A 72,089-nucleotide genomic window follows, 5' to 3' on the forward strand; every position below is an offset into this window, starting at 1 on the left:
AGACACTTGGGAAGTACTATACGACGTGGCTTGGTAGTTGGAGATTTTGTCCAAATACGTAAAAATGAGTGGTTCTAGTAATAGTTTCAATAAGATCCATGTGGTATACGTTATTTCTTTCATTGCGTGAAGTCAATAAATTCACTTAGGAGACTTTCTTTTTATTTTTCAAAGAAAAAAAAAAAACACTTGGGAAGTTGCAAATCTCTAAGAGCATCTACATCAGTTTCTTCATTTTACACATCTATTTTTATATTAAAAATTCACTTTTTCTATTTTACACATCCAATTTTACAAAACACTAACATCAGTTCATCTATATTACTATCATTTTTAAATAAATAATCAATTTTTTTTAATATTTTATTATTTTCTCAACTACCTCATATAATTACCGCGCTTTCTCTCTCCCAACTTATTTCTGATTTTTGCTCTCTCTATACCCATCTCTCAGACTCTCCCTCTCCCTCTCGATCAACTCCCTCTGCCTCTCGATCAACTCTCCCTCTCCCTCTCGATCAACTCCCTCTCCGATCACGAGCTCAGATCACGATCCGCGAGCTCCGATCGGCGATCCGCGAGCTCCGATTCAGCGTCTGCGAGCTCCGATCCATGGCAAGACCCACGAGCTCCGACCAGTCAAGCACCGATTTTTGTTTGTTTGTTTATGTCTGTGTTTTTTTTTTTTTTTTTTTTTAACAAAGTATATCTCTGTGTTTATTCTGTGTTGAGAAAAAGATGAGAGAATGGAATCTGTTGAGCACGGATCAGAGAAAGAAAAAAAGGAGCGAAAGAGAAAATGATCAAATATTGTATAAACAAGCTACAGTAGCCGTGTGTATTTACACGGTTACTGTAGCTCGTGGATGGTTTTGCACGATTTTACCCAGTTTTAGCTCCACTGATGTAGGAGATTTTTTGCTCAAAATGTGTAAAATTGAGGAATTTTTTGCATTATACATGACTATCCACCAACTGATGTGGATGCTCTAACTTGTTATCCAAATCCAATTAAGAAATAGAAGAAAGAAAGATGGGTTGATGATAGGGCTGTAAATGATCCAAACCGTTCATAAGTAGTTCGGGTTTGATTCGATTAAAAACTCGTTCATGTTTGTTTGTTTATAAACAAGCTAAGCTTAAGCTTTAATTTTAGGCTTGTTTAATAAACGAGCTGAGTTAGAGTAAAAAATATTGTTTATAAACAAGCCTGTGAACATCAAGACTCGATACAAAAGTAACAAAACAAGGTGAGCCCAAGCTTATTTATGAGTTTGGTAATAAAATTAATATGAATTTGACAAGTAAACTCATATCATTTTAAAACTTTAATTAATTAAAAATTGAGATCACTCATCCAAACTAAATAGGCTAGATAATAAACTTGATATAGGTTTGATAATATACTTATATTGGATCTCAAGCTCAAAAGCATGATATCGAGCTTGAGTTTCGGCTTGATATTGAGCTTGAGTTTGGCTTGACTAATGAATCAAGCTAAGTCAAGCCGAATTGAAGTTTTTATACTTTATAATGAGCTCAAGCTTGAATATTATTTGTAGACTCTTATCAAGCTCGAGCCAATCTTAAGCATTCTATTTTTGCTGTCGAGCCGAACTTGAACATTCACTACTTAACAAAGCTCAGCTCGTTTACAGTCTCAGTTGAGGATAATGTTGGGACCTTCACTTTACTCTCATTTCGTAAACTATTCAGCAATTAAAAACATATATCGTATGGTTCAGATCTTATCCATCTTTATTTGGATTATCATTAAATTTTAAAATTATCATTTAATTTATTGTCAAAACACAGTTTTCTTTTCTTTTAAAGTACCTTAATTATTTATTATTACTAACATTAATTGCTCATCTATTATTGTAAAAGCATATATTGAATAAAACAATATGCTGTGTTAATAGTTAAGTTCAGATTAACAAGTCTTCTTGAAAACAAAACAAAAAAAGTTTAAGATTAGCAAGCTACTTGAAGAAACAAGAAAGAATAATGCTACAGTTACAAACTATTTTACAATATTTTTACAAAAGGTTAATGTGGTCAACCTCTTATTGGTTTTCATCTAAACTCACCATTAATATCACTTTTTCATTAAACTTGTCAGACAATAAAATATATTATAAAATAAATCATAATTAATATTTAACCATAATTGAAACCAAATTTGACTTTAAAAGCATTAAAAGCACTTAAAAATAAGAAAATAATAACTCTAAACCTTAAATTTTGAAAATTACAAATTAAATACCAAAATTAATAAATAACAAAAGTCTAAATTCTGTCCGACATCATAAGGATTGTCTCATGGGTGCGGAATATAATAGTCAAGTAAATTAGAATACTACTTATTTGTATATAAAGTTATAAGCAACAATAAAAAAATTGCAAGTATATTTTACAAAAAAGATATTGTTGTGATTTTCTTTTCGCACTTGCTTGGAGGTGGTCAAAACAAGAATCGGAGGCAGTGTTTTGAGGTGCTTGAAGCTAGGCTGAGGGGAGAGCGAAGCAGCAATGCGGTGGCAATTATTGGTAATTGTGGAAGAGGGTGTGGGTGAGACTGTGAGAGACATACGAGTAATGGTAGGGCTTAATTGAGTTGTTGTTATACGGGTCCCTAGTCTAGCATTAAAATGATGCATGTTTTTTTGCCATATATTAGAAGAATTTCTTCTAAGACACTAATTTGCAAATTGCCTTTTTCTACGCATCACTCGAATAAAAACGACTTGAACTATGTTCAATTTCTTCCGCTTTTTTAGACTTCTTACACACTTTTATTTATGAAAACAAGTCTGAAAAAATTTCACATTTTTAGCCTTTAAGAAGCCTTAAATTGGATTCAGAATATACATGAAAAATTATGTGGGAAAGCAATAGTTTGAACTTTAAACAAAAGTGACATTAGAAAAAAGAAAAAGAAACATAAAATACTAATCGATCGATTTTTTCACTGTTGGTCAACAATCTCCCTTTAGAGTTGAGCGTAGTTGTAAATTGACCCCTAGAATTTCAATTTTTTCTTATAATTCTTTGAGTTTTTCATATCTGCAAAATTGATCTATGGGACTAATTTTTGTTTGCTGTCAGTCACAATAAGGAGAGTGACGAATAAATTGTATAAATTAAATGAAACCCCAATTTACTCAGCCAATTGTATAATACTATGTGTAAGGACACAAATTGATCTACAACCCCAAAAATTTTGGACAATGGCCTAATAAGCCCACAACAATAAATTTGTAAGAGAGTGAGTTTATCACTGAACATTCAACGAGTTACATATGAATCATAATGGGCTAGTTTAGTGTTGGAATGACTAAAATGAATAAGTTGAAAAGAAAAACACTCCTCAGTCAAGTCCGAGGATGATATTTTCTTATATTTAGCTCTCAGACTTATACAAATATTCAAGTTCTTAATTACAAAGTGGTCTCTCTCTCTCTCTCTCTCTCTCATTTTTCTCATCTTAGCCTTCCACTTGTTGATCAAATAACTAATCTTCTTGATACTTGTCTCATCAGAACCTTTTTGAAATCTTTGTAGGTAGCTGTAAAATTAGAAGTCACTGTTCAAGTATCACCTCCACATTAATGCGACCAGTTAGTTAGGTGCAAAGCATTTAATGTGGTGGTGACAGCTTTCTTCTCAAATATTTCTCAATTCTCTATTGACTCACTTCTCTCTGAAGCTTATCCTCCCAAGCACGGTTGCCTATTGCCCAGTACTTGATGGGTGGTCGGACTTTAGGCTTTTGGCCGAGGAAGGGTGGCTTCTCGGACAACATCACCTACTTGTTATGACCAGACCTCTTCCTCGACCCAATAATCTACTTACCTTTACTAATACTGATTTGTCCTTGGGCTTTTGGACGTTTTCGGGTGTGACCCTCGGCCCAATATCCTTATTCAAGCCTTTCATCCCTCTATCATATTTGGAAAGAAATTTTTTTGTTTAAAAAAAAAAAAAACTTGATTACAGTCAAATAATTACATTCTCAAAATAAGATGACCTTGAAAAAGCTTGCTTGGTTAGCAACAAAGATTAAATTAGATTAGTTATTTTCATATTAGTATGGAGCTAGTTTATGTCAATCTTGTTTGATAGGTCACTTTACTCCCTATAAATAGTTTATTTTTATAATTAAAAATTCTAAAAACAAGAGTTACCTATAACTATTGATTATGATGTGTACTCCACTGTTAACTCAATTTAGCAATATAGTATTAAGAGATTTGCAGTTGCAGATTTTATAAATTATAAGGAACAGTCATCCTAAGCCACTAAAAAAAACCTATTGAATTGAAACTGGAATAGGTGTAAATGCAATAAGCCGATAACGCTTGTCCTTCACAAAATAAAGCTAAAGGCAGATTAGAGGATTAGAGACCGTTAAATTTTAGTTGACCATTTTTTATAGCCGGTATATCCTGCACCCGGCATATATGCCGGGTGCAAGATATAATTTTCGTTTTTATAGTACACCTCTAGCTTTAGCTTTGCGTTTCATTTAAGTCCGCGTGTCGTTTTCATCGTCCTGTCTTCTTTTTTTTCCTCACTTTTTATGGCGACACGGGAATGTGTAATTGTGCGCGAGCTGTGACACTGTGGCGTCAACTTTGGTGTCGTGGAATTTTGGTGAAGCATGCGTGAGAGGTATGAATTTTTTTAAAATTATTTGTTTTTTTATAAAAAGAAAGAAAAAGAAAATTCTTTTTTTGACATTCAATTCAAATATCACGTGTTTTATAAAAGTAGTTTTCAAGGAATTCAGTCAAAAAGCGTGAGAGAACTCGAATCAAAGCAAATTGCTTTGGCGAAAGATTGCAAGTAGAACTTATGCTTTTGCTGCAGAAAACATGTTTGATTGTTGAGAGGGGATGAAGCTCCCCATGTTTTGACGGGGAAAAAGATTACACCTAATTAGTAAAGTCTAAAGATTTTTTTTTTTTTTTTGGAGAAGAAGTAAAGTCTAAAGATTTTGGATTTATTTTATCGGGAAAAAGAAAAATAGATGTTGGCTTTATAGGTTATATCAACTTTTGGCACGGTTGCAAATGAGTTAAATTGTTTACTAATTATTTATACTCAATTCAATAACGTTTCTCAACAACATATCATCTTTTCAGTAAAAGCAAATTTCTCTGTTGCTAAGAAAGTAAGTTTTCCCCTCTTCTCTTAGGCTGTAGAATTTTGTCCCTCTTAGGAGGTGCGAGTGTTCTCTCAAGTGCCAAGAGTGCTTGAAGAGCTAATGGGTTTATATTTTTGGGGTTTAAGGGAAACAATTTTGCAAACTGATCCTTCCACTTTCGTAACAATATGGAGGATTTATCTAGAAGGTGGGGAAACTCATCTCTAACTGGGAAAGAAAAGGCAGGCTATGTATTACCAAAGACACAAAGGAAGTATAAGTTTATGATTGTGGCAAAATTCCTAATTCCTAGGGTGTTGAATATGGATGTTGTGGGGAGAACTTTCAAGCAAGTCTGGCGGTGCAGTGATGGATTCAAGATTCGAAACATGAGTGACCATAAAGCCTTATTTGTGTTTGATGATGAACGCAATGTCACTCAAATTTTGGCAAACCAACCATGGAGTTTCGACAAGCATTTGGTTCAAGTAAAGAGGTATGATAAGGATATTCCATTAAGGTCTGTAACCTTTGAGATGGCAATGTTTTGGGTCTAGGTGCATGATATTTCTATCAGGTATATGACAACTGAAGTTGCGGAATATATTTGCGATATCATTAGTGAGGTGGTTCGATCCATTGGATCTGAAACTGAGGAAGGAAGTAGTTTATCCGGGTTAGAATTAAGCTCGATGTTTCTCTACCTTAATAAGAGGACGAGTCATAACTCTGGACAATGGAAAGAAAACTTAGGTGGCATTCAAATATTAGCGATTGCCAAATTTCTGTTTTTGGTGTGGCAGGTTGTCTCATGGTGATAAGGATTTTCCTTTGTGGATTCAAAGCAGAGGAACACTCAAGGATGAAGCTAGACAATTTGGTGCATCTTTACGAGCACCTCCCTATAGGCCATCAAACTCAAGGGTGATCTACGTTTCTAGGTCTTTTCGATAAATCGGGTCTGGAAGAGGAGATTAGGCCAAGTGCAAGGAGGCAATACGAGTTGGAAGCAGCGGGAAAAAGGTCAACGGTGGTCGGTGTGAAGGAGAATGTAAACATAGAAACAGCGGAGTTAGGGGGGGGAGTTAAATTCGGAATTAATTGCTAAAGGGATGACAGTTACGGATTCAAAAACGTGCTCCAGAAATAAAGGGAAAGCTATTATTGTGGAGGAAAATCGGGGGGACTTAATTTCAATTCAAAACTCTCCAAAATTGAAGCGTGATGCGGGGAAAGATGCTATTGACAATAGTTGGGATTCGATCTTAACATAACCACGTGAGCAAGAACGGACTCTCCAAGATGGATTACGAATGGATATAGTGCTTGGGCCAAACTCAAATACAGAACAACCAAGTGTATACCTAAATGTATCGGTCCTTAGGTGTATTGAAGAGGCTGACTGTGAAACAAAAAAACTTGATGATCACGTGATTAAGAGGCTGGGGGTAATGAAACAAGGAAACACGGGTACAGTTCAGAAACTCTCGAAACAAACAGAGGATGACTCACAAGGGCAAATGACTGAAAATGCCAAGACTTAAAGCTGTAACATGGTTGGAGTTGAATCCAAATTGGTTCAAAATTCTACAAAACCGGGTAAGTGGGCTAGGGTGCAATTTGTCAGGCCAGTTCATACCGATTTTTTGGAGATCAATTTGGGGCAGAAATGAGCTTTATTGGGTGAGGAGAGTGACTTAGAGTTACCAACAAAGAAGAGCAGGGTTTCAAATAGGGGTGGTGGTGAACTACTGGATATGGTGGAGGCTAGTTCCCAGCCCCACCAGCAACCATGAGTATCCTATGTTGGAACTGTCACGGGCTTAGGAATCGGCAGATAGTTCAAGAGCTCGGAGTTTTGATTCAGGCACAAGATCCCACAGTGGTGTTTTTAGCTGAAACATGGCTGATTGAAGCAAGGCTAGGTGAAATTAAAGACAGATTGTAGATGGGTAACTATTTTGGTTTGTCGAAGGTAAACTTGGGTGGTGGATTAGCCCTATTCTGGAAGAAAGGGGTTGATGTAGATGTGGAAATGTCATCTCTAAATCACATTGATGTTCTAATTAACAGAGGAAAGGAAGATGGGTGGAGGTTTACGGGGTTTTATGGTAATCCGGCGAGTCAACAGCAGATGGAGTTGTGGAATCTTTTGAGAACTTTACATGGCAGTTTCTCAGTACCATGGATATGTGCGGGAGACTTAATGAGATTACAAAGACTCATGAAAGAAAATGAGGAAGGTTACAACCTTACAATTAGATGAAAAATTTTAGAGATGTGTTAGATGAATGTGGTCTCATGGATTTGGGATTTGAGGGAAGTAAATTCGCTTGGTTCAAAAATTTTGGTAATGGAGTTGCAATTTGGGAACGTTTAGACAGGGCTTTGGGGACAACGGATTGCTTTGCTAAGTATCTAGCAACAAAGGTGATGGTTTTGGAAAGTGGTACGTCAGACCATAAACCAATAGTAATCCATCCTTGCAGGGTACCGATGAAACCAAACAAACTGTGGCGATTTGAGCAAATGTGGTTGGAGGAAGAGGGCTGCCATGAAACCGTGGCTGCTGCTTAGAGAGATGGGGAGGGAATTTCATCAATGGGTAGGGTGGTGGACAAAGTGAGGAAATGTCAAACAAAGTTAAAGTGGCGGAGTGAAAGATGCTTTGGAAATATTACATGGGAAACTGCGGAAAAAAAAAATGTAGGAAGCAAAGAGTTCGGCCTTGGAGGGGAAAAATGTTGAAAGCTTGGTGAAGCTAAAAAATGAATTGACAAGTTTGGTGATTAAGGAGGGAGCAGATGTGGTAGGAACGTTCTAAGGTTCATTGGCTGAAAAATGGAGATATAAACTCAAAGTTTTTCCATAATAGAGCCTTACAAAGGTTTAGGAGAAAAAGAATCTTGGGATTAGAAGGCTCAAGGGGGATTATGTGTATGGGTGATGATAAGGTGGCAGGTATATTAGAAGAGTACTATCAGCATTTGTTTACTTCATCCAATCTAATTCAATGGAAGAAGGAATGAATTAAGAATTGGAACAAGGACGATAAGAAGGAGAGGGAGAGAAAGAATAGAGTGGTAAAACAATGAGATTCCTCCCTTCCCATATATGCACTACACCCCTAACTAACTAACTAACTGCCTGACACCCTGGCCTAACTAACCCACAGCCCACAATTGCAATCCAACTCAACTGCACTAATTACTGCACACACCCACACACCCTCGTGCAGGCTCATATGCACCCACTTGTAGGCACACACACACAACATTGCACATACACACACACACCCCTTTGCACACATATACTTTTACACAATTACAATGTCACAATTATAAATGTCAACAATACAATACTAAGCCTATCAATACCCCCCCCCACCCCAAATTAAAACACCTTGCCCACAAGGTGAGGGAATTGATGCTGCAAGGCATAGAGAGACTCCTAGGTAGCGTGAACTTGATCCTGCCCTTGCCATTGGACTAAAACTTCAGTAATCAACCTAGTCCGAAGTTGTTTAGTTCTGGTCTACAAGATAGCAACAGGTTCAAGATGCACAAAACCATCAAAATTAACAGGAGGTAAAGAGGGAATGGGAATAACTTAAGCCCCTAAATGCTTCTTAAGGCAGGAAACATGGAAAAATGGGTGTAGAAGACAGTCTGAAGGCAAAGCCAGCTTGTAAGCAACTGACCCTAGCTTTTGCAAAACCTAAAATGGACCATAGTACCTCAGAGAAAACTTGTTGAAGCCTTTGGACCTCAAAGTCGGCTGTCTAAGGCTAAAACCTCAAATAAACCCAGTCCCCAACCTCAAATGACTTGTCAAGCCTATGCTGATCAACCTGGAGCTTCATTCTGGATTGAGCAGCAAAGAGATTTTGTTTAAGTAAGGGCAGAACTTCAAACCTAGTCCTAAGAAGGTTATCCACTATCTCAACCTTGGTGGTGCCAGGAATATAGTCCAACTGCTTGGGTGGAGGGCAGCCATACAAAGCTTCATAAGGAGTGAATTTGGTAGAGGTGTGGTAATTAGTGTTGAACCAGAACTCAGCCAAGTGTAACCAATCAACCCAATAATTTGGCCTGTCACTGACAAAGGCTCTAAGATACTATTCCAAACTCCTATTAACCACCTCAATTTGACCATCTATCTGAGGATGGTAGGCTGAAGACATGGTCAGGTTGCTGCCTTGAAGTCTGAAGAGCTCCTGCCAAAACTTGGATGTAAACACAGCATCTCTATCACTTACAATAGACTGAGGCATGCCATGAAGCCTAAAAATCTCCTTCATAAACACAGCAGCCACCTTAATAGGTGTGTATGGATGAGAAAGAGGCATGAAATGCACATATTTGGTCAACCTATCCACCACCAACATAATGACCTCAAAACCATGGGATTTAGGAAGACTTTCTACAAAATCCAAAATATTATCAGTCCAAGGCTTGGAATGAATTGGCAAAGGTTGTAATAAACCCCCTGGCTTAGTAGTCTCTACTTTAATTATTTGACATACCTCACAATGCTTCACATGCTTCTTGACATCAAATTTCATTCCCTTCCAAAAGAAGTCTTTTTTTACCCTATATAAAGTCTCCAAATAGCCAGAATGACCACCAACAGGACTGTCATGCATATGCTGAAGAACCAAGGACTTTAATGGAGAGGAAGAGCTCAAAAACACCTTATCCTTATAAAGAATAAGACCATTCTACAAAGAGAAATTAGAGGAGTTGGAAGGGTTGCCAAAAAAGGAAGTAAGAAGCTGTTGATACTCAACATCCTCATGGTAACTATCCTTTAAAATAGTCAACCAGGTAGGGTAGGGAAAGGAAATAAGGAATAATGAATCATTATACTCTAATGATTGAACCAAAGCATCTACTGGTTGCACCTCAAAACCCCCTTCCTTTCTAGATAAAGCATCAACTGCCTTATTCTCCTTGCCTTTCTTGTACTCAACAACGAGAATAACCAAGTAATTTGGTGAACCATTTTTGCTGAGCAGGTGTTCCAATCATTTGCTCCAAAAGGAATTTGAAAATTTGTTGGTCAGTCTTGATCACAAAGGGCCTTCCCACCAAGTATGGTCTCCAATTCTTCACAGCAGTGACCAATGCCAATAATTCCTTCTCATATGTTGACAAAAGTAAGCTTTTACCCTTAAGAGCTTGGCTATGGAAAGCCAAAGGCCTATGAATCTGCATAAGGACATCCCCCAAACTAGTACCTGAGGCATCACACTTAATAACAAAAGGCTTAGTGAAGTCAGGTAAGGCCAACACTGGTGGTTGTGACATAGCCTGCTTAAGAGTATTGAAAGCCAATTCAGCCTGAGCAGACCATTGAAAAGAGTCCTTCTTCAGTAGGGCAGTAAGTGGAGCTGCAATCAAGCCATAATCCTTTACAAATTTCCTATAATAACCTGTCAACCAAAAGAACCCTCTTAATGCCTTAACAAAAGTAGGAATAGGCCATTGCATTATAGCTTCAGTCTTCCTAGGATCTGTTCTACCCCCTAACTAGAAATTAAATGCCCAAGGTACTCCACTTCCACACAACCAAAAACACACTTACTTCTTTTTGCATACAATTTGTTGTCAAGCAACACAGTAAGCACCACTCTCAAATGAGACAAGTGAAATGACAAATCCTTACTAAACACCAAAATATCATCAAAGAAGACAAGAACAAATTTCCTTAAGTAAGGTTTAAAAATCTGATTCATGAGGGATTGAAAGGTTGAAGGGGCATTTGTCAAACCAAATGGCATAACCAAAAATTCATAATGCCCTTCATGGGTTCTAAAGGTAGTTTTTTCAATGTCCTCCTCCTTCATTCTAATTTGATGGTATCCTAATCTAAGGTCCAACTTAGAAAAGATGGAAGAACCATGGAGTTCATACAAAAATTCATCCACCACAAGAATAGGGTACCTATCCTTGATTGTAGCTTTGTTAAAGGACCTATAATCTATACGCATGTGCCAACTGCCATATGCTTTTCTCACCAACAACACTGGTGAAGAGAAATGACTTTGACTAGGCCTAAAAAACCCAACCTCTCGTAATTCATGCACAATTTTCTTAATTTCAAATTTTTGATAAAAATGGTACCTGTAGGGTCTTTCACTGATGGCTTGGGTCCCTTCCTTAAGCAAAATTTGATGCTCATGACCTCTCAAGAGTGGCAGACCAGATGGAATAGCAAGGACAACACTAAATTCAGTTAAAAGATCTTCAATCTCTGGCTGAATCTAATCTGAAACTGAAGAAGGAATTGGGGAGACAACTTGGAGACACAACCCCCTCTTGATTACAGGTTTGAAGAACTTCATAGAGTCTTGGAAGTCAAGACCAAAGGGCTGTAAGCCCTTGAGCAAAACTGGCCTTCCATCCAAGACAAACTCCATAGTGAGATGCTGAAAGTCCCACTGTATCAATCCCAAGGTGTACAACCATTGGGTGCCTAATACAACATCACACCCTCCTGAAGGCAAAACATTGAGGTCCATGAGAAATGTCTGCCCTTGAAGCTTAAGTTGGACTGCATGGCAAGCACCCTTGGTCTGCACCAATGCACCATTGGCAATCTTGACCTCAAAGCTATCTTCAACAGATATGGGTAGTTTCAACAACATCCAAATGTATGTGTCCAAGAAGTTATGAGTGCTACCCGTATCTATTAGGATCACCAATTCTTGATGATTTATCCTCCCAAGCACTCTCATGGTACCTGGAGATGGACTGCCTAATAAGGCATACAATGTAATTTCAGCAGTAGAATTAATCAAGTCAGAAGATACCTCAGAACCAATGCACTCCTCCATTTGAATCTCCTCAGAACAAACTTCTACTTTAGGCACAGAAGCTTGCACCCCTTCCATCAAGAAATATTTGGGAGTCTTGCACTAATGCCCAGCAACCCACTTCTTATCACAGTAAAAACATAGCCCTCTCCTTCTTCTATCTTCAATCTGAGCAGCTAGAACCTCTGACATGGTAGTTTAGAAGGCTTGAAGTTAGTCTTGGTACGTGGAGGACCAAGAATTGAAGGTCTTGCTAGCTGAGCTTCACCCCATGACTTAGTACATTTCTTGCTAGCATTGAGGTACTCTTCTTGAGTCTTAGCCAATCCAAAGGCATCACCAAGATTTGGAGGGTTGAACATCTTCACAAAAAGCCTAATATCTTCCTTTAAGCCACTCAAGAAACAAGAAAGCTTATGCTTGTCTGGAAGCTCCTTGATACGATTGGATAAAGCCTCAAATTGCCGTTTATACTAAGCCATTGAACTGACCTGCCTCAATTTTGACAAAGCTTCCATGAGATCATCATAGGCTGGAGTGCCAAATCTGACATGCAAAGCCCTGATGAATGCATCCCAACTAGTGAACTGCCCTGCATCCTTAGCATCTTGGAACTAGACCAAAGCTTCATCCTCCATATGATAAGAAGCCAACAAGATCCTCTAATTAAGTGGTACATCGTACAATTGGAAAAATTGTTGAGCTTTATACATCCAACCCAAAGAATTTTCCCCTCTAAACCTTGGAAACTCCGGCTTCACAGTTTTAGTGGTTAAAACTGAGTCTTGGTGTCCTTGCACTTTTGGAGACAAAGCCTTTGTTGGAGAATTGGGCCTGGATTTCCATCTATTCCCAGCTTCAAAGAAACTTTGAACTGTCTCAGATAAGGTCTGCAACATGGTTGTCATTGCATCCATCTTTTGGTGCAAAATTTGGAATTCATTGTCATGTTGCTCTGTAGTCTTAGACAGAGCATTGTATTTTTCTATGAGAGTAGCTACGGATTGAGTTTCTATCATGGTTACAGAAATTTGCTCTGAATACCAATTGATAAGATTCTAGCAGATTCAATGGAAGAAGGAATGAATTAAGAATTGGAACAAGGAAGATAAGAGGGAGAGGGAGAGAAAGAATAGAGAGGTAAAACAATGAGATTCCTATCTAAATGTCCTTTACAATTTCCTCCCTTCCCATATAAGCACTACACCCCTAATTAACTAACTAACTGCCTGACACCCTGGCCTAACTAACCCACAGCCCACAATAGCAGTCCAACTCAATTGCACTAATTACTGCACACACTCATGCACCCTCGTGTAGGCTCACACACACCCACTTGCAGGCACACACGCACAGCCTTGCACATACACACGCACACCCCTCTACACAACACATGCACGCACACACACACACAGCCTTGCACATACAAGCACACACCCCTCTGCACACACATACTCTTACATAATTACAATGTCACAATTACAAATGTCAACAATACAATACTAAGCCTATCAATTTTGTAACCATGACAGAAACTCAATCCGTAGTTGCTCTCACAGAAAAATACAATGCTCTGTCTAAGACTATAGAGCAACATGACAATGAATTCCAAATTTTACACCAAAAGATGGATGCAATGACCACCATGTTGCAGTCCTTATCTGAGACGGTTCAAAGTTTCTCTGAAGCTGGGAATAGATGGCAATCCAGGCCCAATTCTCCAACAAGGGCTTTGTCTCCAAGAGTGCAAGGACACCAAGACTCAGTTTTAACCACTAAAACTGTGAAGTTGGAGTTTCCAAGGTTCAAAGGGGAAAATCCTTCGGGTTGGGTGTATAAAGCTCAACAATTTTTCCAATTGCATAATGTACCTCTTAATCAAAGGATTTTGTTGGCTTCTTATCATATGGAGGATGAAGCTTTGGTCTGGTTTCAAGATGCTGAGGATGCAGGGCAATTCACTAGTTGGGATGCATTCATCAAGGCTTTGCATGTCAGATTTGGCACTTCAGCCTATGATGACCCCATGAAAGCTTTGTCAAAATTAAGGCAGGTTAGTTCAGTGGCTTAGTATAAAGGGCAATTTAAGGCTTTATCCAATCGTATCATTGGAGTTTATTCGATGAAATCGGGTTACAAACTTATTTGTGAAGAAGATAGAAGTGAAGCCACCTCAGGTTCAAATAGAAGTGATGTTTCGGGTTTGTGGAATGGGATGTGGAAGCTCAAAGTGCCTGGAAAAATAAAACACTTTATGTGGAAGGCCTGCTCTGAAAGTTTACCAACAAAAGCAAACTTGATGAAGAGGAAAATTTTAACTGATCCTACGTGTCATCTCTGTGGGAAAGTTTCAGAGGATACAAAACATGCCATGTGGGATCGCGAAGCAGTGAAGGCTGTGTGGTGTAAGGACTTTAGTTAGGTAAACCGGTTTGAGGCAGCACATGGCTTGTGGTTGGACTTAGTTGAGACATTATTATCAAAGTCAAGAGTGGCTGAAATGTTTGCAACAACAGCATGGTTTATATGGACTCACCGCAACAAATCAAGGCTATATGAGATGACTATACCGCTAGGAAGTGTTGGGGAAGCTGCAAAAAAATTTCTACAAAACTTTCAATCAGTCCATGGTGATCTTAGTGGCAGCAGAAACAGCAGAGGAAGTCAATTCCGATGCAGCAAATGGGCACCTCCAAAACATGGGAACTATAAAGAAAATTTTAATGGCGCGATGTTTGGTGAAAGTGATGAGGCTGGGATTGGTATCATGGTTAGGGACTCTATGGGGTAGGTTGTGGCAGCGGTGGAGGAAAATATCCTTAAACCGCATAGTGTGGACAGCTTGGAGATGTTAGCAGCACGACGTGCAGTCATCTTTGCTTCTGAACTTGGCCTCCAACAGTGTCAGTTCGAAGGCGACTCCAAAAATGTGATCAAAGCACTCAAAGGTTGTGACTTGCTGCACTCATCCATCGGTCACTTAGTGAAGGACACCCACATTCTTGTAAACTCCTTTCGGAGTCCATCTTTCTCTCATATTGTTAGGCAAGGTAATGCTGTTGCACATGCTTTAGCCCAGAGGGCAAGGATTTCTTTTCCTCTGTTAGTTTGGATGGAATCCATTCCATCTGATGTAGACGCTTATGTTTGTGTTGATCTTTCAGTTTCTTAATAAAACTAGTTTAGGGCTAGGCCCTGTTTCTAAAAAAAAAAAAACGTTTCTAAAAAAAAAAAATTCAATAACAAATTTATTTATATTAATTTGCTAAGTATCACAACTTTTCTTTCATCCTTTTTTATCTTCTGCTTATATTTAGCAATGGCCATTCTGTTGATTCATTAATCTCCAATCTCTCTTTACTAAGACGGTCACCTAGCTTTTTATATTTTCTATAAGAATGATATCAAAACTTTCCTAATATGGTTTACTAACAATTGCTCTAAGTTTTATAAAAACAAAACAAAACAAAAACAAAACAATTGTCCTAAGGACGCCGTTAACATGACCAATAGTAATTTCAGGGATGGACTCAGGTGGGGACCAAGGGGCCCGGCCTCCCTGGGTCCAAATTATTTTTTTAATCATTCTATATTTCATTTTGTACTTGGGTCCCCTTCTCCCCAATTAGTCTAGCTAGCCTAACTCAAACAACAACTATCTGACTCAAAATTTTAACAAAAATAATAAAAATATTCACTATAATAATTGTATTTTAGCACAAAAAAAAACTATTTTATCACCAAAGAACAAAAAAATTATGTGTTATTGGAGAAGTTAAAGCTAATTTTTTTACAACTATAGTAAACTGGTATAAATACCAATTGACTGTAGCAAGTTGTTAAAAATAAAATAAAATATTTTATTAAGATAATATCTCTCTCTTCAATTAAAAAAACTCAAATTCTTTATCTTCCTTATTATTTTAATGAGTTGTTTATATTATTTTAAATGAAGTGATAAAAAAATAGAACATTTGATATTTGGTGTATTGTAAAGTGAGGTGGTAAAATAGATAAAATAACTTTTGAGGTACTACAAGCTAAAAAATTTAGTACCACCACTGTAAATGCTCGAATTTAAAAAAAAAAAAATCCTAGCCAGGCTTAGTATTAAAAAAAAACATTATTATTATTATTATTATTATTATTATTATTATTATTATTATTATTATTATTATTATTATTTTCTTCGTTGGTAGATGATTGCATCTTAATGTATTTAGAAACAATGATTTTGTATATTTTTAATTTTTAATTACTCTATGGATGTCTATTTGGTTTTTTTTTTTTTTTTTTTTTTTTTTCTTTTCTTTATACTCTAGCCCCTGCTAGTTTAAAATCCTAGGTCCGTTCCTAAGTAATTTGCTCATTCAAATCACCTCTATTTTTTAGTATTGCTATTAGAAGGAAAGTAAAATGATGTAAAATAAAACGTTGGTAAAAGCTTCAATCACTTTATTTTACATTTAGTTTTTGATATTTTCTTTACGTACTCCAAAGATGAAAAAAGTTGATAATAGTTATTGTGTGCGAAAAGAGAGAAAAAAATTAAAAAATAAGAGAATTTGATATTTTAATGAAATTGAGTTTAGAATAAATAATTTGATATATGTATTTTTAAAAATTATTTATATAAAATGAAAACGTAAATTTTATGCTAAAATAAACAATTTTTTTTTTTTCACAAGCTAATTTGAATGCTCTTAGAACAAAAAATTGCCAAAATTTGTGTTATTAGATAAAACCTTATATAAAGCCATAAGAAGCCTTTTTTTTTTTTTAATAGAGAAAATAAGCTACGAAACCCACACAACAAAATCCATTTGCAAATTTTAATTAAAAATGAAAAATGCTACGTTCACAATTTTTTCACAACCTATCACTTAAAATATGTCCACAATCTTTGGATTCTAATTTGAATCCATAGCTTAAAATACTTTTTTACCCACTTATAACAATCAATAACAACATACCACTTAAAATTTATTGTAAAAATATTTTCAACATATCATTTCTTATTAAAATATGGGTTGTGTTATTTCTCAAAAAAAAAAAAAAAAAAGGGTTGTGTTAATGGGCACCGGTAAGGTACCCTTTAACACACCAATTTATATCAGAATTTTTGTCTGTCACCCAGCTTTATGTCAATATTTTGTAAACTTTATAGAATTTAGGGTCAATTTTATATAATTTTACTTATTTCTTCAATTTTTTTTTAAGTAGGACCTATATTATTTTAACCTTAACAAATACCATGACGTGCTTGTTAACATTTGCCTTCAAATATACATGCTTTCAGGGTGGACATAATATTGCCCTCTCTGAACCTTATGGTCCTGCGACAAAGGTTGTTCCTACTTCCAAGTATCTACCGAAGCTGAAAAGCATTATAGGTCTATCAGAGCCCAAAAACCATAATGGGCCCGATTCTCAAAAAGGAAAAAAAACATCATGGGCCCTAGTCCTTACCCAATTGGTATTCTAAACTTTTCCTTGGCTGGCATGGCACACACCACTATGACAATGCAATGCTTATCAAATTCGAACTATTTTTGAACTGTCTGCTAGCTCTTGTCAAGTTGTCCTGAAGAAGAAAAACAAGAAAAATGGCAGTGCCCACTGCCAACCCTTGAGTTGATGAGTTTGCGTCTACCCACAATGTAATTGTAATTCACCAGATATATACAAGCCATTTAGTCCCACTCTGTCCCATTTCCTTTGTACAAAATTGTCTGTCCCATTTCCTTAGTACAAAATTGTCATAAATATTGTGGGTTCTAGTTAATTAAAATTGATAAGTCAAATAAGAAATTTTGAGTTTGATTTTGCCTACACTAAATATCAACTTATTTCGGATAAATAACAATTAGCACAGAGCAAATGTCATAAGTTAAATTTCATCATAGCAATAAAAAAAAAAATTTTTGAATGAAAACATTTTATTTTTTTGAGAAATAATTTTTAATCTATGATGTCCGTTCCTGATAATTACTCTTTATTATCATATTAAGACATTAATTATTTTTTAATGTAATCGAGATCGAATCTCATATTTCTTATTCGAGGACAAGAAATTTTACCAGATGAGCGCCCTAGAACTACTAAAACAATTATTAGTATATCAAAAACAAAGAAAAGCAAACAAACAAATAAGTACAATATATATTTATTATTATAGGGCCAAGGGAGGCCCATTTGACCCAGATTTAAAAAACGAACGCGAATCCTCAAACCCGGCCCGGAACGAAACAGTTCGCGCGAGTCGAAACGGCCATTCGGATCCACTCCCCTCTCCACCTACTGGTCAGAGTGTCACGACTCTCGACTCTCGACTCTCGAAGAGGCTAAAACGGTGCGTTTCACACTGGACCAATTGCACCGGAGCAGCTAGCTAGGCTCGAACGACTGGTAGGTGATTCGTGGTTCCCTACGAAGTGCACACAGACCAAATTCCACTCTCTCTCTCTCTCTCTGCTACGCTTTTCTGATTCCCTAAATTTTCCAAAAAACCCTCAAATTCTCAAATGTCCTCCGATTCCAGCTCAACCTCCAGCGACGAATTCACCAACCCTAACCCTAACCCTAATTCTACCTCCAAACCACTCGAAGATCAATTCGCATCGGCCGCATTGACCGAGCCCGACAACGAACCGCCGGAGATTCAAGAATCTCCAAACGGCGTCGTGAATGGCTCGGTGAGCGAGAACAATCACGGGGAGATCGAAAGCAATGAACGAGGAGGAGCGGTTGGGAGCAATTTGGAGGCGAGGCAGAGTGTGAGGTGGAGGAGGACGAATTCGGAGGTGGAAGTGGAGGCGCCGTCGAGCCCGAGTAGCAGTGGGTACGCCGGTGAAAGGGGCAGTAGTAGTGGCAGTGGGAGTAGTGGCGGGTTCGAGATGATTGGCGGTGGGATTGGCGGCGACGATGATGAGATACAGGAAGTCAGCAATGTTGATTCCATCCAGGATTCTCAGGCCTCGTGGATGCCTGGAAAGCGTCATGTCGACGAGGTACTCGATTCGATTCAATTCAATTCTTTACTTCTTCAATTGAGAATTCCATGGCATGCTTTGGATTGATATCACAAATATTTGCAAACATTGTTGCTGGGAGTGCATTATATTTTATGTTTATACATTATTTAGTTTCGCTTAATGACTATTTGTAGTTAAATACTTCATTTCTGGTGTGTGGACTTCAAGATTTGGGGAGATGACTTTGGATTTTAGGCACTAAGTATAATTTCCACAAGACATATTAGTAAGCCTTTAAATAGTACATTGGTATCAAATTTGAATTTGAATTTGAATTACCTAAACCAAGTGCGTCCCATGATTGATTTTATTAAAACTTTATTTGACTATCTTCACTAAGATAAAATTCTAGGATACATACGGTGGAAGAATGAGTGTTCAAAGACAAAATTAAACAAGAGTTGAGTATTTTTGGCATGGGAACAAGGTTTTCAGTTATGCATTTACTGAAGGGTGCTATGCATATGAACTTCCTTCTACCCTTCGTGATAGAAATCAGAGTAGACTGATTGTAGTGGTCAGTTTTCCTAGGTAAAACAGCCATGCCTCTTGCAGGCATCCGCTTGGTAGCTCAAATGGTTTAAGGCAAGGATAACATTTGTCTCATATTTTGTTTATGCTAAAAAAAAAGGTTGAAACCTAGTGCACAAAGCTCCCACCTTTTGCAAGGCTTGGGAGAGGTCATGGTAGGTAGCCTTACCCCCATTAACAGGTTTTAAGGTTGATGGAGAAAATAAAGGAGTTTTAGAAATTTATCTTCTTTTTGGCAATGACCCAATTATATTTTGTGAGTCAAATCCCCTTTAACTTGGATAGATGCAGTGCGTTCTTTGTTTTGAAACAGTTTCAAGCCTAAGAGTCGATTAAAGTGAAACCTGATTGGCTCTGGTTGACAATGTAACTAATGTCTTGAGACTGGCCTCACTGTTGGGTTCTAAGGTCGGCTGCCTTCCTATGATTAACCTGGGAATGTCTTTGGGTTCTTTCAAGGCCAGAGTGGTTTGAAATACTATTATTGGGAAGGTAGAAAGAAGGCTTGGTATAGAACAAATCATGGGAATTCGTCTACATAAAAAACTGGGTCCGAAATGCGTTGGGAGAACTTTGAAAGGAAGAGATCTCAGTAGGGTCCGAAATGCAATTTGGGAAAAAACTGGGTTCCAAGATTAGAAATATTACTACATAAAAAAAAAATAATAATAATAGAGTGAAGAAAATCCAGAAACATCAAATATGGCGGAATATTCTTTAGAATATTTTTTATTCCGACGTAGTCTTTAGTTTATAGTCCTCTTTATTTTTATTTTTTTTTTTCCTTCTTACGCGTTTAAGAGAGAGGAACATTTTGGTGCGTGTAATTTTCTAACTTGGGAGATTTGTATTCGAATTTGCGGAGAAACTGCTTTTCACTTTCCTCGGTTTTGAGTTTTTTGCCTTTTTCTTTTGTACTATTTTTCTTCGGAGACTTCATTGTCAAGTATTGAAAGTACAAAAATTGTAGTGGTTGAAGAGAAAAGAGTTTGGGAGGGCCAATTATGCAATAAAAAATTGATAGTAGGCCCCGTTGGTTCAATGATAGGTGGGGTTTGGGTTGTTATTATTATTTTTAAATGTGGGTGTGGGGTAGGTAAGAAAAAAAAGGATAGGCTACAATTTGAGTTTAAGATAACGACCCCACTTGAAATAAGTTTTGCTAAAAGACAATATAGTACGTTATTTTTATGGTACAAGATTTTCTAATATGTCCTTGCCAAGTTTTGCTTTTCGGTGAGTATATTGTGGATATAATATTTTCTAATTATATATTCTGCAAATTGTGTACCTGGACTGATATTTGGACACATGTATTCCAAGCAATAATGGGTATCGTGGGGCGTCCTTGGACTCTGGCCTTTAATTGACGTGATAAAGAGTCAGACACGCGAGACACTTGGGAAGTACTATACGACGTGGCTTGGTAGTTGGAGATTTTGTCCAAATACGTAAAAATGAGTGGTTCTAGTAATAGTTTCAATAAGATCCATGTGGTATACGTTATTTCTTTCATTGCGTGAAGTCAATAAATTCACTTAGGAGACTTTCTTTTTATTTTTCAAAGAAAAAAAAAACACTTGGGAAGTTGCAAATCTCTAAAAGTATCCACGTCAGTTCCTTTATTTTACACATTTATTTTTACATTAAAAATTTACTTTTTCTATTTTACACATTCAATTTTACAAAATACCCACATCAGTTCATCTATCTTACCATTATTTTTAAATAAATAATCAATTTTCTTTAATATTTTATTATTTTCTCAACTACCTCATATAATTACCGCGCTCTCTCTCTCCCAACTTATTTCTGATTTTTGCTCTCTATACCCATCTCTCAGACTCTCCCTCTCCCTCTCGATCAACTCCCTCTGCCTCTCGATCAACTCTCCCTCTCCCTCTCGATTAACTCCCTCTCCGGTCACGAGCTCAGATCACGATCCGCGAGCTCCGATCGGCGATCCGCGAGCTTCGATCCAGCGTCTGCGAGCTCCGATTCATGGCAAGACCCACGAGCTCCGACCAGTCAAGCACCGATTTCTGTTTGTTTGTGTATGTCTGTATTTTTTTTTTTTTTAACAAAGTATATCTCTGTGTATATTCTGTGTTGAGAAAAAGATGAGAGAATGGAATCTGTTGAGCACGGATCAGAGAAAGAAAAAAAGGAGCGAAAGAGAAAATGATCAAATATTGTATAAACGAGCTACAATAGCCGTGTGTATTTACACGGTTATTGTAGCTCGTGGATGGTTTTGCACGATTTTACCCAATTTTAGCTCCACTGATGTAGGAGATTTTTTGCTCAAAATGTGTAAAATTGAGGAATTTTTGCATTATACATGACTATCCACCAACTGATGTGGATGCTCTAACTTGTTATCCAAATCAAATTAAGAAATAGAAGAAACAAAAATGGGTTGAGGATAGGGCTATAAATGATCCAAACCGTTCATAAGTAGTTCGGGTTTGATTCGATTAAAAACTCGTTCATGTTTGTTTGTTTATAAACAAGCTAAGCTTAAGCTTTAATTTTAAGCTTGTTTAATAAACGAGCTAAGTTAGAGTAAAAAATATTGTTTATAAACAAGCCTGTGAACATCAAGACTCGATACAAAAGTAACAAAACAAGGTGAGCCCAAGCTTATTTATGAGTTTGGTAATAAAATTAATATGAATTTGACAAGTAAACTCATATCATTTTAAAACTTTAATTAATTATAAATTGAGATCACTCATCCAAACCAAATAGGCTAGATAATAAACTTGATATAGGTTTGATAATATACTTATATTGGATCTCAAGCTCAAAAGCATGATATCGAGCTTGAGTTTCGGCTTGATATTGAGCTTGAGTTTGGCTTGACTAATGAATCAAGCTAAGTCAAGCCGAATTGAAGTTTTTATACTTTATAATGAGCTCAAGCTTGAATATTATTTGTAGGTTCTTATCAAGCTCGAGCCAATCTTAAGCATTCTATTTTTGCTGTCGAGCCGAATTTGAACATTCACTACTCAACAAAGCTCAGCTCCTTTACAGTCTCAGTTGAGGATAATGTTGGGACCTTCACTTTACTCTCATTTTGTAAACTATTCAACAATAAAAAACATATATCGTATGGTTCTGATCTTATCCATCTTTATTTGGATTATCATTAAATTTTAAAATTATCATTTAATTTATTGTCAAAACACAGTTTTCTTTTCTTTTAAAGTACCTTAATTATTTATTATTACTAACATTAATTGCTCATCTATTATTGTAAAAGCATATATTGAATAAAACAATATGCTGTGTTAATAGTTAAGTTCAGATTAACAAGTCTTCTTGAAAACAAAACAAAAAAAGTTTAAGATTAGCAAGCTACTTGAAGAAACAAGAAAAAATAATGCTACAGTTACAAACTATTTTACAATATTTTTACAAAAGGTTAATGTGGTCAACCTCTTATTAGTTTTCATCTAAACTCACCATTAATATCACTTTTTCATTAAACTTGTCAGACAATAAAATATATTATAAAATAAATCATAATTAATATTTAACCATAATTGAAACCAAATTTGACTTTAAAAGCATTAAAAGCACTTAAAAATAAGAAAATAATAACTCTAAACCTTAAATTTTGAAAATTACAAATTAAATACCAAAATTAATAAATAACAAAAGTCTAAATTCTGTCCGACATCATAAGGATTGTCTCATGGGTGCGGAATATAATAGTCAAGTAAATTAGAATACTACTTATTTGTATATAAAGTTATAAGCAACAATAAAAAAATTGCAAGTATATCTTACAAAAAAGATATTGTTGTGATTTTCTTTTCGCACTTGCTTGGAGGTGGTCAAAACAAGAATCAGAGGCAGTGTTTTGAGGTGCTTGAAGCTACGCTGAGGGGAGAGCGAAGCAGCAATGCGGTGGCAATTATTGGTAATTGTGGAAGAGGGTGTGGGTGAGACTGTGAGAGACATACGAGTAATGGTAGGGCTTAATTGAGTTGTTGTTATACGGGTCCCTAGTCTAGCATTAAAATGATGCATGTTTTTTTGCCATATATTAGAAGAATTTCTTCTAAGACACTAATTTGCAAATTGCCTTTTTCTACGCATCACTCGAATAAAAACGACTTGAACTATGTTCAATTTCTTCCGCTTTTTTAGACTTCTTACACACTTTTATTTATGAAAACAAGTCTGAAAAAATTTCACATTTTTAGCCATTAAGAAGCCTTAAATTGGATTCAGAATATACATGAAAAATTATGTGGGAAAGCAATAGTTTGAACTTTAAACAAAAGTGACATTAGAAAAAAGAAAAAGAAACATAAAATACTAATCGATCGATTTTTTCACTGTTGGTCAACAATCTCCCTTTAGAGTTGAGCGTAGTTGTAAATTGACCCCTAGAATTTCAATTTTTTCTTATAATTCTTTGTGTTTTTCATATCTGCAAAATTGATTTATGGGACTAATTTTTGTTTGCTGTCAGTCACAATAAGGAGAGTGACGAATAAATTGGACAATGGCCTAATAAGCCCACAACAATAAATTTGTAAGAGAGTGAGTTTATCACTGAACATTCAACGAGTTACATATGAATCATAATGGGCTAGTTTAGTGTTGGAATGACTAAGATGAATAAGTTGAAAAGAAAAACACTCCTCAGTCAAGTCCGAGGATGATATTTTCTTATATTTAGCTCTCAGACTTATACAAATATTCAAGTTCTTAATTACAAAGTGGTCTCTCTCTCTCTCTCTCTCTCTCTCTCTCTCTCTCTCTCTCTCATTTTTCTCATCTTAGCCTTCCACTTGTTGATCAAATAACTAATCTTCTTGATACTTGTCTCATCAGAACCTTTTTGAAATCTTTGTAGGTAGCTGTAAAATTAGAAGTCACTGTTCAAGTATCACCTCCACATTAATGCGACCAGTTAGTTAGGTGTAAAGTATTTAATGTGGTGGTGACAGCTTTCTTCTCAAATATTTCTCAATTCTCTATTAACTCACTTCTCTCTGAAGCTTATCCTCCCAAGCACGGTTGCCTATTGCCTAGTACTTGATGGGTGGTCGGACTTTAGGCTTTTGGCCGAGGAAGGGTGGCTTCTCGGACAACATCACCTACTTGTTATGACCAGACCTCTTCCTCGACCCAATAATCTACTTACCTTTACTAATACTGATTTGTCCTTGGGCTTTTGGACGTTTTCGGGTGTGACTCTTGGCCCAATATCCTTATTCAAGCCTTTCATCCCTCTATTATATTTGGAAAGAAATTTTTTTGTTTAAAAAAAAAAAAAAACTTGATTAGAGTCAAATAATTACATTCTCAAAATAAGATGACCTTGAAAAAGTTTGCTTGGTTAGCAACAAAGATTAAATTAGATTAGTTATTTTCAGATTAGTATGGAGCTAGTTTATGTCAATCTTGTTTGATAGGTCACTTTAATCCCTATAAATAGTTTATTTTTATAATTAAAAATTCTAAAAACAAGAGTTACCTATAACTATTGATTATGATGTATACTCCACTGTTAACTCAATTTAGCAATATAGTATTAAGAGATTTGCAGTTGCAGATTTTATAAATTATAAGGAACAGTCATCCTAAGCCACTAAAAAAAACCTATTGAATTGAAACTGGAATAGGTGTAAATGCAATAAGCCGATAACGCTTGTCCTTCACAAAATAAAGCTAAAGGCAGATTAGAGGATTAGAGACCGTTAAATTTTAGTTGACCATTTTTTATAGTACACCTCTAGCTTTAGCTTTGCGTTTAAGTCCGCGTGTCGTTTTCATCGTCCTGTCTTCTTCTTTTTTTTCCTCACTTTTTATGGCGACACGGGAATGTGTAATTGTGCGCGAGCTGTGACACTGTGGCGTCAACTTTGGTGTCGTGGAATTTTGGTGAAGCATGCGTGAGAGGTATGAATTTTTTTAAAATTATTTGTTTTTTTATAAAAAGAAAGAAAAAGAAAATTCTTTTTTTGACATTCAATTCAAATATCACGTGTTTTATAAAAGTAGTTTTCAAGGAATTCAGTCAAAAAGCGTGAGAGAACTCGAATCAAAGCAAATTGCTTTGGCGAAAGATTGCAAGTAGAACTTATGCTTTTGCTGCAGAAAACATGTTTGATTGTTGAGAGGGGATGAAGCTCCCCATGTTTTGACGGGGAAAAAGATTACACCTAATTAGTAAAGTCTAAAGAATTTTTTTTTTTTGGAGAAGAAGTAAAGTCTAAAGATTTTGGATTTATTTTATCGAGAAAAAGAAAAATAGATGTTGGCTTTATAGGTTATATCAACTTTTGGCACGGTTGCAAATGAGTTAAATTGTTTACTAATTATTTATACTCAATTCAATAACGTTTCTCAACAACATATCATCTTTTCAGTAAAAGCAAGTTTCTTTGTTGCTAAGAAAGTAAGTTTTCCCCTCTTCTCTTAGGCTGTAGAATTTTGTCCCTCTTATGAGGTGCGAGTGGTCTCTCAAGTGCCAAGAGTGCTTGAAGAGCTAATGGGTTTATTTTTTTGGGGTTTAAGGGAAACAATTTTGCAAACTGATCCTTCCACTTTCGTAACAGTATGGAGGATTTATCTAGAAGGTGGGGAAACTCATCTCTAACTGGGAAAGAAAAGGCAGGCTATGTATTACCAAAGACACAAAGGAAGTATAAGTTTATGATTGTGGCAAAATTCCTAATTCCTAGGGTGTTGAATATGGATGTTGTGGGGAGAACTTTCAAGCAAGTCTGGCGGTGCAGTGATGGATTCAAGATTCGAAACATGAGTGACCATAAAGCCTTATTTGTGTTTGATGATGAACGCAATGTCACTCAAATTTTGGCAAACCAACCATGGAGTTTCGACAAGCATTTGGTTCAAGTAAAGAGGTATGATAAGGATATTCCATTAAGGTCTGTAACCTTTGAGATGGCAATGTTTTGGGTCTAGGTGCATGATATTTCTATCAGGTATATGACAACTGAAGTTGCGGAATATATTTGCGATATCATTAGTGAGGTGGTTCGATCCATTAGATCTGAAACTAAGGAAGGAAGTAGTTTATCCGGGTTAGAATTAAGCTCGATGGTTCTCTACCTTTATGGCGAGGACGAGTCATAACTCTTGACAATGGAAAGAAAACTTGGGTGGCATTCAAATATTAGCGATTGCCAAATTTCTGTTTTTGGTGTGGCAGGTTGTCTCATGGTGATAAGGATTTTCCTTTGTGGATTCAAAGCAGAGGAACACTCAAGGATGAAGCTAGACAATTTGGTGCATCTTTACGAGGACCTCCCTATAGGCCATCAAACTAAAGGGTGATCTACGTTTCTAGGTCTTTTCGATAAATCGGGTCTGGAAGAGGAGATTAGGCCAAGTGCAAGGAGGCAATATGAGTCGAAAGCGGCGGGAAAAAGGTCAACGGTGGTCGGTGTGGAGGAGAATGTAAACATAGAAACAGAGGAGTTAGGGGGGGGGGAGTTAAATTCGGAATTAATTGCTAAAGGGATGACAGTTACGGATTCAAAAACGTGCTCCAGAAATAAAGGGAAAGCTATTATTGTGGAGGAAAATCGGGGGGACTTAATTTCAATTCAAAACTCTCCAAAATTGAAGTGTGATGCGGGGAAAGATGCTATTGACAATAGCTGGGATTCGATCTTAACATAACCATGTGAGCAAGAACGGACTCTCCAAGATGGATTACGAATGGATATAGCGCTTGGGCCAAACTCAAATACGTAACAACCAAGTGTATACCTAAATGTATCGGTCCTTAGGTGTATTGAAGAGGCTGACTGTGAAACAAAAAAACTTGATGATCACGTGATTAAGAGGCTGGGGGTAATGAAACAAGGAAACACGGGTACAGTTCAGAAACTCTCGAAACAAACAGAGGATGACTCACAAGGGCAAATGACTGAAAATGCCAAGACTTAAAGATGTAACATGGTTGGAGTAGACTACAAATGGGTACAAAATACTACAAAACCGGGTAAGTGGGCTAGGGTGCAATTTGTCAGGCCAGTTCATACCGATTTTTTGGAGATCAATTTGGGGCAGAAATGAGCTTTATTGGGTGAGGAGAGTGACTCAGAGTTACCAACAAAGAAGAGCAGGGTTTCAAATAGGGGTGGTGGTGAACTACCGGATATGGTGGAGGCTGGTTCCCAGCCCCACCAGCAACCATGAGTATCCTATGTTGGAACTGTCACGGGCTTAGGAATCGACAGATAGTTCAAGAGCTCGGAGTTTTGATTCAGGCACAAGATCCCACAATGGTGTTTTTAGCTGAAACATGGCTGATTGAAGCAAGGCTAGGTGAAATTAAAGACAGATTGTAGATGGGTAACTATTTTGGTTTGTCGAAGGTAAACTTGGGTGGCGGATTAGCCCTATTCTGGAAGAAAGGGGTTGATGTAGATGTTTAAATGTCATCTCTAAATCACATTGATGTTCTAATTAACAGAGGAAAGGAAGATGGGTGGAGGTTTACGGGGTTTTATGGTAATCCGGCGAGTCAACAGCGGATGGAGTTGTGGAATCTTTTGAGAACTTTACATGGCAGTTTCTCAGTACCATGGATATGTGCGGGAGACTTAATGAGATTACAAAGACTCATGAAAGAAAATGAGGAAGGTTACAACCTTACAATCAGATGAAAATTTTTAGAGATGTGTTAGATGAATGTGGTCTCATGGATTTGGGATTTGAGGGAAGTAAATTCGCTTGGTTCAAAAATTTTGGTAATGGAGTTGCAATTTGGGAACGTTTAGACAGGGTTTTGGGGACAACGGATTGCTTTGCTAAGTATCTGGCAACAAAGGTGATGGTTTTGGAAAGTGGTACGTCAGACCATAAACCAATAGTAATCCATCCTTGCAGGGTACCGATGAAACCAAATAAACTGTGGCGATTTGAGCAAATGTGGTTGGAGGAAGAGGGCTGCCATGAAACTGTGGCTGCTGCTTAGAGAGATGGGGAGGGAATTTCATCAATGGGTAGGGTGGTGGACAAAGTGAGGAAGTGTCAGACAAAGTTAAAGTGGTGGAGTGAAAGATGCTTTGGAAATATTACATGGGAAACTGCGGAAAAAAAAAATGTAGGAAGCAAAGAGTTCGGCCTTGGAGGGGAAAAATGTTGAAAGCTTGGTGAAGCTAAAAAATGAATTGACAAGTTTGGTGATTAAGGAGGGAGCAGATGTGGTAGGAACGTTCTAAGGTTCATTGGCTGAAAAATGGGGATATAAACTCAAAGTTTTTCCATAATAGAGCCTTACAAAGGTTTAGGAGAAAAAGAATCTTGGGATTAGAAGGCTCAAGGGGGATTATGTGTATGGGTGATGATAAGGTGGTAGGTATATTAGAAGAGTACTATCAGCATTTGTTTACTTCATCCAATCTAATTCAATGGAAGAAGGAATGAATTAAGAATTGGAACAAGGAAGATAAGAAGGAGAGGGAGAGAAAGAATAGAGTGGTAAAACAATGAGATTCCTCCCTTCCCATATATGCACTACACCCCTAACTAACTAACTAACTGCCTGACACCCTGGCCTAACTAACCCACAGCCCACAATTGCAATCCAACTCAACTGCACTAATTACTGCACACACCCACACACCCTCGTGCAGGCTCATATGCACCCACTTGTAGGCACACACACACAACATTGCACATACACACACACACCCCTTTGCACACATATACTTTTACACAATTACAATGTCACAATTATAAATGTCAACAATACAATACTAAGCCTATCAATACCCCCCCCCCCACCCCAAATTAAAACACCTTGCCCACAAGGTGAGGGAATTGATGCTGCAAGGCATAGAGAGACTCCTAGGTAGCGTGAACTTGATCCTGCCCTTGCCATTGGACTAAAACTTCAGTAATCAACCTAGTCCGAAGTTGTTTAGTTCTGGTCTACAAGATAGCAACAGGTTCAAGATGCACAAAACCATCAAAATTAATAGGAGGTAAAGAGGGAATGGGAATAACTTAAGCCCTTAAATGCTTCTTAAGGCAGGAAACATGGAAAAATGGGTGTAGAAGATAGTCTGAAGGCAAAGCCAGCTTGTAAGCAACTGACCCTAGCTTTTGCAAAACCTGAAATGGACCATAGTACCTCAGAGAAAACTTGTTGAAGCCTTTGGACCTCAAAGTCAGCTGTCTAAGGCTAAAACCTCAAATAAACCCAGTCCCCAACCTCAAATGACTTGTCAAGCCTATGCTGATCAACCTGGAGCTTCATTCTGGATTGAGCAGCAAAGAGATTTTGTTTAAGTAAGGACAGAACTTCAAACCTTGTCCTAAGAACGTTATCCACTATCTCAACCTTGGTGGTGCCAGGAATATAGTCCAACTGCTTGGGTGGAGGGCAGCCATACAAAGCTTCATAAGGAGTGAATTTGGTAGAGGTGTGGTAATTAGTGTTGAACCAGAACTCAGCCAAGTGTAACCAATCAACCCAAGAATTTGGCCTGTCACTGACAAAGGCTCTAAGATACTATTCCAAACTCCTATTAACCACCTCAGTTTGACCATCTATCTGAGGATGGTAGGCTGAAGATATGGTCAAGTTGCTGCCTTGAAGTCTGAAAAGCTCCTGCCAAAACTTGGATGTAAACACAGCATCTCTATCACTTACAATGGACTGAGGCATGCCATGAAGCCTAAAAATCTCCTTCATAAACACAGCAGCCACCTTAACAGGTGTGTATGGATGAGAAAAAGGCATGAAATGCACATATTTGGTCAACCTATCCACCACCAACATAATGACCTCAAAACCATGGGATTTAGGAAGACTTTCTACAAAATCCAAAATAATATCAGTCCAAGGCTTGGAAGGAATTGGCAAAGGTTGTAACAAACCCCCTGGCTTAGTAGTCTCTACTTTAATTATTTGACATACCTCACAATGCTTCACATGCTTCTTGACATCAAATTTCATTCCCTTCCAAAAGAAGTCTTTTTTTACCCTATATAAAGTCTCCAAATAGCCAGAATGACCACCAACAAGACTGTCATGCATATGCTGAAGAACCAAGGACTTCAATGAAGAGGAAGAGCTCAAAAACACCTTATCCTTATAAAGAATAAGACCATTCTACAAAGAGAAATTAGAGGAGTTGGAAGGGCTGCCAGAAAGGGAAGTAAGAAGCTGTTGATACTCAACATCCTCATGGTAACTATCCTTTAAAATAGTCAACCAGGTAGGGTAGGGAAAGGAAATAAGGAATAATGAATCATTATACTCTAATGATTGAACCAAAGCATCTACTGGTTGCACCTCAAAACCCTCTTCCTTTCTAGATAAAGCATCAACTGCCTTATTCTCCTTGCCTTTCTTGTACTCAACAACGAAAGAATAACCAAGCAATTTGGTGAACCATTTTTGCTGAGCAGGTGTTCCAATCCTTTGCTCCAAAAGGAATTTGAAAATTTGTTGGTCAGTCTTGATCACAAAGGGCCTTCCCACCAAGTATGGTCTCCAATTCTTCACAGCAGTGACCAATGCCAATAATTCCTTCTCATATGTTGACAAAAGTAAGCTTTTACCCTTAAGAGCTTGGCTATGGAAAGCCAAAGGCCTATGAATCTACATAAGGACATCCCCCAAACTAGTACCTGAGGCATCACACTTAATAACAAAAGGCTTAGTAAAGTCAGGTAAGGCCAACACTGGTGGTTGTGACATAGCCTGCTTAAGAGTATTGAAAGCCAATTTAGCCTGAGCAGACCATTGAAAAGAGTCCTTCTTCAGTAGGGCAGTAAGTGGAGCTGCAATCAAGCCATAATCCTTTACAAATTTCCTATAATAACCTGTCAACCAAAAGAACCCTCTTAATGCCTTAACAGAAGTAGGAATAGGCCATTGCATTATAGCTTCAGTCTTCCTAGGATCTGTTCTACCCCCTAACTAGAAATTAAATGCCCAAGGTACTCCACTTCCACACAACCAAAAACACACTTACTTCTTTTTGCATACAATTTGTTGTCAAGCAACACAGTAAGCACCACTCTCAAATGAGACAAGTGAAATGACAAATCCTTACTAAACACCAAAATATCATCAAAGAAGACAAGAACAAATTTCCTTAAGTAAGGTTTAAAAATCTAATTCATGAGGGATTGAAAGGTTGAAGGGGCATTTGTCAAACCAAATGGCATAACCAAAAATTCATAATGCCCTTCATGGGTTCTAAAGGTAGTTTTTTCAATGTTCTCCTCCTTCATTCTAATTTGATGGTATCCTAATCTAAGGTCCAACTTAGAAAAGATGAAAGAACCATGGAGTTCATACAAAAATTCATCCACCACAAGAATAGGGTACCTATCCTTGATTGTAGCTTTGTTAAAGGACCTATAATCTATACGCATGTGCCAACTGCCATCTGCCTTTCTCACCAACAACACTGGTGAAGAGAAAGGACTTTGACTAGGCCTAATAAACCCAACCTCTCGTAATTCATGCACAATTTTCTTAATTTCAAATTTTTGATAAAAAGGGTACCTATAGGGTCTTTCACTGATGGCTTGGGTCCCTTCCTTAAGCAAAATTTGATGCTCATGACCTCTCAAGAGTGGCAGACCAGATGGAATAGCAAGGACAACACTAAATTCAGTTAAAAGATCTTCAATCTCTGGCTGAATCTAATCTGAAACTGAAGAAGGAATTGGGGAGACAACTTGGAGACACAACCCCCTCTTAACTGCAGGTTTGAAGAACTTCATAGAGTCTTGGAAGTCAAGACCAGAGGGCTGTAAGCCCTTGAGCAAAACTGGCCTTCCATCCAAGACAAACTCCATAGTGAGATGCTGAAAGTCCCACTGTATCAATCCTAAGGTGTACAACCATTGGGTGCCTAATACAACATCACACCCTCCTGAAGGCAAAACATTGAGGTCCATGAGAAATGTCTGCCCTTGAAGCTTAAGTTGGACTGCATGGCAAGCACCCTTGGTCTGCACCAATGCACCATTGGCAATCTTGACCTCAAAGCTATCTTCAATAGATATGGGTAGTTTCAACAACATCCAAATGTATGTGTCCAAGAAGTTATGAGTGCTACCCGTATCTATTAGGATCACCAATTCTTGATGATTTATCCTCCCAAGCACTCTCATGGTACCTGGAGATGGACTGCCTAATAAGGCATACAATGTAATTTCAGCAGTAGAATTAATCAAGTCAGAAGATACCTCAGAACCAATGCACTCCTCCATTTGAATCTCCTCAGAACAAACTTCTACTTTAGGCACAGAAGCTTGCACCCCTTCCATCAAGAAATATTTGGGAGTCTTGCACTAATGCCCAGCAACCCACTTCTTATCACAGTAAAAACATAGCCCTCTCCTTCTTCTATCTTCAATCTGAGTAGCTAGAACCTCTGAAATGGTGGTTTAGAAGGCTTGAAGTTAGTCTTGGTACGTGGAGGACCAAGAATTGAAGGTCTTGCTAGCTGAGCTTCACCCCATGACTTAGTACATTTCTTGCTAGCATTGAGGTACTCTTCTTGAGTCTTAGCCAATCCAAAGGCATCACCAAGATTTGGAGGGTTGAACATCTTCACAAAAAGCCTAATATCTTCCTTTAAGCCACTCAAGAAACAAGAAAGCTTATGCTTGTCTGGAAGCTCCTTGATACGATTGGATAAAGCCTCAAATTGCCGTTTATACTAAGCCATTGAACTGACCTGCCTCAATTTTGACAAAGCTTCCATGAGATCATCATAGGCTGGAGTGCCAAATCTGACATGCAAAGCCCTGATGAATGCATCCCAACTAGTGAACTGCCCTGCATCCTTAGCATCTTGGAACTAGACCAAAGCTTCATCCTCCATATGATAAGAAGCCAACAAGATCCTCTAATTAAGTGGTACATCGTACAATTGGAAAAATTGTTGAGCTTTATACATCCAACCCAAAGAATTTTCCCCTCTAAACCTTGGAAACTCCAGCTTCACAGTTTTAGTGGTTAAAACTGAGTCTTGGTGTCCTTGCACTTTTGGAGACAAAGCCTTTGTTGGAGAATTGGGCCTGGATTTCCATCTATTCCCAGCTTCAAAGAAACTTTGAACTGTCTCAGATAAGGTCTGCAACATGGTTGTCATTGCATCCATCTTTTGGTGCAAAATTTGGAATTCATTGTCATGTTGCTCTGTAGTCTTAGACAGAGCATTGTATTTTTCTATGAGAGTAGCTACGGATTGAGTTTCTATCATGGTTACAGAAATTTGCTCTGAATACCAATTGATAAGATTCTAGCAGATTCAATGGAAGAAGGAATGAATTAAGAATTGGAACAAGGAAGATAAGAGGGAGAGGGAGAGAAAGAATAGAGAGGTAAAACAATGAGATTCCTATCTAAATGTCCTTTACAATTTCCTCCCTTCCCATATAAGCACTACACCCCTAATTAACTAACTAACTGCCTGACACCCTGGCCTAACTAACCCACAACCCACAATAGCAGTCCAACTCAATTGCACTAATTACTGCACACACCCATGCACCCTCGTGTAGGTTCACACACACCCACTTGTAGGCACACACGCACAGCCTTGCACATACACACGCACACCCCTCTACACAACACATGCACGCGCACACACACAGCCTTGCACATACATACACACACCCCTCTGCACACACATACTCTTACACAATTACAATGTCACAATTACAAATGTCAACAATACAATACTAAGCCTATCAATTTTGTAACCATGACAGAAACTCAATCCGCAGTTGCTCTCACAGAAAAATACAATGCTCTGTCTAAGACTATAGAGCAACATGACAATGAATTCCAAATTTTACACCAAAAGATGGATGCAATGACCACCATGTTGCAGTCCTTATTTGAGACGGTTCAAAGTTTCTCTAAAGCTGGGAATAGATGGCAATCCAGGCCCAATTCTCCAACAAGGGCTTTGTCTCCAAGAGTGCAAGGACACCAAGACTCAGTTTTAACCACTAAAACTGTGAAGTTGGAGTTTCCAAGGTTCAAAGGGGAAAATCCTTCGGGTTGGGTGTATAAAGCTCAACAATTTTTCCAATTGCATAATGTACCTCTTAATCAAAGGATTTTGTTGGCTTCTTATCATATGGAGGATGAAGCTTTGGTCTGGTTTCAAGATGTTGAGGATGCAGGGCAATTCACTAGTTGGGATGCATTCATCAAGGCTTTGCATGTCAGATTTGGCACTTCAGCCTATGATGACCCCATGAAAGCTTTGTCAAAATTAAGGCAGGTTAGTTCAGTGGCTTAGTATAAAGGGCAATTTAAGGCTTTATCCAATCGTATCATTGGAGTTTATTCGATGAAATTGGGTTACAAACTTATTTGTGAAGAAGATAGAAGTGAAGCCACCTCGGGTTCAAATAGAAGTGATGTTTCGGGTTTGTGGAATGGGATGTGGAAGCTCAAAGTGCCTAGAAAAATGAAACACTTTATGTGGAAGGCCTGCTCTGAAAGTTTACCAACAAAAGCAAACTTGATGAAGAGGAAAATTTTAACTGATCCTACGTGTCATCTCTGTGGGAAAGTTTCAAAGGATACAAAACATGCCATGTGGGATCGCGAAGCAGTGAAGGTTGTGTGGTGTAAGGACTTTAGTTAGGTAAACCGGTTTGAGGCAGCACATGGCTTGTGGTTGGACTTAGTTAAGACATTATTATCAAAGTCAAGAGTGGCTGAAATGTTTGCGACAACGGCATGGTTTATATGGACTCACCGCAACAAATCAAGGCTATATGAGATGACTATACCGCTAGGAAGTGTTGGGGAAGCTGCAAAAAAATTTCTACAAAACTTTCAATCAGTCCATGGTGATCTTAGTGGCAGCAGAAACAGAGGAAGTCAATTCCGATGCAGCAAATGGGCACCTCCAAAACATGGGAACTATAAAGAAAATTTTAATGGCGCGATGTTTGGTGAAAGTGATGAGACTGGGATTGGTATCATGGTTAAGGACTCTATGGGGCAGGTTGTGGCAGCGGTGGGGAAAAATTTTCTTAAACCGCATAGTGTGGACAGCTTGGAGATGTTAGCAGCATGACGTGCAGTCATCTTTGCTTCTGAACTTGGCCTCCAACAGTGTCAGTTCGAAGGCGACTCCAAAAATGTGATCAAGGCACTCAAAGGTTGCGACTTGCTGCACTCATCCATCGGTCACTTAGTGAAGGACACCCACATTCTTGTAAACTCCTTTCGGAGTTCATCTTTCTCTCATATTGTTAGGCAAGGTAATGCTGTTGCACATGCTTTAGCCCAGAGGGCAAGGATTTCTTTTCCTTTGTTAGTTTGGATGAAATCCATTCCATCTGATGTAGACGCTTATGTTTGTGTTGATCTTTCAGTTTCTTAATAAAACTAGTTTAAGGCTAGGCCCTGTTTCTAAAAAAAAAACGTTTCTAAAAAAAAAAATTCAATAACAAATTTATTTATATTAATTTGCTAAGTATCACAACTTTTCTTTCATCCTTTTTGATCTTCTGCTTATATTTAGCAATGGCCATTCTGTTGCTTCATTAATCTCCAATCTCTCTTTACTAAGACGGTCACCTAGCTTTTTATATTTTCTATAAGAATGATATCAAAACTTTCCTGATATGGTTTACTAACAATTGCTCTAAGTTTTATAAAAACAAAACAAAACAAAAACAAAACAATTGTCCTAAGGACGCCGTTAACATGACCAATAGTAATTTCAGGGATGGACTCAGGTGGGGACCAAGGGGCCCAGCCCCCCTGGGTCCAAATTATTTTTTTAATCATTCTATATTTCATTTTGTACTTGGGTCCCCTTCTCCCCAATTAGTCTAGCTAGCCTAACTCAAACAACAACTATCTGACTCAAAAACTTAACAAAAATAATAAAAATTTTTACTATAATAATTGTATTTTAGCACAAAAAAAACTATTTTATCACCAAAGAACAAAAAAATTATGTGTTATTGGAGAAGTTAAAGCTAATTTTTTTACAACTATAGTAAACTGGTATAAATACCAATTGACTGTAGCAAGTTGTTAAAAATAAAATAAAATATTTTATTAAGATAATATCTCTCTCTTCAATTAAAAAACTCAAATTCTTTATCTTCCTTATTATTTTAATGAGTTGTTTATATTATTTTAAATGAAGTGATAAAAAAATAGAACATTTGATATTTGGTGTATTGTAAAGTGAGGTGGTAAAATAGATAAAGTAACTTTTGAGGTACTACAAGCTAAAAAATTTAGTACCACCACTGTAAATGCTCGAATTTCAAAAAAAAAAAATCCTAGCCAGGCTTAGTATTAAAAAAAAACATTATTATTATTATTATTATTATTATTATTATTATTTTCTTCGTTGGTAGATGATTGCATCTTAATATATTTAGAAATAATGATTTTGTATATTTTTAATTTTTAATTACTCTATGGATGTCTATTTGGAGTTTTTTTTTTTTCTTTCTTTATACTCTAGCCCCCGCTAGTTTAAAATCTTAGGTCCGTTGCTAAGTAATTTGCTCATTCAAATCACCTCTATTTTTGAGTATTGCTATTAGAAGGAAAGTAAAATGATGTAAACTAAAACGTTGGTAAAAGCTTCAATCACTTTATTTTACATTTAGTTTTTGATATTTTCTTTACGTACTCCAAAGATGAAAAAAGTTGATAATAGTTACTGTGTGCGAAAAGAGAGAAAAAAATTAAAAAATAAGAAAATTTGATATTTTAATGAAATTGAGTTTAGAATAAATAATTTGATATATGTATTTTTAAAAATTAGTTATATAAAATGAAAACGTAAATTTTATGCTAAAATAAAAAAATTTTTTTTTTCACAAGCAAATTTGAATGCTCTTAGAACAAAAAATTGCCAAAATTTGTGTTGTTAGATAAAACCTTATATAAAGCCATCAGAAGCCTTTTTTTTTTTAATAGAGAAAATAAGCTACGAAACCCACACAACAAAATCCATTTGCAAATTTTAATTAAAAATGAAAAATGCTACGTTTACAATTTTTTCACAACCTATCACTTAAAATATGTCCACAATCTTTGGATTCTAATTTGAATCCATAGCTTAAAATACTTTTTTACCCACTTATAACAATCAATAACAACATACCACTTAGAATTTATTGTAAAAATATTTTCAACATATCATTTCTTATTAAAATATGGGTTGTGTTATTTCTCAAAAAAAAAAAAAAAAATATGGGTTGTGTTAATGGGCACCGGTAAGGTACCCTTTAACACACCAATTTATATCAGAATTTTTGTCTGTCACCCAGCTTTATGTCAATATTTTATAAACTTTATAGAATTTAGGGTCAATTTTATATAATTTTACTTATTTCTTCAATTTTTTTTTTAAGTAGGACCAATATTATTTTAACCTTAACAAATACCATGACGTGCTTGTTAACATTTGCCTTCAAATATACATGCTTCCAGGGTGGACATAATATTGCCCTCTCTGAACCTTATGGTCCTGCGACAAAGGTTGTTCCTACTTCCAAGTATCTACCGAAGCTGAAAAGCATTATAGGTCTATCAGAGCCCAAAAACCATAATGGGCCCGATTCTCAAAAAGGAAAAAAAACATCATGGGCCCTAGTCCTTACCCAATTGGTATTCTAAACTTTTCCTTGGCTGGCATGGCACACACGACTATGACAATGCAATGCTTATCAAATTCGAACTATTTTTGAACTGTCTGCTAGCTCTTGTCAAGTTGTCCTGAAGAAGAAAAACAAGAAAAATGGCAGTGCCCACTGCCAACCCTTGAGTTGATGAGTTTGCGTCTACCCACAATGTAATTGTAATTCACCAGATATATACAAGCCATTTAGTCCCACTCTGTCCCATTTCCTTTGTACAAAATTGTCTGTCCCATTTCCTTAGTACAAAATTGTCATAAATATTGTGGGTTCTAGTAAATTAAATTGATAAGTCAAATAAGAAATTTTGAGTTTGATTCTGCCTACACTAAATATCAACTTATTTTGGATAAATAACAATTAGTACAGAGCAAATGTCATAAGTTAAATTTCATCATAGCAATAAAATAAAAAAAAATTTGAATGAAAACATTTTATTTTTTTGAGAAATAATTTTTAATCTATGATGTCCGTTCCTGATAATTATTCTTTATCATCATATTAAGACATTAATTATTTTTAATGTAATTGGGATCGAATCTCATATTTCTTATTAGAAGACAAAATTTTTTACCAGATGAGCACCCTAGAACTACTAAAACAATTATTAGTATATCAAAAACAAAGAAAAGCAAACAAACAAATAAGTACAATATATATTTATTATTATAGGGCCAAGGGAGGCCCATTTGACCCAGATTTAAAAAACGAACGCGAATCCTCAAACCCGGCCCGGAACGAAACAGTTCGCGCGAGTCGAAACGGCCATTCGGATCCACTCCTCTCTCCACCTACTGGTCAGAGTGTCTCGACTCTCGAAGAGGCTAAAACGGTGCGTTTCACACTGGACCAATTGCACCGGAGCAGCTAGCTAGGCTCGAACGACTGGTAGGTGATTCGTGGTTCCCTACGAAGTGCACACAGACCAAATTCCACTCTCTCTCTCTCTCTCTCTGCTACGCTTTTCTGATTCCCTAAATTTTCCAAAAAACCCTCAAATTCTCAAATGTCCTCCGATTCCAGCTCAACCTCCGGCGACGAATTCACCAATCCTAACCCTAACCCTAATTCTACCTCCAAACCACTCGAAGATCAATTCGCATCGGCCGCATTGACCGAGCCCGACAACGAACCGCCGGAGATTCAAGAATCTCCAAACGGCGTCGTGAATGGCTCGGTGAGCGAGAACAATCACGGGGAGATCGAAAGCAATGAACGAGGAGGAGCGGTTGGGAGCAATTTGGAGGCGAGGCAGAGTGTGAGGTGGAGGAGGACGAATTCGGAGGTGGAAGTGGAGGCGCCGTCGAGCCCTAGTAGCAGTGGGTACGCCGGTGAAAGGGGCAGTAGTAGTGGCAGTGGGAGTAGTGGCGGGTTCGAGATGATTGGCGGTGGGATTGGCGGCGACGATGATGAGATACAGGAAGTCAGCAATGTTGATTCCATCCAGGATTCTCAGGCCTCGTGGATGCCTGGAAAGCGTCATGTCGACGAGGTACTCGATTCGATTCAATTCAATTCTTTACTTCTTCAATTGAGAATTCCATGGCATGCTTTGGATTGATATCACAAATATTTGCAAACATTGTTGCCGGGAGTGCATTATATTTTATGTTTATACATTATTTAGTTTTGCTTAATGACTATTTGTACTTAAATACTTCATTTCTGGTGTGTGGACTTCAAGATTTGGGGAGATGACTTTGGATTTTAGGCACCAAGTATAATTTCCACAAGACATATTAGTAAGCCTTTAAATAGTACATTGGTATCAAATTTGAATTTGAATTTGAATTTGAATCATCTAAACCAAATGCGTCCCATGATTGATTTTATTAAAACTTTATTTGACTATCTTCAATCTAAGATAAAATTCTAGGATACATACGGTGGAAGAATGAGCATTCAAAGACATAATTAAACAAGAGTTGAGTATTTTTGGCATGGGAACAAGGTTTTCAGTTATGCATTTACTGAAGGGTGCTATGCATATGAACTTCCTTCTACCCTTCGTGATAGAAATCAGAGTAGACTGATTGTAGTGGTCAGTTTTCCTAGGTAAAACAGCCATGCCTCTTGCAGGCATCCGCTTGGTAGCTCAAATGGTTTAAGGCAAGGATAACATTTGTCTCATATTTTGTTTATGCTAAAAAAAAAGGTTGAAACCTAGTGCACAAAGCTCCCACCTTTTGCAAGGCCTGGGAGAGGTCATGGTAGGTAGCCTTACCCCCATTAACAGGTTTTAAGGTTGATGGAGAAAATAAAGGAGTTTTAGAAATTTATCTTCTTTTTGGCAATGACCCAATTATATTTTGTGAGTCAAATCCCCTTTAACTTGGATAGATGCAGTGCGTTCTTTGTTTTGAAACAGTTTCAAGCCTAAGAGTCGATTAAAGTGAAACCTGATTGGCTCTGGTTGACAATGTAACTAATGTCTTGAGACTGGCCTCACTGTTGGGTTCTAAGGTCGGCTGCCTTCCTATGATTAACCTGGGAATGTCTTTGGGTTCTTTCAAGGCCAGAGTGGTTTGAAATACTATTATTGGGAAGGTAGAAAGAAGGCTTGGTATAGAACAAATCATGGGAATTCGTCTAAGTGTGGTTATAAGGTTTAAGAGGATTTGTGGATTTTGGGTTGAGAACATTTTTAGAAGGGGTAGAATTCAAGAGAGAGAAGATTTTATTTATGGTTGAAAATAGAAAGGGGGAAAAACAGAAATAGTTTTTTTTTTTTTTTAATTTTTATAAATATGCAACAAGACCAGTGAACAGTTTCCGTGAATAGTACCATGAGAAAGAAAATAAAGAAGAGAAAGAGAGAGGAAAGAACACTATGGCCAACGTGCCTCAATACTTAAAACAACTCTAACTTGTTTGAGTACAATAATATACTTATATAGACCTTAACTTCCCCTAGTATAACTAGGGCTTCTACTTTGACTAGTAAACCAAACCCTAATTGAATTGAACCAAAGCCCACTCATAAATACCTATAAAGAAACTTGGATCATGCATATGGGTCAGCCTGGGCATGGGCTCACATTACTTTAGGGATAAGTTTGTCTTGGGGTGCCTTGAAGCTTGAAAGTAATAGGCTTTATTTGCCTTAACAATATGCACATCCTTAAAGAAATTAGAAAGAGGATGGCGTGGAGTCAACTGATCCTTTGCGGTGGTTCTTAGCCAAAGAATTTTACCTTTAAGCAGTATGTTGAAGTTGCATCTTTCCAGTGTTGAGAGTTGGTCGTCCAATGATGACATTGTAGGATGAGGGACAATCTACCACCAAGAAATTGAGTTGCCTTGTTATTTGCTGGGAGTATGTGCCTGCTGTAACTGTCAAGGTTACTATCCCCTTTGGACAAACCCTATCCCCACCGAAACTGATAAGGGGAGACTTGAATGGATGAAGCCTGCTTGGGTCTACTTTCAACTGTTGGATGGCAGAGAGGTAAATGATATCAGCAGAGCTTCCATTGTCCACTAGAATTCGTCTGGTGTTGAATCCCTCTATCATGAGCATGATGACCAGAGGGTCATCATGTGGTTGCTTCACCCCTCTGGCGTCTTCTTTTGAGAAAACCATAATGGAGTCTGAAGGTCAATCATTTTTGTGATTTGGTGGATTGGGTTGTGGGTTTAGTTAATGGGTTGGGTACTTGGGTTGCAATTATGATTGTGATTGTGCTAGCCTTGGGTTGTTGATTTTGGCGTTTTGGGGTTGGGCACTTGAGATGGTGGTAATGGGACTTTGTATGGTGGATGGGCTTTGCTATTGGTGGTGTGGATGGTTTGAGACTTCGACGAACTTGGCTTGGTGTGGGTTGGTGATTTTTGTTTTTGTTTTCCTTTTTTTAGGGGGGAGGGGGTGGTTATGATTGTGACACATAACCCACAACAATGTAGGACAAAATGAAAGCAAATGCAATTGAAGAATGGAAAATTTTGTTTTTTGGTTAGTCAAAATGGTCCCTATTGTTTCAAATATGTTAGTTTAGTCCCTAATTTTTAAATATTGTATCAAAATAGTCTGCCATTAAGTGGAGGATGGAAAACACTGACGTGGCTAACAAAACTTTTAAAATATTTTTTTATGCTGCCTGGCTTCTACTTGGGCTGCCATGTCTTATGTGTCAAAGTGGTCCTTAATGTTTCAAATGTGTTAGTTTAGTCCTTAACTTTTTGTTATTGTGTCAAAATAGTCCTTGTTGTTATGTGGATGATGGAAAACGTTGAATTGACTAACAGAAGTTTTAAAATATTATTTTTATGCTGCCTGGCTTCTATATGGACTGCCACGTGTGTTATTTATTTTTTATTTTTTTTAAATTCAACTAACTAAAATCAGATTTCGGTATGGGATTTATCTAATTCTCTGGTGTATCAAACATGAGCACTGAAAGATGGCTTAACGGAACATTTGTTTTCTCTTTAGCTCTTTGCTAAACTCATTTGTATGCAATGTCCACCTAATCTGGTCTTTGAAAGTGCAGTTAGTAAAAAAGCAAAACACACGCACACTTTGGGTCTCTCTTGCTCTGGGTCAGTTTATAAAGTCATAAAAGTCTTTTCCTTTGCCTAGTTTTCAAACCCAACAACACATGAAAGGAAAAGAGAAGTTGAATGTGTTCCAATAATTTATATTCTCTGCTTCACAGGCAAAAGAACGAGGTCAAAGGGGTATTTACTATGGGAATATTGTAATGATAGAGGTAGGGATAGGGAATAGGGATTGGGGAAGGATTCCAGTGCAGAACTACAATTTCAGATCCGGTGATGGTGGTTGTAGTGGTAGTAGCATTGGTGGTGGTGGTGACAATGGTGACGGTGTTGGTGGTAATAGTGGTGGTAAAGCCTGAAGAGTACTAATGATAATGGTATGAGAGTGTAGTAATGTTGGTAGAATTTGTGAATTACACCTTGCTCCCTGAATTTTGAACTTGGAATTTGGATGCTTGAAAACCCAAAATCTGGTGGAATTTTATAATTAATTTTCATGTTAAAACCCAAATAAGGGAATTTAACACTGGAATTTCCAAATTACAACTTTGAGTAAAATGCCAACTCAAAATTCCTCATCTGAACATGATATTAGCACTATAATCAAATATATTTGTTTTTAAAAACTTGAGCATATTTGTATGTTTTACTTGTACCAATGTGGCTGACAAAATTTTATTTCTCAAGGATACCTGCGGTATTTTGCACTGATTGATTAATAACTGAAGTGCAGGATGATGCTTCCCTATCGTGGAGAAAAAGGAAGAAGCACTTCTTTATTTTAAGTAACTCAGGCAAACCAATATATTCCAGGTTTGTCTCCAGCTTCTGCATATTTCAGCATTAGGAATTGTACAGTTTGCTTTATAAATTCTTTTCTGGACCCTCTGTTGTTTTATGGCCTTCTTTGAATATCTTATTAACTACCAGATATGGGGATGAACACAAGCTAGCAGGATTTTCAGCAACATTACAGGCTATAATTTCCTTTGTGGAGAACGGGTACATGGCTCTTTCTACCTTGGTTTTATTTTATGATTTTCATCTTTGATTATACTCCTAGTCTTAGCATAAAAATTTCTTTCAAGCCAAAATCTACAGGGGCTCTAATTAGTTCTTCACATTAATCGCTTTTCAGGGGGGATCGTGTCAAATTGGTCAGGGCAGGAAATCACCAGGTCTTTTATATTCTTCAAGTTTTCAATTGCTAATCAATTCTCATTTTGGGAGACATATAATTGAACTGTTTTCTTCTTCTCCTGAAAATATAACTTTCTATGAAATTCTAAAATGTAGGCTTGGTTGTTGTTTTTGTAAGAGCAAAGTGATATATGCAATTTTGAAGACATTTACTCACATGGAAACATTGTCAGATGTATATGTATGTATATATTCATAAATGAATACAAGTGTTTTGTCTCTTTTCTTAGTTCTTTAACTCGAGCATGTTATGCAAATTCCTTGTCCGAAAAAAGAGGACCATGACTGTCACTTGTGCTTGAGGAATAGAATGTCCAGATTTGAAAGTGTTAAAATGTTTGCTTTACATTTTAGGGGGTTTCAAGTCAACCCCCCCTCCTGCTCATTTTGGGCAATCAGTTAAATACATTGTTGTAAATTTTTTGGATGATCAGGTGGTTTTTCTTGTCAAAGGACCCATTTACTTAGTTTGCATTAGCTGCACAGAAGAGCCCTATGAGTCATTGAGGGGGCAACTGGAGCTAATATATGGTCAGGTAGGATTTGAGTCTTCCCCTTTCCCGCTTGCCCTTAAAAAATGTTTTCAGGATTAATGTGCTTGACTGTTTGACATGTTGTTCCCTTATGAATATTTTGGCTACTTCCTTTATTCTTTTTTCTTTTCGACTAAATATATTGTTCTATTTTCCATTTACTTTTATTATAAGATAAAATTTTCTTATTATAGTCGCAGGACTTCCTCAAATGATTGATTATGATATGAATGCAGATGCTTCTCATTTTAACGAAGTCAGTAAATAGGTGTTTCGAGAAGAACCCAAAGTTTGATATGACACCTTTGCTTGGAGGGACAGATGTTGTTTTCTCATCTTTAATCCACTCTTTCAGTTGGTTTGTTTCTCTATTCCCTTTTGTAACGTGGTTTGCCTGTATTGTAAAACATGTATATTTTACACATGTTTGCATGTATAAGAACCTATATATTTATAAATCCTCATTTCTGGAAGTGAAATTTTCTTTTGCAAATCTTTCTTTTGGTGCACCCACAACAGAGGGAAAGGGAGATGAATTCATGAGCTCCTTTCTCCGGTGAAGTTAAAGCAACATAATATTCTGTAGAATGCACAGGATCTTACAGCTAGAAGTTATTGAGAGAAACAATCTTTAGGTTCATATTTGCAGATGCTCTAGTATTGTTAGTAAATGTATATAGGGCTCCATTTTTTTTAATCAATCCATTTAAAAAACTCTGAATGGGCTGGATCTCAGGTTTAAGGTTTGAGCATCAGGCTGATTGGATGGATCCACAACATATACACACGCATGCACGCACACACAGAATAATAAAGATTCGAATCATTAATATAATTAATTTTTAGGCAAGGTACATTTTTGGTCCTCCAACTTTTATCAATGTTTCTATTTTGTCCCTATTTTCTAAATTTCACCAATCTAATCGTCAAACTATCACGCTTGTTTTTATTTTGCCCTTAAGTCCAAATTAAAGCTAGCAACGTTAGTGACTTGACCTGAATTGATGACATAGCTTCTATATCACCTGCCCTGTCAGTTAAAATGGCAATATGTTAGTCTGGTTGGCACTAAAATTTCCACATCAACACAAAATGAATAAAATTAATAGTTTCAATTGTTCATTTTTAAATTAAATAAAATTTTAATTAAGAATTACTTATTGTCCCCTCTATCCTCTTCTCCCACCTGAGCTCCCCCTCGCTCTCTCCCAATTATTGTTTGGGCACAGTGACAGTTTGCCACCAACAGTCTTCAAAGGGGCAACAACAGCTGGATGGGCTTGAGCTTTGCTGGATGAGTCCCGATCCGGGTTTTGCAGGTTTGGTGGGTCATGAATCTTGGTTTTTGAGGTGGACAAGTCAGATTTGTAGAGAGAGGATAGGATAGGTTGCTCCACCACATTTGAGGCTGTGGAATTTTCAAGTTTTGGTGGCCAATAGAGAATGAATGTGGCCAGCATTGGGTGGTGATAGCTCAAAACAAAAAGAAAAAGAAAAAGAAAACCCAAAACCCTTTTTTGTTAATTGGAATGTATTTTTAATTTAAAACAGAAAATTAGTGATATGGCATGTGAGATAGCTGCCATGTCATCAGTTTGGTCTGGCATCACTAACACTCTTAGTTTTAATTGGGATGGAAGGACAAAATAGAGACAAGTGTGATTGTTTGAGAATTAAATTGGTGAAATTTTAAAAATAAGAACGAAAGAGAAACATTTGTAAAAGTTGTACAACCAAAAATATTTATACCTACTATAGTTACATACAAATTTTTTATTCTTTTTCTGCCTTGGATACAAAGCTAGTAATCACAGTCATTCCACGGTGCTCTTTAGTTTAAATTATAATGCACACCTTAAACTGCATGCTACTTTTATGTTCTTTGTGGAAACATGTTTCTACTTCTGATGTTTCTTGATCTGTTTTGTAGTCACCGAAGTGCAATTGAAATTCCATTTTTCTTATTTTGGTTACTTTTTCCTGAGGTTTCCTTTGCTCTTTTATTATCAAAATATCACCCTAGTTTGGTGGTGCTTATTAGTTTTGCTATTCATTTCTTTGATTTCAGGAATCCAGCTACATTTCTTCATGCATACACTTGTCTTCCCCTGGCTTATGCAACGAGGCAAGCTGCAGGTGCTATATTGCAAGATGTTGCTGATTCTGGTGTTCTATTTGCAATATTAATGTGCAAACACAAGGTTGACACTTAATACAACCTCTCCCTTTTCTTCTGTCTGAATCTTTTATATCCATAGGGGCACAATCTCGAGTCATCCTCCTTCGGGGGGCTGCGTTTTTCTGTTCAGTTTATAAATATTTTACTGGGCATTTTAAAGCCTTGAAGCTTGATTACAGGTTATCAGTCTTGTTGGTGCTCAAAAAGCTTCTCTTCATCCTGATGATATGTTACTACTTGCCAACTTTGTTATGTCATCAGAATCGTTTAGGCAAGTTATTTTGACCTTTATAATTCTTACATCATCTTTTGATGATCACCCTGGCATGGAAAATTTGACTCTGTACTAGGAATTACATTTTACTGCCTCTTACTTATATTTGTGCTTTCCTTTGGGTCACCATGCTTGGGGTTGAGATTTTTGAGAATGAATTTAAAAGCAGAAGTCAGTTTAAATGAGTTAGCATGAGTGTTCAAATTAAGCTTTTCCTCTTTCTATTACATCTTGAGCTAGGATGCATGGATACTCCATTTTTGCTCATGTACCCGTACCCAATCATACTGTTATCACACCAGATACCTCTAAAGATACGCACCCAGCTAGTTTTTTTTTTTTTCCAAGTGCCAATACGTCCTGGATATGTCTATGATACAGCTTGGATACCATTGTAACCCAACCCCCGATAGTGAGAGATAGCATAAACTTGTAAGAATTTTTATTTATATTTTATATATATTGGTTTCAATTTTAAAAAATTATTTAGTTATCTTTTATTTACTCTTTTTGGATCTTGGTTTGTATTCTAAATATCATTTAATGGCCATGGATTCACTTTATTATCCATTATTGTTCTTAATCTGATAGATGCTTCTTTTTTTTCTTTTTTCTTTTTTTATATAAGATAGAATTTCTACTCTAGCTTAATCTAAGTGTATATGTGTGTGAAGCTCCCTCCTGGAGACTTGAACTCCGGCCCTTGCCCCTCACACCCCACAAGCACTTATACTTGTGGAGTGACCACTGCACCAAGGGTGCGCGGTGGTGATAGATGCTTAACAATATATAAAAAATATATATTTAATAAGTAATTAATACATGTATCCCCAATGTATCGTACCCTAGGTTTTTCAAGAAATGTTGTATCCTCATACCCATACCCATATCTGTGCGTAGTGACGGAACTATAGTTGGACTGCCCCCCCCCCCCCCCCAAAATTTTTTCAATTTTTTTAATATATATATATATATATATATTATGTATGTATGTATGTATTAATTTTAGCAATTTGTTTCAATAAATTTGCATTTGCCCTCTCAACAATACTATTGATCTTTTTAAAGTGCTATAAAAAATTTTATTGATCTAAAATCTAAAATAAATTTAACAAGCTCAACAACAAAATTTACCCAATAACAAACTTATGCCCAAACAACACCCCAAAACAAACTACGCTAGACACAGACAAAAAATAAAATAAAATAAAAAATTCCTAAGCCAATTTTAACTAGTCTAAGTAAACGTCCACGCACATTTGACAACACACAAGATACCCAAAAAAAAGTTTTTTAAAAAAAACTTTCTAAATTGAGAAGTGTTACGTCCACAACATTTTCATAATATTTTCACAACAAATCACATGTTGTAAGTTGTTATTGGTTATAATTTGAATCCACAACTTAAATTACTTTTTTTCCCACTTATAACAACCAATAATAACCTATCACTTATGAGTTATTGTGAAAATGTAGTGAAAATATTATAGACATAGCATTTCTTTTCTAAATGAATGCTTACTTGGAGTTTCAAGAAAAAAAAAATTGTTTATACTTTTGCCCCCTTTTAACTCTAAGTCTTAGCTCCGTCCCTGTCCATGCATCTTAGATCTTGAGAGTTGAGATACTGTTGATCAAATTAGTCTCATTTTAGGACATTTTTCCATAGAAAGTTGAAGCCTGTGGTGCAGGCTCTTTTAGATTGTTCAACTGGAATCCACTCAGTGGCCTTTTTACTAATTAATGTTTCGGTAAATGAAGTTAGCATCCCTGTCTTGTCTTTTTTTATGCTTTTTGCCAAAATAGCTATATGAAAAAGATAATTAAATTCAATAGAACTCTTTGTATTACCAGCAGTTAACATTTCAGGAATGTTTTCACCTAAAAAAAAAAAACATTTCAGGAATGTTTTCTGTCTCTAAATTCGCATTTCTTGTTTGTCCTGACCTCTTAATGTCTATGCTTTGGGACTTGTTTTCACTTATCAAATATATTCTTCCAAATTTTTGTCTAATGAAACATGCCTAGTTTTGTTTTTTTTTTTTTTTTTTGATAGGTAATCAGAGAACATGCCTAGTTTTGTTTTACTTAGTTATTAACATTTTCTTCTTCTTGATAGGTACATCCGAATAGCATACAACCAAGAATAACTACATCATTTTTCTCTAATTTTCTATGAGACATCATCTTCAACAAAATTCTGTTGATACTTGAGCCTAATGCTTAATTCTTAATAAAGTTTAAAAAAATTAATAAAACATAGTATATACACAAGGTGAAAGTTATATTTATTTCTTTATTACGTTTGAGTGGACTTAAATCTTAGTGGGTGCTTTTATGTGTGAACTTTTTTTGTTTTGTTTTGCAAGACTGTAATCTTATTTGTCCTTTTTGGCTCTATGCAGGACTTCCGAATCATTTTCACCAATCTGCCTGCCAAGATATAATCCCATGGCATTTTTGTATGCTTATGTCCATTATCTTGATGTGAGTGTGACTTGTTTTTTTTTTTTCTTTTCTTGCTTGACATGTGAGTGAGACTTAGATTCATGATTCATGTGCAAGTTTAACACCAATGAGTTATAGCTAAACTGGCGCTTCCTTTCTTATAAAAATGGGATGAAGGATGAGGTCATGGGTTCAAGGCCCACTATGTGCTTGTGTAACCAATAAAAAAGAATTCAAATGCATGGTATATAGCAGATTCTGGCTAGTGGTTGTAGGCAAAGAGGCCAGCCTTAATTTATTTTTTGCAAATTGTGCAATCACTGGGCACTGTGGACATTCTCCTGGTATACCTAGATCAATGACACAAGAAATGACTTGAACACTTTTTACTCATGGCAGGTTGACACATACTTGATGTTGCTTACTACTAGTTCAGATGCCTTTTATCATCTTAAGGATTGCAGGTAAACTATGATTTTAAATTTGATTGATAATATTAGTAGGGGTGCATCATGTTGCATCCTCTTTGATCTCTCCATCTTTATGAAATGTTGATCTAAGATATCAATAGCACTCTCTTTGGTATGTCTTGACCATTATGTTTTATGACCACTTCCCTTTGTTTCTACTTTTACTAAACTGCTAAACTTACACACAATGTACTTTGTTTTAGTCACATTTAGGGCAAAATACTAGATACCATTTTTTTTTTCTTAATATGACTGATGTGACCATTTATATTATTATTACTATTATTATTATTATCTAATCAGATGAATGTAACTTAATATTGCTGTCTTTATGCTCCACAGAAATAAATTTGAGCTAACTGTGTAGTGTATAATATATTAGTTTCCCCTCCACTTTGTTTTGAGAAATTTGGCTGCAATTTCGTAGGATTCGTATTGAAATGGTCCTTTTGAAGTCAAATGTTCTTAGTGAAGTTCAGAGATCCATGCTAGATGGAGGAATGCATGTTGAGGATTTGCCTACTGATCCATTACCTCGTTCTGGAACTTTATCTCCACATCTGGGCCAACCCAGAGATTCTCCTGAGAGTTTCAGAGAACCATTTGTTGGCATTGGTGGTCCTGCTGGACTTTGGCATTTCATGTATCGTAGTATATTTCTGGATCAATATGTATCTTCTGAGTTCTCACCACCAATTAATAGCCCACGTAAACAGAAAAGGTAAAACTCGCACTGTTGCAGCAACTATGCTAGACAAGCCTTTAATGCGCTCTTCTATGGGGTACAGCTATTTTAAACTTTATTGTTGCATAAGAAAACTTGGTTCTTGTTTTGCAGATTATATAGGGCTTACCAGAACCTTTATGCTTCCATGCATGATAAAGGAATTGGGCCTCACAAAACTCAGTTTAGAAGAGATGAAAATTATGGTATTTAATCTTTCAGTTCATACTATAGCCAAAAGATGTAACATATATTAATAGATTTGCATGAAGAAATATGGTTAACACCTCTTTTCTGTTTTGGTGCCTGTCCTTTGTTCCATCCAATTTCATTTCATAATTGCAATGTGCCTGCTTCTTGTTTGAACCTCTTTCTCACAATTATAATGTGTTATCTTGACATGTTTATTTTTCTGTAGCATAATTTTAGATATTCATTATCATGTTTACTTGCTCCATTTAAAGGCTTTCCTGATGAAATTACACAATCATTCTATTGTGTCAGTTCTACTCTGTTGGGTCACCCAGGATTTTGAACTATATGCAGCATTTGATCCACTTGCAGACAAGGTATTATTTATGCTCATGTCTCCGAGATTATTTTTGTCTGTTTTCTTAGAACAAATAATGCGAATACTTGTTGACCCTTTTTTTTTTCATACAAATACAGTTCTTCTCTATGAAGAGCTATGAAGCACGGGTGCGGCGTTTGGGCCGCCGCACCTGCGTCGGACGCGGCCGGACGCGGCGACGCGCAGGCGACGCCGCTGCCTGCGCGTCCGTGCCGCGTCCGGCAATAAAAAAACATTTTTTTCGGCGCGATTCGCGCCGATTCGCGCCGACGCGCGCGAAATCGCGCCGATTCGGCCCGAATCGGTCGGTATCGGTGAAATCGGTCCGGCCGAAATCGGCCGATACCAGCCGATACCGTCGAAATCGGCCGATATCGGCCGAAATATGCCGAAATCGGCCGATACCGGCCGAAATTCAAAAAAAAAAAAAACAACAACAACAACAGGTGCGTATGGCTGGAAAAAAAAAAAAAAAAAAAAAAAGGTGCAAACGCACCGTTTCGAAAAAAACCAAGACCCAACCCTCTCCCTCTTCATTTTTCTTGAGCCTCTCTCCCACTCTCTACCTTCACTCTTCAGCTAGGCTCTCTCCTATTCTCTGTATTCTAGTTATTATTTACCATTGCTCTTAAATTTGGTATATATTTATATAATGTAAAAAAAGTATGTTTAGCAATATAAATAAAAATATTTTTAATAATTTTTTAATCGCCGCACCCGCACCCTACTTTTTCCAAAATTGCCGAGTCCCGCACCCGCTCCCGCACCCGCACCCGCACCCGAATCCCGAAACGCACCCGTGCTTCATAGATGAAGAGCTTAAATATAGGACTCTCTGTGGTTGGTTAACTGTCAAGGTAGAGAAGAGAAATCAGGATGAAGTAATATGTCAGATAAATTTTACCACACATAACTAGCTTTACTCTTGCCCTTAATAAGTGTCCTTCACCTTATGAATTTAATGTTGTAACCTTCAATGCTCTGGATAATATATCTTTTACCTGTGCCAAAGGATTTTGAAATATTTAATTTTTTTTTTTTTCCTTCTGGTCAGATAGATATATTGGCCTTCTTGGTCTCTGATACAGTGTAGATCAACTGTTGATTTTTATCATGCCTTTAACTAGTTTCATATGAATCTATGTTGCCCAATGCAATAACCTTGTGTTTAGTGTCATCATCCAAGATAGGTACACTGAGCGGGTGACATCTGCCTGCTGTTGAAAATATAGTCAAGCCACCTATTATTGCTTATTTACATGTATACTTCCAATTTATTGTTGGATGCATCCTGAGTCTTAATTTATTTGAAATTTGTAGGCAGTGGCGATAAAGACTTGCAACCGAGTTTGCCAATGGGTGAAAGATGTGGAAAATGAAATATTTTTGCTTGGAGCAAGCCCCTTTTCGTGGTGATACACCAATTATTCTGTAATCAGCTTGTACTATAGTTTTGTTCTTTTTTTAAATTTATTTTTAAATGAAATCCCACCATAATTTTTTCCATCACTCTTTCATTACCATGATGCTGACATGTTGATCATAATCCTACCAATTTCTTGAGTCACCTCATCATCAATTTGTAAGAGCAGTCCTGTGTCATCTACTAATAAAAGGAAATATACGCACCAATATTTATAATACTTGGTGCAATAGACAATGTCAGGTTGGACTTCCGAGTACTTGATATGAAAGTTGGGTTAGGTTATTAACATCTGTTTGTGTTATACATGCAAATATGCAATGCTGCTCTCAGAAATGAAGTCCTCAATGGTGCTCACAACAAGGTGAGAGTATCAAGGGCATTCACTATGCTGTTATTACAAAATATTTCTTCTTGTGTTTGTGGTTGACTGAGCTTACATTTTTTAATTTTGTTCTGTGTGGGAGACTTCCGGGGCAAGTAGATAATAAATATGAGTGTATTTTGGAAGAGGATGCATAAAACTGGTTTGGTGTTTACATAATCAACTAGTCTAGACATAACAAATTTCATAATATTTTTCACAACCGTTAAGGTGGCAAGTTGTGATAAGTACAACAACACTTACACTGTGATCATCATTAACATCACTTTTATTATATACCAATAATTGTGAAAAATAAGGTGAAATTTGTTGTGTTATTAGACTTATTGATAGACATTCACTTGTTGCCTCGCAGAAGTAGGTACTATATAGTAGTATATACAATTATACATGTATAAGCATTGGCATTGGTAGTGTAAAACTTCCCAAATTTCTATTTTACATTTGAACATCCCCAAATTGCACTTTACGATTGTAAAACAACATATTTTATTTTATTGTCTCTCTCCTCTCTCTCTCTCTCTCTCTCTTTCTTTATTTAATGACTTCTCTTCTCTCCTCTTTTTTTATATTATTTTATTGTGTAGTTATGTTATTTTGGGTCAAGCTTGTGTCCAATAACCAATTGCATTGGATATGTTGGGATACATACGTGTTTGTATATTAACATATCATGCGGAACTGACCACTAAACACAAGTAGTCTTACTATTTTAATGTGTATTATAGATAAAGAAACTTTTTAGATATTATAATAGCAAATGTTATGCAAAACCAAATGTGAATTCTTCAGCAGCAGGGCCGGCCCTAGGCTTAGGCTATTTCGGCAATCACCTAGGCCCCTTACTAGAGAAAGGCCTCCTAATTTTAGGGCAAAAATTGAGATGTATATATTTTTTTAAATATTTTTTTTGAGATATAGGGAAAAAAATTAATTTTACATTTTTCTTCTACTTTTAAGAAGTACTAGAGAATTGAGTAATGCTAGAGATATTACAATTTTAAATATATAGGGCTTACAAATATGTGTCACTAATTACAAGAGATAATTTAGATAGGAAAATACGATAAATACTATAAATTTTACTTTAAAACTTTTATACAAATTAATGTGATAATTAATATGATTGGTAGACATTAACAACTTATTAAATGCATTTTTAAATTACTTAGTGATACATCTTTATAAGCATCATGTTGTAAAATTTATAATTTTCCTAACATTATTTATTTAAATACTTGTTTATTATCTTCTTGAAGTATCATTAATCGCATTTATTGATACAACATTTTTACATTTTTTTTTAGCAAAATTTGTTATAGTTTTAGCATTTCTTCCCAAAAAAAAATTATAATATAAAAAGAATACATTTTTATTATATAAAAATTATGATATTAAAAACTAATTAAATATTATTTAATTAACAACAAAAAGTCCCATTTAAATATATCACCTTAAAAGTAAAGTTTGTTGAACTGTCGCTGTTCAGCAGTTTCTTCTAACAAAATATTGTGCTGGGTTTTCCCTGGATTTCTTTGTTAAAGCGTCAGTGCTATCGTCTCTTGAGCTGGTGGAAAGCCTGGAGTCAAAACTGAAGCGTGTTGTTTGACTTTTGTCAAAATTCATTCTGTTCACAACTGATAACGTAACATCATGACCAATTAATATTTCCTCCAGTTACCTAAAGAGGCGGGGACCAATGGGTCAAAATTTACTGAAGACAACATAAAATCCAGAGGAACTCTGAACTCATAAATTAAAAATTGTTCCAAGCATTTGCTTCATTTTGGAACAAGAATATAGGGCGCTTGGGGAACATGCAACATCAACCGAGTACAGAAGAGGAGAGAAAGGATTCAGGTACCTTTACAACGTTCTCAAACTCTTTCTATGGTTGGTACCTAAGTTTGTGGTGTGAAGCATTTTGTTTATATTGAGTTCTAAGTACAGCTTTTTCAAAGAATCACTTAAAAAAAATTTTGAAAAATAAGTTCTACAAAAGAAGCAATGGCAGGTTCAGGATAAGTTCTTTGAAAAAAAAAAAAAAAAATTGGGATAAGTGCTCTGCAATCATAATGTAGTACCATGACATCATTTATTTCTTCGTAGTTTTAAAAATTCACTCCACAAGTATAAGTACTTGTGGGATATAGGGGTCAATGGCTAAAACTCAAGTCACCAAAAAAGAGCTTCACACACATATAACCAAAGCTTGAACTACAACATAGTTAATATAACAATTAATTAAAATAAAAATAAATTGATTACAGTTTTTACAATTAACAACATTTGAAGCATTGTTAATTTTAAGCACCTACCATTGTTTAGTTCATTATTGAAAATGTCGAAAGTCATAACTCATAACATAAGCAAAATCAAACTTCATTTTAGTGGAAATAGAAACAGTCACATCAGGCTCATAAAAAATATTAGACTTGGAAGGCTCAAACTAAAACTATCAGACTCAGAATTAGGGGTCATAGAATATTGAGAAGTATTCTGGCTTTAGGTTAGAGAAAGTTACGGTGTACAATAGCTCTAATTTAAATCTTGAAAACAGAACTCAACATCCTCTTCTTCATGTTGATTCTCTAAAATTAGAATGTTAGCAATAAAAACCTTGACCATATAACAATCACTATTAATGGTTACAATTGCACTACCATACGGGATGTGAGGGTTGTCATTGGGAATTTGGGGGTTTGAACCATATGGCAAGGCACAAAATTGAGTGTCTAGAGGCAAAAAAGGAATCCTTAAAAGCAAGAGAGCAGCATGTCAATCTAGCTTCATAGAGTGTCAACCTAGAAATGAAAGGGTCAGATTGCTCCTTCTTGGCCTGGTTAAAATGTCGATCAACATTTTGACTCAAAATCTCATATTTTACTAATTTTTCAGTTATTTCGATTTTTTGTTTTTTATTTCAAGTATAAATTTTTGGTTAATTTTAGAAATTCTAAAATTATCTTGTAGGATCTTCCAATGCATGCATACCATGATAATATTTCAATTGAACCAAAGAGAATTAAGATTTTAATTGACTTCATTTTTTAAAACAAAATAGAAATTCTACTCTAACCTAATATAAGTTTATATGTGTATGAAACTCCTTCCTAAAGACTTTAATTCCGGCACTTGCCCCACACACCTCACAAACACTTGTACTTGTGGTATGACCATCGCGCCAAGGGAGCACAGTGGTATTGACTTTCATTACTCCTCTCAGATTTCAATCAAAATCAATTTATTCAAATTCAATGTATTCATGCTCACTTTATAATCATTATCAACCCATACAAATCTTCTATCATATGACTTATCAAAAACTCAAAATTTCACCCCAACAAAATGACCACTTTGTCATTGAATTTCATAATGCCCATTATGATGTGAATTTTTATCTTAGGTCAAATATAAAGTTTTATAAACATATAAAATGATGATTTCACCTTTGAATTTATAAAATAGTAATTTTTACCTTAATTCCAATTTATTCAAAAATAATATTACTATCAAACTATGCTTTTATAAATCACCACCGGATATTAGGATCAAGTGATAACTATCTAAGTATTAAAAGGGAAAAAATGGTTCAAGTAGCAGTAGGATCATTTCTAACGAATATCGCAAAAATAGAAAGGGTAGAACCATATATCATATATGCAAGGGGTTTTTTTTTTTTTTTAATTATCTTGTTAAGTGAATTATAATTTTTTTTTTTTTTTTTTGATATGAAGTGAATTATAATTATATAGGTGAGTTGAATAAGATTTGGTACATTGCTTCATAATGGATTTTTCAACACATTTAAAGCCTGGTATCAAAAATTGAATTTGTTTTGGTAAGCGACTATGATTTTGTTTTTATTATTTGCTGGGAGCGATTATCAATGTCAATTAATTGAAGGGGAGAAATATTCAAACTTGTTCATTTACGTTAGCCATCACCATATTGTGGACTCATAAAGTTTTCGTCAAAAGTATTAACTACGTGGTGGCATTTTCGTGAATTAGAACAGTCAAACTTCACCAATATCGGAGATTAAAAAAGTTATGTTTCCCACTCACCTTGTCCATGATAATGAAGTCCAATGCTTTTTAATGATGTTCAATGACATTAAAATCCCCTTACAACAATAATAAATACATCCCCATCAACCTTAGCAAAATAATGTGGGGGTACTTTTGAAATTCAAAGAATTTTTCCAGAGATTCCATTGCCAATGGTGCCTCTGACTTGAGCATTATATCTATGTTTCGTCATTTTTATTGAAACTAACGTTACACACACAGACTATTTTGTCAAATTTTTACAAATGGCTAATTTGTCAAATTCTTATAAGTTTTAATCTGAGTCTACATTTAACATTATATTTTTACTTGTAAATAATTATTTAAAAAATACTAAGATTACGTTATTAAATTATAAATAGTTTGTATACATAGCATTACTCTTTTTATAATAATAAAAGAAATAAATAAATGAGGCATTGATCAGTGTGGCTTGGAGGCCACCACGTATTCAATACTGAATAATTCAGATCACATGATTAGTTGTGAAATTTCACCCAGTGAGAAGTGGTGTAGTATATATGAGCAATCCTATTGTTTGGGTCATGCTCATGATGAAGCAATCCTTTTTTTGTTATTTGTCGTACGATTGATGGTCACCTTCACTCCCATCATTAACCACAGCGTACCTTCAACTATAGGGCAACCATAAATCTTTGTTAGTACTTTTGTAGTGACTACTGTATCACCAGTTCAGCACCACCAAAACTCGTAAAGTGAGGTGGAATTAGTTCGGATTCCTCTCAATAATCGCTTTAAGTTCAAGTCTCACCAAATATATCAAAAAAAAGTTCAAAACTCACCAATAAGTGAGGTGAGGTAGACCTTTGCTGAAGATTTAAAACATTTTGCGTCTGGCTCACACGCAGGGTCACCTTAAATTTTAGAGAAATGATATGTCCACAACATTTTTACAACATTTTTACAACAAATCCTAAGTGGCAGGATGTTACTGGTTGTTATTGTTGGGGCAAAAAAGTAATCTTAGTGTTAGGTTCAAATTTGAACCAATAACAACTAACCACCTATGATTTGTTGTAAAAATGTTGTAAAAATGTTGTGGACGTAACACCTCTCTAAATTTTAACCAATAATATCATTTCTTACTTTATAATAGTATTAATTAAACCAAAATACTAGTTCATATATAAAATTATATTTTTTTATCAAATTAAAAATAAGAAAATGAGAAAGAAATTGCTAGCATTTTTCACAATAAATCTCAAGCGATAAAAGTTGCTACTGGCTATTATTGGTGAGCAAAAATGTAATTTTAATTGTGAGTTCAAATTAGGAATAATAACAACTTCACGCCTAAGAATTGTTGTGAATGTAGCACTTCTTAAAAAAATAGTAATACACAAAAAAATTTCACAATATTTTTCACAACAGTTAAGTTGACAAATTTTTACTAACTCTTAATTAAGTTCTCCACTAACGTCACATTTTTACTTACTACTATTAAAATGTCACATCAGCCTATATGAAAAGTTTTGACAAACTTTTTGTGCCTATAAATTTTCTATAAAAAAAAGTATACACTGTTCAAGTTAATTAGTAATTTTGCATATAAAACAAAATAATAAAGGTCTAGATACTTTTGTTTAAATTTTTTTTTTAAAAAGTAATATTTAAATTTTTTATTAAAAAATCATATTTAATAACTTAATTCTTTTTTAACAATTGAGTTGACAAACTTTTACTAACTCTCATCTAAGTTCACCACTAACATCACATTTTTACTTACCACTATTAACTTGTCACATCAACATATATGAAGAATTTAGACAAATTTTTTATATCTATAGATTTTCTATAAAAAAAATTCTACGTATTTCATGTTTTTTTTTATGTTAATTAGTAATTTTGTATATAAAACAAAATAATAGAGGTCTAGATACTTTTTTTATAAATTTTTTTAAAAAGTAATATTTAAATTTTTTTTATTAAAAAATTATATTTAAATATATAAAATACCTTAATTATTTTTTGTCTTATACCCCTATATACGTTAAGCTGTTTTGTCCACACAGCGCGGTAGGAAACACCACCCTCTTTCCTTCATTTTTTGTTTTTCTTAAAAAAAAAAAAATTTAAAAAAAAACACTGGTATATCGTTTTCTTCCCATTATAGTTTGTAAAACCATACATTAAATATATCTATATATCTACGACGAAAAAATCCTCAGGTACAGTTGGTTATTGATTCTCTTATGGTAATTATTGCAATAATTATGAAAGCTAAAGGAGCTATTAATTCAGAATTATTGATCAATTAAATTTCATCTACGACTTTTATAAACAAAGAAAAAAAATCCAAATATGTGAATTATACTGGTGTGTTTGAATGGAAAATTCAAAACATAAATGATTTGATACCGATTGCTACTAACTTTGAAGTGTAATGGATAAGAACCTAACTCGAAAATATCCGAGAAAAGAGAAAAAAAAAATTACAACCCTGCTGAAAAAAAGAAAAAGAAAAAAGGAAACCTAAGCTTAAAACCCTAATAACAAAATAATTGTCAAGAAACGGACCATATTGCCTACAATATGTTAATGTGCAACCCCTACTATATGAACAAGTAGATCTTTTCTTTTTTTTTTAAGTAATAAAATAAATAAAATAAAACATAGATCTTACTAGAGCTTGTCACCTTAATTAAAAATTCAACTTGTCTCCATGTTTCTCAATTATTATCAGAACCCCGTATTCAGCTTTTAAAAACCTTTATTTTTTTTAATACGAATAAACGTTTGAAACTTTCAACAAATAAGCTAATTCAAGTGTAAAATTTGTTTATTTTATAGGTGATTATGCACTGACGGCTCCAATATTTTTTAGGAGGATCAATAAAAAGATAAATCTTAGATAAAAAAAAAAAAAAAAAAATCTTATGGTCTATGATATTTCTTTATTACAAATTTGTCCATAGTATTAGCAAGAAAATAAAATATAAACTATTAGTTTATTTGGCATATAGTTTCATAATACAATGAACATATTAATTATTATTACTAAAATGAAATCTTGGAAATCATCCATTATATTCAAATACAATTGATGGTAAATTAAAAATTTGACCAATTCCAGCTCGTCCAAAGAAGGCGTCTAGAAGAGAGGGGACATCCCACATAGGAAGGTCGTCCATGTAGGGATGACCATCCGTGAGGAGGTCGTCCATATAAGGACGACCTTCCGTGGGAACAAGGTACGCTCGTCAGGATGGCTCCTGGACAAGCCCCTGACACTTTGGAAAATTCCCAAGCGTGAACTTGCTTACATGCTAGCATTCTAGGACATGAGTGAAATCCAGGTTCAGTTCTACAACTTCTTATCACATGCATAACTTCCAAGGACAGTTATATGAAAAAGTGTAACTCCTAAACAGTTTTGGAAGTTATCCCTAAACTCTCAGACCTCCTCAAATATAGGGGAAGTTACAAAACTGATAACCATACCTATGGCGTACTATATAGACGTCCATTTAGACCAGACAAAGGTACGTTTTTTACAATTCTTGTAAAGTTGGAACTCCAAAATTTAAGAGAGAAAACTAACTTTGGCATCGGAAGGTTCTTGGCCAGCAACCCTGGTCGCCTTTAATCATCGTTCTTTCTTTTTCAGGCCATCAAGATAGTCACTACCTTTGAAATCGAAAGCATCCAGCTTACTGATTTTCTTCGCATCATCAGTTGGAGCCGTCTGTGGGGAATTGTTCTTTTCGTTCGATTATTTGTTTTCAACGATTTGCCTTTCCCAGACAAAAGACTGTATGGTTCGGACAAGATCAAGGGCTACTAGCCCATGCCACCAAGAGAGTAAGGATGCTTCTATTAATCCCTACCGTGATCGTCAGTCAGCGTCTATCATGCAACCTCCTTCCATTCAACTATACAGTCTATGGTTGCCGTTATGGCGGAACTAACCCGTAAGAACCAAGAGTTGAATAGGGAGATCAATTTAAGGAGGCAACACCATGAAAGACATGTGGAAGAGAAAGCCCAGGGTTGAGAAGGTAGAGGAGAAAACTTTGAGTCCGAGAATCAGTCATAGGGTACTGCTTCAAGAAGAGTAACACACTTGGAGAGGGAGATGGACCAGATGAGAAAAGTTATGGATGAATTGAAGGAGAATATGAGACGGGCGAACCCCATGGATGACTTAGTCCACCGAATGGACTCCTCTTTTTCGGCTTCCATCAATAGTCATCCCCTACCTCCGAAGTTTAAAATGCCTTCCTTGGATTCATTTGATGGAACTCGTGACCCGTGTGATCACATCGCTGCCTTCAAGACTACCATGCACCTTTAAGAGGTTTCAGATGAGATTATGTGTAGGGCATTCCCTATTACCCTCAAAGGACCAGCGCAAGTGTGGTTCAGCAAGATACCTCCAAATCTCCTTCAAGGTGGGCTCATTCGAGAAGTTGAGTAAGTTGTTCGTCAATAATTTTATTGGAGGGCAACGCCACAAGTGTTCCTCTTCCAGTTTGCTAACTATAGAGTAAGGAACAAATGAGAGTTTTCAGTCCTTCATTACCCGATTCAACAGAGAAGCCTTGACGGTGGATGAGATGGACGACAAGTTGTTATTGGCCGCCTTCCATGATGGGGTCAACCCTGACTTGTTCATTCATAAGCTTTACAAGCAAAAACCACAAGCTATGGCCGAACTCGTCCATTTGGCCCAAAATTTCATGAATGCTGAGGACACAATCATAGCCAAGAAAAGGAAGAGAGTAGAGCATTCGGAAGCAGGTCACCTGCATCATCCAGATCAGGGTCCTCGTCCAAAGAAGGCTTAGGCAGAAGAGAAAAAAGATAGAGACAGCAAGAATGCGAGTTCTTCAACGAGAAATCTGCAATACACTCCCTTGAATACGCCACTAAAGCAAGTGCTTATGCAAATCAAGGACAATTCGTCCTTGAAGTGGCCAGAGAAAATGAAAGGAGATCTTAACAAGCGTAATAGGATTAAGTATTGTTGCTTTCACAAAGACCATGTGCACGACACGAACAAGTGTTTTAATTTAAAGCAACAGATAGAGAATCTTATCAGGTAAGGGAAGTTAAGGAATTTCCTTGGACGAGATCACAAGGACAAGAAGTTGAAGACCAAGGTGGAAAAGTCATCACGACCCCCATTTGGAGAAATAAGAGTTATTATAGGAGGAATCTCAGCAGCTCATTCATCCAAATCAAGAAAGACATACCTAAAGGTGGTGCAAAACATCCAGCTGTCTGGACAATCTCCCAGGACGAGGGAAGCTGACGAGCAAGCCATCACGTTCACGGACGAGGATACTGAAAGAGTTCATCACCCACACAACGACACGGTCGTCATTACCTTGCTCATCGCCGATTATACAACCAGAATGGTACTGATAGACAATGACAGTTCAGTAGACATCCTGTATTAACCCGCCTTCCAACAAATGAGGTTAAGACGAGATCAACTCCGTCTAGTGAATTCACCCTTGGTGGGATTTAGAGGGATGAAAGTGCAACCTGTGGGCACCATTACATTACCTGTGGTAGTCGGGACGTACCCATAACAGATTACCAAAGAGGTAAACTTCCTTGTTGTTGATTATTCATCGTCATACAATGCTATTATTGGAAGGCCAACTTTAAATAGTTGGAAGGCGATGACTTCTACCTACCATTTGTCTTTCAAGTTTTCGACTAAGTATGGAGTGAGACGAGTACAAGAAAATCAACTAGCCGCCAGAGAATGCTATTTAGCCATACTGGCTATGGACGAGCATATGCAAATGATGGATATAGATGAGAGAAGAATTACTGCGGAGCCCACTGAGGTACTAGAGGATATTCCTTTGGACGAGAGCAATCTAGAGAAATTTACTAGAATTAGGGCGAGTATGGAAGAGAAGACGAAGTAGACTTTGGTCTAGTTTTTGAAGAAAAACCTTAACATGTTCGCATGGAGTCACGAGGACATGCCGAGTATTGACCCAAATGTCATTACCCATCGTTTAAACATATATCTTTACTCTAAGCCTGTACGTCAGAAGAAAAGGGTCTTTGCTCCTAAGCGAGACAATGCCATCAAAGAAGAAGTCCAGAAGTTTATCATGGTAGAGTTTATCCGGGAAGTCTATTATTCGGATTGGTTAGCGAATGTGGTCATGGTAAAGAAGGTCAACGACAAGTGGTGGATGTGCGTGGACTTTACTGACTTAAACAAGGCTTGCCCCAAGGACAGTTATCCATTACCATGCATTGACCAGCTGGTGGACTTGATGGCAGGTCACAAACTGCTGAGTTTCATGGACACCTTTTCAGGCTACAACCAAATAAAGATGGACAAGATAGATCAAGAGAAGACTTCTTTCATTACTAGCCAAAGGTTATTTTGCTAAAGGTAATGCCTTTCGGTTTAAAGAACGCAAGGGCGACTTGCCAAAGATTGGTTAACCACATGTTCCGTCCTCAAATCAGACGGAATGTGGAGGTTTACATAGATGATATGCTGGTAAAGAGTTTGGAAGAGGAGAAGCATCTAGATGTCCTTCAAGAAACCTTTGATACACTTAGACGATATAACATGAAATTGAATCCAAGCAAATGTGCTTTTGGAGTTTCATCAAGGAAGTTCTTGGGGTTCATGGTTTCACATAGAGGAATTGAGGCGAATCTTGACAAAATCCAGGCGATACTAACTATGGAACCACCAAAGAATATCAAAGAAGTCTAGTCTCTTACCGGACGAGTTGCCGCCTTTAACAGGTTTTTTTCGAAAGCTATTGACAAGTGTTTACCATTATTTAGAGTCCTCAGGAAGGCATTTGAGTGGATGGACAAGTGTCAAAAGGCCTTCCAAGACCTAAAGGCTTGCCTCACGACGGCACCATTGCTGAGCCCGTCTGTACCTGGCGAGGAATTATATTTGTATTTGGTAGTGTCCCCGCACGCAGTGAGCTCGGCATTGGTTAGAGAAGAAGGGTGGATTCAGAAACCAGTTTACTATATGAGCCGGGCACTAAGAGGAGCGGAAGGACGATATCCGATGATGGAGAAGCTAGCCTTTGCTTTGATCACGGCCTCTAAGAAGCTGATGCATTATTTTCAAGCTCATGTTATCAACGTCCTAACGGATCATCCTCTAAAGAAGACAATGAACAAGTTGGAAGCCGCTAGACGACTAATCCAATGGGCAGTAGAGCTTAGTGAGTTTGATGTTAGATACCAGCCAAGGAACGCAATAAAGGCACAAGTGTTGGCAAATTTCATTGTGGAGTTCACCCCCAGCCAGGACAAGCTGGACAAAGAGGTAGGAGCTGAAAGGTGGGTTATCAATGTAGACGGATCGCCCACACTATATGCAGGAGGGATTTGAGTCATACTAAAGTCCCCAAAGGGTGATAAGTTGGAGTACGCAGCCCGTTTACAATATCAAATCACCAACAAAGAAGCTGAGTATGAAGCTCTACTAAAAGGGCTAGAATTGGCTAAGTCTTTAGGAGCGAAATCAATAATAGTCAAGGGAGACTCTCAACTAGTCATCAATCAAGTGAATGGAATGTGTGAAGCTAAGAAAGATCGAATGAAGAAATACCTCAACAAGGTGAAGCGGCTCGTCTAGAAGTTTCAAGAAGCGAGTTTTGTTCAACTTCCAATGGAGGAAAATATGGAAGCAGATGCCTTGACGAGAGCAACTTCAGTAGGAAGAGTTATGGACAAGTATAACAAAATCCAATACATGCCGAGCATAGACCTTCCAGATATACAGCAAATAGGAGGAGGATAAAACTGGATGAGTCTAATAATAATCTATCTTAAGGATGGAAGGCTTCTAGAAGACAAGGACGAGGCTAGGAAGCTAAGGGTCAGGGCTGCCAAGTACGTCCTTATGAATGAAGTGCTATACAAGCGAGGCTTTTCTTAGCCCTACCTAAGGTGTTTGGCTCTGAACGAGTCAAACTATGTGTTAAGGGAGGTCCATAAAGGAGCTTATGGGAATCACTCGGGAGCAAGATTGCTCATCCATAAGGTCGTCCGTGCAGGCTACTATTTGCCTACTATTCAAGCAGATGCTAAGGCTTATGTCAAGGTGTGTGACCAGTCTCAGCAATTCAACAACGTTCCTAAACAGCCATTGGAGTACCAGACCCCAATGATGGCCCCATAGCCCTTTACACAATGGGGACTGGATATCCTAGGTCCTTTCCCCCTAAGAACCAGACAGATGAAATTCTTGGTAGTAGAGATTGATTACTTTACCAGTGGGTGGAGGCCGAACCTCTTGCAAAAATTACTCAGCAAAATGTTAAGAACTTTGTTTGGAAGAACATTCTATGTAGGTTCAGAGTACCTAGAGTACTAATATCTGATAATGGACGACAGTTTGACAATGCACCTTTCAGGGACTTTTGTGAACAGTTCGGATTCAAAAATCACTACTCCTCACCCTTTCACCCACAGGCAAACGGACAAGCAGAAGTAGCAAACCGATCCTTGTTGAAAATCATCAAGACTCGGCTTGAGAGGGCAAAGGGGTTATGGCCAGATGAGTTGCCAGGTGTTCTTTGGGCCTACAAGACGACTGTAAGGACACCGACAGGAAAAACCCCTTTCAAGCTAGCCTATGGAAGTGAAGCAGTCATACCTGCGAAAGTTCAGATAGCTAATCATCGAGTGATGAAGTATCAGGAGAAAGAAAATGAGGAACAACTTCGTCTTGACCTGGATCTCATTGATGAGGTAAGGATGGATGCAGAGTAAAGGACAGTAAGATACAAAAATCTTATGGCTAGGCAGTATAATGCCATGGTAAAACCCAAGCGTGTCAACATTAGGGACCTCGTTCTTAAAAGGGTGTCCTTGACAACCAGGAACCCAGCTCATGGAAAATTAGGACCCAATTGGGAAGAACCCTATAGGGTAATCAACTGCAAGAGGCAGGAGTCGTACTACTTGGAAGCTTTGGACGGACGGAAGTTAGAACATCCTTGGAATGTGGAGCATTTAAGGAGGTACTATCAATGATGAGCTTGGACGAGAATTACCAGGGACGAGAGCTATGGACGAGGTTACAGCTATGGTCTATGTGTTTACTCATGTTTACTGTTAGTGTTTTTATTACTATTATGTGTTTTAAAAATAAAAAGTGCACTAGTTCCTAAACTTTTGCACTGTCTATAGAAAAATTTGTAAAAGACGAGGTTATGTACTTCATATAAGTATTTTAATTTCCTAAGGCACTAGCTTCCAAGCGTGTGCCATATTTGTGGACGATGTTTATATAATAAATATGGTTTGGATTTTCAATGTATTTAATGCATGAATCTAATTTCCATAATGGTACCCACAAGAAAGCTAAAGCCTAAGACGAATGAAAATCTTTGGACGTAGGGATGTAATGTTCATAAGCTTTCCTTGAAATGAGGATAAAGCAAAGAAAAATAAGCTAAAGCATACTCGTCTAATAAACAGACGGAATAACTTATACTCGTCCAAAGAAAAGGATGAGAAGGAATTGTAAGCATAACACCCAAGTAGTGGACGAGAAAAAGCATATAGTGAGCATTAGAGTCCATGGACGAGCTTCTTGACCATGTTCTGGACGAGTGAAAAACTAGAAACTTCTTGATGAACGATGAATGCCAATTGTCCAACCCATGGGCAAGGAAAAGAACTGTCAAAATCATCATTTCCACTTCTAGGACGAGTTATAGTTATGAAAATTTAAATGGCAAACAAGTCGTTCATGCATAAGCAGGCCGTCCATAAGAAAAATGCGTGGACGACCCTCCAAACACTTATAAGTGGGCAGGCCACTTAGAAGCCAATAACATTAATGACGAAAACAAAGGATGGACTCGTCCATACAATAACATTCAATGATGGATAAAAATAAACATTTATCAAAGTTTAAAAAGGGTAGACGACCACCATCCAAAAACCCTTGCAAAGTAAGCCTTAAAAGGCAATTGTTAATAAACTCGTCCAAAGCACTCTAGACGAGTGAAATGTACTCAAATAAATCTTAAAATGGGTTTAAAACAACGGACCTCATAAAAAATAAAGAAGAGAAAATTAATAAACGGGTTAAATTTTCATGCTTTGGCTGAAGAATCTTCTTCTGTCTTAGACTCGTCCTGGGCTGGCTTGGTTGTGGCGTCGTCTTCAATGTTGACATCTTCGGAACTCATCTGGAGGAAAGAGCTAGTAGCGCCACCAGGTTGAAGCACAATGGAGCTGAAGTCAACATTAGGAAACTTCTCCTTAGCGTCCATACGAAAGTCTTCAAACCCAGTTACATAGTTGGCGTCCAGCAGGTCAGTTAATTGCTTGGAAGCTTTGAACTCCTCCACTGCACCTTCTTTGGCCTTTTCAAGAGAACTGCTTAGCTCATCGGTTTTCTTCTGGAGGTGATCAAGATGAGTGTCTTTCTCTACAATATCAGCTTTTAGCTCCTCAACGAGTTTCTGTAGCCCCTTAGTATAGTCCTTAGCCTTGGCTGCTGTTTTAGCCCAGCCCTTGCAGTCCTCCTTAACTTCATTGATCCTTTTTTCTAAAAAGATCCTCGTCTTATCCAACTCTGTAGCATGTCTAGACGCCGCGATGAATTTCAACATAGCTTGCATAAGTAGTCAGAAATTTTTGTTAAAACAAATAAATAAAGCATCTGACGCTGTGATAACATGGATGAGGTAAACAATAAGGGAAAGAAGTTTGTTTTAATTACCTTGAAAAGATCATGAACACCTGAGTGCTCAACTTCTCTCAAGGACATGTCATAGCATGCTGTCACGTCCTCGCTAGTGACGGCCTTCTCAAATCTCTCCCAAGCCAAATCCTCGTTCTCGACGATGTTCGTAGCAACCTTCTAAGGAGGTTGAGACGAGGTTGGCATGGTGGTTTTGGACAATGGGGTGTGAGCAGGCTCAAACGACTCTACATCATGGATCCAGATGGACAGCTACTGAGATGAAGGGGGAATAGGAAGACCAAGAGTAACAACCCCAGCCCTAGACGACCTGTATTTTGCCTTCTTCTCCTTACAACGACTGGGGAGATTCTCCAAGTTGACGACGTTTGATAGATTTCTCTTATCACCAACAGCTGGACGAGGTTGATTTCCAACCTCCTGTTTGTTTGCCTTGTCCACTACCTATTTTCCTTTGTTCTCTTTCATGGTTGCCATCATTGAAGAAAAAGACTTAGTCATCCAAGAGATAATAAAGGTATGAACCTTAAAAATAAAAATAAAAATGGGGGGGAAGAAAAAGAAGAGAGAGGATGAGGAACTTACGCCTGCAAACAGTGAGTTCGTGCGATAAAGCTTTTTTGGATGGTTCGGGACCAAGTCCCCAAATGACAAGACATTCAAGATTTACTAAAGAATGGAAAGCCCTGTCAGTGTATAGACAGGCCTTATGGATGTGGTCAAGATAAAACTTGTTTAGTGATGGACGTTTGACACCTAAAACAAAAGAGAGAAGAATTGTCAAACGACTACAAGAACGAAATAAGAGAATATTGATGATAAGATAAATACATAGAAGGCATACCTTCAGGACAAAGGTTCCCTAACTCTCCAATATAGGGGCAAAAGGATCCCTGCCAACCTCAATAGGATACCCAACCCAAAAACCAGAGACGAAGAAAAACTCCGTCTTCCAATTCTTATCTGAGGTAAGCAAAGATTTAATTAACCTACAATCTCTCCATCTAGCTGTGAATTGGTAAAAACCAAAGGATTGGCTAATTTCTGAGGGTTTATAACAGTAAAGGAACTCGTCCACAGTAAGAGGACGATTCCCTTAAAACACTTCCCTCCACAAAATTTGCATAGCGACGATAAGTCTCCATGCATTAGGGTTAAACTGGCAAACTCCTAAGCCTAACCTAGTCAGTAATTCTCTAGCAAAGGCATTCAAAGGTAACCTAAGACCCCCTAGAAGATAGGCCTCATAAATGCCAACTCTAAAATAAGGCTGGCAGCACCATTCCCCATGGTCGACTAACCTAGGGTTGAGCTTGTTAGGGATTTGGTACCAGCTCTAAGGGCAATTAATCTCTTCTCGTCCATCTTGGAAGGAATACCTACAGCACAGCTATATATGGTCTCTACCTCGACTACAGGTTTGGACGGAGGAACACTTGTTGAGGTGCTAGCCAGAGACCCAGAGGCTGTTCTCGTCCTAAAGTGTTCTTGAAAAACCTCTAAAGGAATACCAGGGACCCCGGATACATATTCCTCACTATCCCTACTACTACTGCTGCTACTATCACTGCTAGAACCACTGTAGCTAGAGTCACGATACTTGTCTATAGCTTTCTCTACGCTATCACTAAACGAGGAAACAACAACCTCAGACATACTGAAATTCGAAGAACCTAAGAAAGGGAATGAGGAAATTACCTGGCTCTAGATGAGGGAATACTAAGGACGGTGGAATACTTCTACACGAGGCGATGGACAAGGGATGTCAAAGAAGAAAATTCAAGAAATGCAAAGGGTACAAGAAGAATTCCACTCTTTATAGGCGTTGAAAAATGGTATCTGGAACGACGTGACCAACCATAAAGCGCCACGTGGTATTTTTCTCGAAAACTTGAATCAACGTGACAAATTGCCAATGAAATTGTGACGCGTGGCACAATTTGAGACCATAGGATTTGGCCATTAAGATTGTGACACCTGCAGTAATATATGTCACTAACATGGAGACACGCGTCCAAAGAACAACAGTAGATCCTCCAGTGCTCTGGATGACCTTTGGGCAAGGTGGCAACTAATGGTGAATTAAAAATCTGACCAACTTTGGCTCGTCCAAAGGAGGTGTCCAGAAGATAGGGGACATCCCACATAGGAAGGTCGTCCATGTAGGGATGATCGTCCGTGAGGAGGTTGTCCATATAAGGACGACACTTCATGGGAACAAGGTACGCTTGTCAGGATGGCTCCTAGACAAGCCCTTGACATTTTGGAAAATTCCCAAGCGTGAACTTGCTTACACGCTAGTATTCCAAGACATGAGTGAAATCCAAGTTCAGTGCTACAACTCCTTATCACATGCATAACTTCCAAGGACAATTATATGAAAAAGTGTAACTCCTAAATGTTGTGGAAGTTTTCACTAAACCCTCAGACCTTCTCAAAAATAGGGGAAGTTACAAAACTGATAACCGTTCCTAAGGCGCACTATATAAACGCTCATTCAGACCAAATAAATGTACGTTTTTTACAATTCCTAAAAAGTTGGAACTCCAAAATTTAAGAGAGAAAACTAACTTTGGCATCAGAGGGTTCTTGGTCAACCACCCCGGTCACCTTTGATCATCGTTCTTTCTTTTTTAGGCCATCAAGACAGTCACTAAACTTTTGAAATCCGAAACATCCAGCCTACTGATTTTCTTCGCATCATCAACAATAAACATATTAATTATTATCGCTAAATGAACTTTAATTATTATTGCTCAGAATTCTTTTATCTATTAGTTTGTTTTAACTCTTTACTAATCTTGCATTTAACAATTCAACTTAACTTTGACAACTATTATTCTTTGTAATTGTATTAAGTGTGTTTGGGTCTTGATTATAAGCCAACTTATTACTTCACCATTTTTCTTATTATTTGCAGGTCTCATGTGAGTTCTTACTTATTTTATACTTTCAGCAAAAAGTTAGATAAATTATTCTCAAATAGATACTAAGAAAATTATTGTTGTGTTAACATTTGTTTATGTCTTTACTCAATCACTCTTAGCTAGTTCCACGCGTCTGGTCCTCACTCAACAAATAACAAATTTAAAGCACTTCAGATTCAACAACTAATTTTTATTTTCAAGGTTTTAGATTAAATTGGCTTGTTGTTGGGCTTTTTTTTTTTTTAATGCCAAGATATTGGTAAGATGATTATATTTAAGTTTATTTTAGTTGTGTTTAAAACAAATTTAGGATTAGAGTAATCAAATTTTTTATTTTAAAGGGTTAAAACAAATAAATTTTTTATATTATATTATATTATATATATAGCCTATTTTCTAAAAGTTGTCAAATGTTTATTTGTACTTCAAAAAAATTAAAGGTGATTTTGACTATATTTCATAAGTAACATGTCTATGCGTTTATTCTTTTGTGGATTTATATATCATTCAGCTTTTATTTATAAGTGTTTTTTTTTTTAATTGTATTGAAAAAAAATACAAAAAAAAATAGGGGTCAGAAAGTTTTTTTTTTCATGTAAAAAAAATATACAAATCATTTCTAATTGACCTCACCCATGAAAAACTAGGAAAATGGTCATAAGATTTGGATTTGACCCGACCCCCAACCATGTCAAACTTGAACCTATACTTCCCAACCCGTTTATAATGTCTATTATTTACAATTAACTATTATGACATTATTTGTCGAAGACTCGAAACATTAATTTAGCAACAATTTTGCCATGCCTAAAATTAACTTCTTTAGCTAATAACAATATTATGATAAAAGTCTTTAAAAAATTACAATTTAGGATTGCTGCTCTTGAGGTTGTGGGAAGGGGAAGAGGAAGGGGAAGGATTACTTCAATCTAATAATTTAGTTTGTATAAATATGTAATAGAGTAATAGTATCTTTTATAATATTATGATAAAAGTCTTTAAAAAAATTACAATTTAGGATTGCTGCTCTTGGGGTTGTGGGAAGGGGAAGGGGAAGGATTACTTCAATCTAATAATTTAGTTTGTATAAATATGTCATAGACTAATATTATCTTCTTCTTCTTTTTCCTTACGTAGATAGGGGGGATTTTTTTTTTCTTTTTCCTATTTTTTAAGAAATGATATTATAAAATATTCACATGAAACATGAATTTGTTAATTCAAGTAATAGTGTAATAGTAGTGACGTTCTTTATAGTACCTCTATGTCTGCTATTTAAACTTATATTTTTCATGTGTGTTTAGTTAGTTTAGGTAGTAAAATCTCTGATAATTGTATAAGAAATTTAATTTCAATTCCTGTTTACACCAAAAATTAATTAGTATTTTGATCTGATAATAAAAAATTATTATCAGGCCATAAATTAAAAATCTCTTTAAAAAATTATAATAATAATAAAAAACTTATATTTTCCACTGTCTACCTA

General features: G+C 36.6%; 2 protein-coding genes across 3 annotated transcripts; both read left to right on the plus strand.

The window, feature by feature from the left end:
• Positions 1-18,209: 18,209 nt before the first annotated feature.
• LOC142606986 (uncharacterized) lies at positions 18,210-22,707 on the plus strand. 2 transcript variants are annotated; one of them, XM_075778374.1, is made up of 2 exons: positions 18,210-18,976; positions 22,475-22,707. In XM_075778374.1, exons 1-2 carry the CDS (start codon positions 18,491-18,493, stop codon positions 22,532-22,534), a joined length of 546 nt encoding a protein of 181 aa, XP_075634489.1. In that variant the 5' UTR covers positions 18,210-18,490; the 3' UTR covers positions 22,535-22,707. The 2 variants fall into 2 exon arrangements, with proteins under 2 accessions (XP_075634489.1, XP_075634490.1); XM_075778375.1 differs by lacking the exon at positions 22,475-22,707 and adding an exon at positions 20,855-20,875.
• A 16,306-nt stretch (positions 22,708-39,013) lies between these two features.
• Positions 39,014-52,816, plus strand: LOC142606987 (vacuolar fusion protein MON1 homolog). Its single transcript, XM_075778376.1, has 14 exons — positions 39,014-39,698; positions 43,437-43,516; positions 43,634-43,705; positions 43,842-43,881; positions 44,338-44,439; positions 44,673-44,794; positions 46,505-46,637; positions 46,795-46,886; positions 49,295-49,376; positions 49,737-49,801; positions 50,235-50,528; positions 50,646-50,737; positions 51,036-51,100; positions 52,423-52,816. Exons 1-14 carry the CDS (start codon positions 39,213-39,215, stop codon positions 52,516-52,518), a joined length of 1,821 nt encoding a protein of 606 aa, XP_075634491.1. The 5' UTR covers positions 39,014-39,212; the 3' UTR covers positions 52,519-52,816.
• The last annotated feature ends 19,273 nt before the right edge of the window (positions 52,817-72,089 follow it).

This window comes from Castanea sativa, chromosome 8 (genome assembly GCF_040712315.1).
Source record: "Castanea sativa cultivar Marrone di Chiusa Pesio chromosome 8, ASM4071231v1".
NCBI classification, from domain to species: Eukaryota; Viridiplantae; Streptophyta; class Magnoliopsida; order Fagales; family Fagaceae; genus Castanea; species Castanea sativa.

What these genes read in the sequence shown, in the direction of transcription:
- LOC142606986 (XM_075778374.1), top strand. Translation starts at nt 18,491, where the DNA reads ATGTCCTCCGATTCCAGCTCAACCTCCAGCGACGAATTCACCAACCCT. An exon ending in GAAAGCGTCATGTCGACGAG is followed by an intron (nt 18,977 to 22,474) that starts GTACTCGATTCG and finishes TATTATTTGTAG; the next exon opens with GTTCTTATCAAGCTCGAGCC.
- LOC142606987 (XM_075778376.1), top strand. Translation starts at nt 39,213, where the DNA reads ATGTCCTCCGATTCCAGCTCAACCTCCGGCGACGAATTCACCAATCCT. An exon ending in TTAATCCACTCTTTCAGTTG is followed by an intron (nt 44,795 to 46,504) that starts GTTTGTTTCTCT and finishes CTTTGATTTCAG; the next exon opens with GAATCCAGCTACATTTCTTC. An exon ending in TTGATCCACTTGCAGACAAG is followed by an intron (nt 51,101 to 52,422) that starts GTATTATTTATG and finishes TGAAATTTGTAG; the next exon opens with GCAGTGGCGATAAAGACTTG.